We start from the raw sequence: 71200 nt of genomic DNA, 5'->3' as shown, positions 1-71200 counted from the left end.
GTTGTGGGAGCTTCGTCCCTGGAGGCTTTCAAGAAGAGACTGGACTGCCATCCGTCACAAATGGTGTAGGGTCTCCTGCTTAGGTGGGGGGTTGGACTAGATGACCTAGAAGTTCCCTTCCAACTCTGTTTATCTGTATCTGCATCTTGCTGTGGGACAATTTAACAATTCAATTTAATTATTTAAAATAAAGAAAAAAATATTTTAATGCTTGTCGTTCACCGTTTGTTCTGTCCCTCCTTTTACGACCTCTCTTTAATTATTCTATTCCACTGTTTCTTTGATATTAGGGCAACTCTTCTCCCACAGGGAGTTGGCCACGGTAAGTTGGCAAGTTGGCCATGGTGAGTTGGCCGTAGTGAATTGTGATAGAGACTGCTAAGGAAGCCTGCCCCATAGTGAGGGCTGTTGGGACTTATAGTTTGGCAACCTCGGTCCATAATAACCTCAGACCTGGTCTGGGCCAGGGGTCGGCCACTTTAAACACTCAAAGAGGCATTTGGATCCATTTCCCACAGAAAAGAAAACACCGGGGGCCACAACAACCGTTCCCATGCCTGACTATTTCCTGAGCGCGCACAAAACCAGTTTATGGAGTTGCATTTTCTTCTGCAAATTCTCTTTTCTTGGATTTATCCACGGTTGGCCTACTGGACGTCGAAAAGCTCAATACACTGCATGCTGGTGGAGGTAGCGCATTGGCGGTTGTGATACATATTTTGAGGGACAGGGAGCCACACACGGGTGGGTGGCTGCCTGCATTACTGCTTGTTCGGCGTGCAAAAACTTCCTGCATGCGCAGAACCGAAAATCAAGATGGCACCGCCACCGATGGAACCAGTTTGGGGGCGTGGCAGGCCGAATTACCACCTACTTGGCCGAACTGTGCCGAACTGGTAGGAACCCACCTCTGGAGCCACAGCAGAGGGATGAAAGAGCCACATGCGGCTCCAGCTGATCCCTGGTCTGGGCTATCAGTTCTTCCCTGTTCAGGCTGACCAAGGGGGCTTCTTGCTCCTAGCAAAGGTTCCTACATCAGAACCTGGGGCGAAGCTCATAAGCTGGGGTGATAGTAGTCAATCGGAATAGAGCTGGAAGGGACCACGGAGGTCTTCTAGTCCAACCCTCTGCTCAAGCAGGAGATCCTATACCATTTGAGACAGGTTGCTGCCCAGTCTCTTCTTAAAAACTTCCATTGATAAGCACCCACAACTTCTGGTGGCCAGTCGTTCTACTGCACATGCGAGCATGCCGTGGAAGGTACAATACAATAATACAATACAATACAATACAATAGTAGAGTTGGAAGGGACCTTGGAGGTCTTCTAGTCCAACCCCCTGCCTAGGCAGGAAACCCTATACCGTTTCAGACAAATAGCTATCCAACATCTTCTTAAAGACTTCCAGTGTTGGGGCATTCACAACTTCTGGAGGCAACTTCTGTTCCACTGATTAATTGTTCTAACTGTCAGGAAATTTCCCCTCAGTTCTAAGTTGCTTCTCTCCTTGATTAGTTTTCACCCATTGCTTCTTGTTCTACCCTCAGGTGCTTTGGAGAATAGTTTGACTCCCTCTTCTTTGTGGCAACCTCTGAGATATTGGAACAATGCTATCATGTCTCCCCTAGTCCTTCTTTCTCTTAAGCTAAACATACCCAGTTCCTGCAACCGTTCTTCATATGTTTTAGTCTCCAGTCCCCTAATCATCTTTGTTGCTCTTCTCTGCACTCTTTCTAGAGTCTCCACATCTTTTCTACATCGTGGAGACTCTAGAAAGAGTGCAGAGAAGAGCAACAAAGATGATTAGGGGACTGGAGACTAAAACATGGAGGTGCACACACATGCGGGAAGGCGCACGCTCACAGTTGCAAACCAGGGTAAACCTAAGTGAATCCCACCCCTAATTGTTCCCCTTGTTCCTTGTCTTGCCTTCTGATGCTTTTTAAATAAGTTGACCCTCTCTTCAAGATAAGATGGCAGTAATGACCTTGCCATTGAGCCCCAGCCTCTTCATTCACATGGGACCTTCACACACAGCCGTGGCCAAAATCTCGATTTTATTTGGGTCTTCAGCACCACGTAGATGCCCCAATCGAGCCAAGATCCTGGGCAAAAATGGTCAGATCTGCAGAAAATCAGTTTTAAAAAAAACAAAAACCACTAGAGAACTAGGGTCCTTTGGCCTCCGTTTTCATCAGTCTTACCTCTCACTCACCCCGGGAGCATATAAAACCAACCAAAGGTTTATGGGAGTCCAGGACGGTTGTTATCCCTGAATCGTTGGTGATGTAAACGAAGGCCTCCTTGGTGGCTTAATTTGCTGGACCACCAGCAATGCACATCTGTCCTAAGGTAAATACACGGCTTTGATGCAGACGCTGCTCAAATTATGAAAACCAAGAAATATTTCCTTTTCGTCCTGCGATTCCCTTCCTTAGCCTCCGTCTGCAACCCGCCTGGAAAAGTCTGAGATCTGAGCAGCGAGAAGTCCGTCTCCGACCTTCTTAAGATGGTCTTTTGGTCTGCTTAGTTATAACGTTTGAATCGACTAACAGAGTTGGAAGGGACCTTAGAGGTCTTCTAGTCCAACCCCCTGCTTAGGCAAGAAACCCTACACCACTTCAAACAAATGATTGTCCAATCTCTTCCTCAAAACTTCCAGTGTTGGGGCATTCATAACTGTAGTCATGTGAGTGAATTTTGGGTGCTTAGTGACATGACACATTTACAGTCATTTGCAATGGCCCACAGTCATGTTTGCTTAACAATTCCTTCCTTCCCCTTCTTCCCTCCCTCTCCACATTTCCTTCCTTTCTTCCTTTTATTCCTCTCCTATCCCCCTTCCTTTCCATCCTCTCCTTCCTCCTTCCTTCCTTCCTCCCTCCATCCACATTTCCTTCCTTTCTTCCCTTCATTCCTCTCCTATCCCCCTTCCTTTCCATCCTCTCCTTCCTCCTTCCTCCCTCCCTCCCTCTACATTTCCTTCCTTTCCCTTACTTCCTTCTTCCCTCCCTCTCCCCATTTCCTTCCTTCCCTCCCTCTTTCTGTCCCCCTTTCCTTCTCCCCTCCTTCCTTCCTTCCCCCCTTCCTTTTTTCCTCCCTCTCCATTTCCTTCTTCCATTCCTCCTCCCCTTCCTTCCCCTTTCCTTCCTTCCCTCCCTCTCTTTCTATCCCACTTCCCTTCCCCCTCTCTTTCCTTCCTTCCTCCCTCCCATTGTGTGCCAGGCATCCTAAAACCATTTGCAAAGTTACTTCCTGACTTGAAGCCCCTTTCTAAATGTTCCCACATGGTTTATATCATCGGAGGCTGCCAGAGTAATAGCCCATCATTAGGGACCTCCGAGGGGAGTGCAGAGATGCAAAGTGGAATTACAGCCCTCCTAAAGCTATTCTTTGCCTTAATTGCAGCTGGTCTGGGAATGGTGGACTCAGGGTAAAGAGATCTCGTAGCAAAGGAGACACAGAAGAAGGAGAAGTCAGTTGTGATTAGCCATGTTCCTTGTGTGCCTAAGGAAAGCCCTTCCTTTTGTATGCAAAAGCATTCACGGCAGGGACCATGGAAAAAGTCAGAGTAATGGAGAGCAACAGCAAATATCAAACAAATGGTGAGGAGAAACAGCAGGTCAAGGGTTTGGAGGGTTTTCTTTTTTTTTTTTTTAAGTATTTGTTTGTTGCTTTATTTAACAAAAGAGAATGGAGAGAGAGAGAGAGGGAGAAAGAAAGGAGAGAAAGAAATAAAGAAGGGAAAGGAAAGAAGGGAAAAAGGAAAAACTGAAGGAAGGAAAGAAAGAAAGTAGAGAAACAGAAAAAGAACAGAAGGAAAAAAGGAGAGGAAAGGAAAGGAGGGAGAGAAAGAAAGAAGGGAAAGGAAAGAAGGGAAAAAGGAAAAACTGAAGGAAGGAAAGAAAGAAAGTAGAGAAACAGAAAAAGAACAGAAGGAAAAAAGGAGAGGAAAGGAAAGGAGGGAGAAAAAAAGAAAGAAGAAGGAAGGGAAAGAAAAGAAAAAAGAACAGAAGGAAGAAAAGGGGAAAGAAAAGGAAGGCAGGAAAGAGAAAGAAAGAAAGAAAGAAAGAAAGAAAGAAAGAAAGAAAGAAAGAAAGAAAGAAAGAGGGTGGGAGGAAAGAAGGAAAGGACAGAGTAAAAAAAAGAAAAGGGGAAAGTCAAAGAAAGAGAAAGAAAGAAAGAAAGAAAGAAAGAAAGAAGGAAAGAAGAAAGACAATAACTTAAAAATTAAATGGGCTACTATGAGAACCTTGTGGTCCTGGATTAGGAAAGATCCAGATTCTCCTCTTGCTTCAACCATCGAGGTTCTACCTGTACGTCAAGAACTACTTGTAAACCTGTCAGAAAAGGATTTCTCCGCACAGCAAGATAATCGTCCGTGTAGATGAACTGGCAATTTTAGGAGGACGAGAAACGGTTAAGTAGGGGAACGGAACCTTTGGGGGAAACAGGCATCTCGACTTAAATGGGTTCCATTCCCACCGTCGTCAGCCAAAACTTGAAACACTTTTCGTGCGTTTCCATGGCCTCGTGACACCACCTTGATGGATATTAATTATTTTAATAACCGGTGACCCCGGATGGGGTTGTCTAAAACTCTTTCCAAACTTTTAACGGGTCTCAGAAAGCGGGGGACCTTTTGATCTCCGATCTGGCAGTCTTCCTGACAAGATAAATATTAACAGATTTTCTTTGATGGGCAAGGAACCCCACAGCAGGATCCGTCATAATTCCGTTGGCTTTGCACCGTTGGTCTGGGAAAGAGAAATGGCTTAGAGATGATTTACAGCCGGTTTTAGTGGGACATCGGTTCCAGGGGTGGTAGTCACTTGCTTTCCCTACCGGTTCGCAAATATGAGCTTGCATGCATCCCATCCACGCGTGTACTCAGCCTTCCATGCTTTGATCATGCGGGTGGCTTGCGCGCATCCACGTGCCTTGAAAACGTGCCTAAATTAGGAGGGCATAGAACTGGGGCGGAGGGGCAAAGGTTCAGGCGAATGAATATGAACCGCCAAATACCACCTCTTATCAGTTCCCACTATTGTCCTATTCTGTCTCAGCTTTGGGGGCTCTCTCTCTCTCTCTCTCTCTCTCTCTCTCTCTCTCTCTCTCTCTCTCTCTCTCTCTCTCTCTCTCTCTCTTCTCTCTCTCTCTCTCTCTCTCTCTCTCTCTCTCTCTCTCCTAAGAAAAGCGTGGAGACATTGATATATAAAAGAAGAAGAAACCTTAAGGGTTTCAGGAAGAGAACAGAAGACCATTGAAGTTGGAAATAGAAAATAATATTTGCAGTTCAGGAATGAACAATGAGGTCCCCGGCGCTCTCTGAGCTTGCTTTCTTGCAGACATTTCATGACCCGACTAGGGAACATCATCAGTGCTGGAAGGGAGGGGGGAGTTGTGGAAAGGAGGAGGAAGAGGAAAAGGAAGACTTTATGGTCCTTTGGTGCTCTCTGAGGTTGGTTGTCAATAGAAAAAGCATAGCAATTATTGAAGCGGACAAGAGACAATGGATAGATGACGTTTCTTTTTTATTGTTCTGATTTGCTTTTCCTTTTTTCCTCTCTTTCCTTTAAAAGTTAAAAGTTCCCCTCGCACATATGTGCTAGTCGTTCCCGACTCTAGGGGGTGGTGCTCATCTCCCTTTCAAAGCCGAAGAGCCAGTGCTGTCCGAAGACGTCTCTGTGGTCATGTGGCTGGCATGACTCAATGCCGAAGGTGCACGGAATGCTGTTCCCTTCCCACCAAAGGTGGTTCCTATTTCTCTACTTGCATTTTTAAGTGCTTTCGAACTGCTAGGTTGGCAGAAGCTGGGACAAGTAACAGGAGCTCACTCCGTTATGCAGCACTAGGGATTCGAACCACTGAACTGCCGACCTTTCTGATCGACAAGCTCAGCCTTTTAGCCACTGAGCCATTAAAATATTGAAGTGGGCAAGAGACAATAGATATATGATCCTTCTTTTTGTTGTTGTTCTCATTTGCTTTTCCTTCTCTCTCTCCCCCCCTCCATCCTCCCTCCCCCCCTTTCTGTAGGTGACATGATTAGAAGTTAGATTAGGTAGACAGAAAAAGTTTTTTTTAATAAAGTATGACATGATCAAAACCTAGAATAAGAGAGAGAAACAAGAGAAGGGGGGAATATTATAATAGTAAAAGTAATAACAAGATACAACATGGAATAATTGAATAATGATGGATTGTAATATAAATGGGTATTATTATTATTATTAGAAATACATAAGTTACTGAATGTAATAATTATGATTGAATTTTGTTAGCTTTATTTGTGTTAGAGTATATGGCACCCAGGTGCCACACTTTTCATGCGTTGATTTGATATAGTTCTTTAAAAATTAAAAACTCGAGAAACAGAAAAAAGGGAGAAAATTAGGACACCCTTCAAAGGAGAAAGGATTCTGAAGGAATAACCCCCACCCCAAATGTTTTATTCCACTCCAGAGCAAATATTATATGTCCCTAATGTGTGTTTAAAAAAAGAATTATATAACCATAGGGGGAACAATAGAATAGCTCAGAAACATGCGTTTGTAATTCATCCAATCGACATAATTACACTGTTGGGTTTAATACGAATGTCATGTCCTATTTCCGTAATTGTTGGCTGCTATTATCCTTTAGGCTGATCAGATGCAAAAGCACGATTTGTAAGTAGAAAAATATCCACATGCAAAGCTAGAACTGGGGCTTGTATGTACGTAAAAAGCCAACACAGTTCTAGGTTGCATCAACAGAGGGATAGAATCAAGATCACGTGAAGGGTTAATACCACTTTATAATGCCTTGGTAAGGCCACACTTGGAATCTGGCATTCAGTTCTGGTCGCCACGAGGTAAAAAATATGTGGAGACTCTAGAAAGAGTGCAGAGAAGAGCAACAAAGATGATTAGGGGGGCTGGAGGCTGAAACATATGAAGAACGGTTGCAGGAACTGGGTATGTTTAGCTTAAGAGAAAGAAGGACTAAGGGAGACATGATAGCAGTGTTCCAATATCTCAGGGGCTGCAACAAAGAAGAGGGAGTCAAACTATTCTCCAAGGCACCTGAGGGTAGAACAAGAAGCAATGGGTGGAAACTAATCAAGGAGAGAAGCAACTTAGAACTGAGGAGAAACTTCCTGACAGTTAGAACAATGAATCAGTGGAACAGCTTGCCTCCAGAAGTTGTGAATGCTCCAACACTGGAAGTCTTTAAGAAGGTGCTGGATAGCCATTTGTCTGAAATGGTATAGGGTTTCCTGCCTTGGCAGGCGGTTGGACTATAATACCTCCAAGGTCCCTTCCAACTTTACTATTGTATTGTATTGTATTGTATTTCCTCAGAAAGTTCATCCTCGGCTTACAACCGTTCATTTAAGGAAAAAGTAGCTTACAACTGGTAGTTGGGGTCCAAGGGTGTCTACCCACTGTAGGAGTTTCATAGGAAGTTGCAAAGCCAGAGGGAAAGAGATTTTTTTTCACAAGACGGGTGATTTCTTCAAGCCAAAAAGCAAGAACAAATGTATTTGTTTTTATTTAGAATTCCTTTTGGCCAGGAATTGATTATATCATCATTCAAACCATAATCTGAAAATTTCAGAACATTGAATAAAAGGATACCAGGCGCCAACAGATATAAGATTAAGGCAACTAGAGAAAGCGGGAGATTGGGAGTTCTAGTCCTGCTTTAGGCATGAAAACTGTCTGGGTGACTTTGGACCAATTTCTTTGGGCCAATCACCAGGAGATGGTGAGTTCTAATCCCTCCTTAGGCATGAAAGCCAGCTGGGTGACTTTGGGCCAATCACCAGGAAACTGGGAGTTCTAGTCCAGCCTTAGACATGAAAGCCAGCTGGGGGACTTTGGGCCAATCACCAGGAGACTGGGAGTTCTAGTCCCATCTTAGACCTGAAAAGTCAGCTGGGAGACTTTGGGCCAATCACCAGAGACGGTAAGTTCTAGTCCTGCCTTAGGTATGAAAGCCAACTGGGTGACTTTGGGCCAATCACCAGGAGACTGGGAGTTCTAGTTCTGCCTTAGGCATGAAAGCTAGCTGGATGACTAGACCAATTCTTAGGAGATAGTGAGTTCTAGTCCTGCCTTAGGTATGAAAGCCAACTGGGTGACTTTGGGCCAATCACTAGGAGACTGGGAGTTCTAGTCCCACTTTAGACATGAAAGACATTTCGGTGGGCTCGTCTCTCTCAGCCCCCATCTTACAGGGTTGTTGTGGAGAAAACTGGAGGAGGAAGGGAGGATTAGATACATCCCCCCCTGAGTTATGTATACAAATAATAAAGGTGGGATCAAAATCTCATCAGGGTTTCAAATAACATCCAAAATTAAACCAGAGTCCGAGGCAAAGGATTTCTCAAAGTTCCAATTTATGAAGAGAGCCATGTTGACACATCTGGGAAAACCCGAATCTGAAAGCTTCCCGGTTTTCCCCACCCAGTTGAAAGTTCAAGATCTTGCACCCACACCCACAAGTCCATCCCATGGTCCAATCTCCCTCTGCCACGCTGACGGCTTCCATCCATCCAGTTCCGGTCAGGTGCAGAGACAAAGGATGACCTTGGCTTTCTAGAAAGAATGTTGTTATGGCTACATCGCATCTCACTCCTACAATCCCCCCTCCCATTTTCCCACAATAGAAAATGCATGGTAGAATATTAGAAAGTGTGGCAGGCCTAATATCCACAAGAAAAGATAGCTGCAGGCCTGACAAGTCTACCGAATAAAATGCAAATGAATTGGAACGGAGCGCAGAGCGAAGAAACGCACCGCCGTTAGTCCTTTCGCCCACGAAGAGGACGAGAAATTTCTCAGCAACCTTGACAAGCCAGAATGCAAAGTTACATTAAGCAGAAACAGCCCATTAAGCTGATGGACTTCAGGATGTACTTATGCCTGTCAGGGCAAATTCTAGCCGAAAACCACAGAAATAGGCCTGGGGAACGGTGGGCTCTTTAGCTGATCTTACTCTAATCTCTTCTGCTGTCAATCCCGATGATGGATAAACGTCTGTGGAGATTCTCCGTCATCCAGGACGTGGTTGTCCTAAAGGGGCTTTATTTGCGAGAGACAGCTGGACTTTCTAGTTTTTCTCCGAAGACCTTTCGCTTCTCATCCAAGAAGCTTCTTCAGCTCTGACTGGATGGTGAGGAAGGGAAGGATTGGAGAGATAAAAAATAAAATAAACGGGAGAAGGAAAGATAAAGGTTGCAACCTCCTTAAGCACCGAAAAGTGTGTGTTTCTTGGTTTGTCGAGCACCAAAAGGCAGGACAAGAAGGATGGATGGAAACCAATCAAGGAGAGAAGCAACCTCGAACTAAGGAGAAATTTTCGAACAGTGAGGACAATTAACCAGTGGAACGACTTGCCACCAGAAGTTGTGTGGGTGCTCCATCGCTGGAGGTTTTCAAAAAGAGACTGGACAACCATTTGTCAAGCAGGGTCTCCTGTGTCAACATGGGGGTTGGACTAGATGACCTCCAACATCCCTTGTCCCAAAGGTGCTTTTTCAGGAGGCAACTGGACTTCCTTGTTTTTTTTTCTTTTGAAGACGTTTCACTTCTCATCCAAGAAGCTTCTTCAGCTCTGACTGGATGGTGAGTCTTCAAAGGAAAACCAGAAAGTCCAGTTATCTCTTCAAAAAGCACCTTTGGGACAACCATAACCGGGGTGATGGAGAATCTCCGCAGACATTCAATCTTCCAGCGTTTGAAGGGCTGCCCCAAAGAAGAGGAGGTCAACCTATTCTCCAAAGCACCCAAAGGCAGAACAAGAAGCAATGGGTGGAAATTAATCAAGGAGAGAAGCAACTTGGAACTAAGGAGAAAGTTCCTGACAGTGAGAACAATGAATCAGGGAAACGACTTGCCTCCAGAAGTTGTGAATGCTCCAACACTGGAAAGTTTTTTTTAGAAGAGATTGGACAACACATTTTTCTGCAATGGTACTATAGGCCATAGGGTTTCCTGCTTGAGCAGGGGGTTGGACTAGAAGACCTCCAAGGTCCCTTCCAACTCTGCTATTCTGTTTTCTATTCTCCAAAGCACCTGAGGGCAGAACAAGAAGCAATGGGTGGAAACTAATCAAGGAGAGAAGCAACTTAGAACTGAGGAGAATTTTCCTGAGAGACAGAACAATTGTCCAGTGGAACAACCTGCCTCCAGAGATTGTGGGCATTCCAACACTGGAGGTTTTTAAAGAGAGATTGGATAGACATCTATCTGAAATGGTATAGGCTAGGGCCTCCTGCTTGAACAGGGGGTCAGACTAGAAGACCTCCAAGTAGAAAAGATGTGGAGACTCTGGAAAGAGTGCAGAGAAGAGCAACAAAGAGGATTAGGGGACTGGAGACCAAAACATATGAAGAACGGTTGCAGGAACTGGGTATGTTTAGCTTAAGAGAAAGAAGGACTAGGGGAGACATGATAGCAGTCTTCCAATATCTCAGAGGTTGCCCCAAAGAAGAGGGAGTCAAGCTATTCTCCAAGGCACCTGAGGGTAGAACAAGAAGCAATGGGTGGAAACTAATCAAGGAGAGAAGCAACTTAGAACTGAGGAGAAACTTCCTGACAGTGAGAACAATTAAGCAGTGGAACAACTTGCCTCCAGAAGTTGTGAATGCCCCAACACTGGAAGTCTTTAAGAAGATGTTGGACAACCATTTGTCTGGAATGGTTTAGGGCTGTGGTGGTGAACCTTTGGCACACGTGTCCCAGGTGGCACGCAGAACCCTCTCTGTGGGCACGCAGAGCTGTCGCCCCAGTTCAGTTCCACGCCGCATGTGTGCGCGGCTCCTGCCGGCCAGCTGATTTTTAGGTCTCTGCCATGCATGCACAGGGGTGGGGCACAAGTGGGAGATGTGTGTGCAAGCGAGGGGGGGGTGTCACACATGGGAGCGGGGGGCCCTTGCGCCCCATTTTTGCTCCCAGGAGGCTTCAGGAAAGCCTGCTAGGCCCAAAACGTGGGTTGGGGGGAGTCCGTGCATGCATGCCAAGGGGCAGCCTGGGATGTCATGCACGCATGCACAGGGGGGGGATAGGGCTCATAGGGTGGGTTGCACACGCATTGCATGTGGGCATGCAACGACAAAAAGGTTAGCCATCACTGGTTTAGGGTTTCCTAACTAAGCAGGGGGTTGGACTAGAAGACCTCCAAGGTCCCTTCCAACTCTATTTTCTATATTCTGTTCTAAAGGCTGTGGTGAGTTTGATTTCCAAAGCATCTGTGGGTGGCAGCGAGTCTTGAACTAGCAGAGTGGTGACAGGGTACAGGTAGTCCTTGAATTATGACCACAATTGAGCCCAAAAGTGCGTTACCGCGTGAGACCTTTATTAAGTGACTCTTGCCCCGTTTTATGGCCATTTCGGCCACCGTCGCTAAGTGAATCACTGCAGTTGTTCAGTTAGTCAGACCGTCATTAAATAAATCTGGCTTCCCCATTGACGTGCCTTGTCAGAAGGTCGCAAAAGGAGACCACTGCGACCGTCGTAAATACGAGTTATTTGCCAAGCGCCTGAATTTCCATCATGTGACCATGGGATGCTGCAACGGACGTTCATTAAATCACCTTCTGCAGTGCCGTGTACCTTTGAACGGTCACTAAGCGAACTGCGGTAACTTGAGGACTCCCTGTCATGTGGCAAAGGCCCCGATTGTCCTTATAAACGTAGGCGTAAAGTTAATCAGGAAGTAAAGTTATGGCGCCCAATCTTAGGTTGTGTGAATCAGTTCACCCTGATAAGGTTTAAGTGCGAGTTTCCTGATGTGTAAACCAGAGGTGGGCTTTCACCTAATTTTAACCACCGGTTCGCCGCGCACCGAAAATGTGAGAGTGCGCATGCATTCAGTGCATGCATGCGGCCTCCTGGGCATGCGCTTTGCTCGTGCATGCACTTTGGTTGCGCATGCGTCTTGCACGCATATGCGCAGATTAGAAAACATGGCTAAATTGGACAGCATAGCCCTGGGGCGGATGCAGTTTGCCACTACCAGTTTCCCCAAACCGGTACAAACCGGCTGAATCCCACCACTGATGTAAACCTCTAAGGTACCCAGGAGTGATATGTCTCTCTCACACTCCAGATCTCTGCCAACCGCCTAGTAATCATGATCAAACGTTTCGATGTCTCCCGATTCTGGCTACTGCGTTGAACAAGTGTGAGATTTGATCCTGGATGAGAGAGTCGATCCGGTGGATGTTCCTGAGATCTGGAAGTGGAAGAACGGCCCCTTTCTGAAATGTATTTATTATTTATGTGACTTTATGGCTTTGACGGGGATAATCATTGGATGGAATTAGACCCAGAAACAAATCAGAGAGGGAGGGAGGGAGGGAGGGAGGGAGGGAGGGAGGAAAAGAAGGGAGAGATATAAGGACAGAAGGAAGGAAAGAAGGAACGGTGGGTGGAAGGAAGGAAAGAAAAAGGAAAAGAAGGAAATGAAGGAGAGATAAAAAGGAAGGCAGGAATGATGAAGGAAGAAAAAAAATGGTAGAGGGAGGAAGAGAGAAATGGAGGGAGGGAGGAAAGAGAGGTAAAGCAGGAAGGAAGGAAGGAAGGAAGGGAGAGAAGGGAGAGAGATATGGACAGAAGGAAAGAAAGAAGGGAGGGAGGAAATAGAGGAAGAGAGGAAGGAGTGATAAAAAGAAAGGAAAGAAAGAAAGAAAAGAAATAGTAGAGGGAGGGAGGGAGAAAAGAAATAAAGGGAGGGTGGAAAGACAGCTATAAAGCAGGAAGGAAGGAAGGTAGGAAAAGAAGGGAGAGATATAGGGACAGAAGGAAGGAAAGAAGGAAGGGTGGGAGGAAGGAGAGATTAAAAAGGAAAGAAGGAAGGAAAGAAGGAGAAAGGAGAGATAAGATGAAGGAATGATGAAGCAAGGAAGAAAAGAAATGGTAGAGGGAGGAAGGGAAAAATAGAAGGAGGGAGGAAAGATAGAGAGGTAAAGCAGGAAAAAAAAGAAGGGAGAGAGATATGGACAGAAGGAAAGAAAGAAGGGAGGGAGGGAGGAAATAGAGGAAGGAGAGATAAAAAGGAAGGAAGAAAGGAAAGGAAGAAAGAAAAGAAATAGAGGGAGGGAGAGAAGAAATAAAGGGAGGGTGGAAAGACAGCTATAAAGAAGGAAGGAAGGAAAAGAAGGGAGAGATATATGGACAGAAGGAAGGGAGGAAGGAGAGATATAGAGGGAAGGAGGGAGGAAATAGAGGAAGGGAGGAAGGAAAGATAAAAAGAAAAGCAGGAAAGAAAGAAGGAATCGAGGGACATATGGACAGAAGGAGAGGAAGGAAGGTAGAGCTTTTCTGCTACCTGTATTCATGGCTACATGTAGCAAGAGACCAATAAAAGAGAATATTTGTAGCGCAGGGTTGAAATGAGGGGTCCTTGCTGCTCTCCGAGCTTGGTTCTTTTCTTGCAGACGTTTCATGACCCAACTAGGGAACATCATCAGTGTTAGCATCATCACAACATCACAAGAAACGATGGACGTTACCTTGTTTGGCTCATGAAACGCCTGCTGGAAAACCTCCCAGTTCAGAGAGCCCCAAGGACCCCTCCCCTCATTATGACAAGAGACGCAGGAAGAATTAACCGTGTGATTATTCAGGGATTTATTTATTTATTTGCTCTGTCCAATTTTTTTAAAGGATTATTTTTAATAAATGAAAGGAGCCAAAGAGCTGGTCAGCTGCCCAGCAAATCAGCAGCTGTTAGCATCATATTTATTTGCTATAAAGCTTTGAAGCAAAAAAATATTTCACCAAAAAGAATGTCCTTGATCAGACGGGAAGCTGGGCTTGGTCCGTCATATCAACCATATTGCGAGTGAGCCCACCACATGCTCTCCAAAGTCCAGATGTTTCTCTGATTCTCCCCCCACCCCCCAACCCCAAAGTAGCCATACCATCTGTCTCCATGGCCTCTTTCATGGAGAAAATCGCCAGTAGTGGCCAAAATTGTCGAAACCTTTTAGGAAAAGTGTATTTTCTAAAACTAGCTAATAACACCACTTTTCAGGGGGGGGGGTCGTAGTACCATAAAATGATATATCAATGGAAAGACGATGTAATGCAATAACTTTTACGAAAGATTTGCTATTAGAACAGCAGTTATAATAGGGGTGAAATCCAGCAGGTTCTGACAGGTTCTGGAGAACCGGTAGCAGAAATTTTGAGTAGTTCAGAGAACCGGCAAATACCACCTCTGGCTGACCCCTGAATGGGGAGGGAATGGGGATTTTGCAGTATCCTTCACCTGGAGTGGGGAGGGAATTGAGATTTTGCAGTATCCTTCCCCTGGAGTGGGGAGGGAGTGGGGATTTTGCAGTATCCTTCCCCTGGAGTGGGGAGGGAATTGAGATTTTGCAGTATCCTTCCCCTGGAGTGGGGAGGGAATGGGGATTTTGCAGTATCCTTCACCTGGAGTGGGGAGGGAATTGAGATTTTGCAGTATCCTTCCCCTGGAGTGGGGAGGGAGTGGGGATTTTGCAGTATCCTTCCCCTGGAGTGGGGAGGGAATGGGGATTTTGCAGTATCCTTCACCTGGAGTGGGGAGGGAATTGAGATTTTGCAGTATCCTTCCCCTGGAGTGGGGAGGGAGTGGGGATTTTGCAGTATCCTTCCCCTGGAGTGGGGAGGGAATGGGGATTTTGCAGTATCCTTCCCCTGGAGTGGGGAGGGAATGGGGATTTTGCAGTATCCTTCCCCTGGAGTTCATAGGGAATGGGGATTTTGTAGTATCCTTCCCCTGGAGTAGGGAGGAAATGGGGATTTTGCAGTAACCTTCCCCCAGAGTGGGGAGGGAATGGGGATTTTGCAGCATCCTTCCCCCAGGAGTAGGGAGAAAATGGGGATTTTGCAGTATCCTTTCCCTGGAGTTGGGAGGGAATTGAGATTTTGCAGTATCCTTCCCCTGGAGTGGGGAGGGAGTGGAGATTTTGCAGTATCCTTCCCCTGGAGTGGGGAGGGAGTGGGGATTTTGCAGTATCCTTCCCCTGGAGTGGGGAGAAAATGGGGATTTTGCAGTATCCTTCCCCTGGAGTAGGGAGGGAATGGGGATTTTGCAGTATCCTTCCCCTGGAGTGGGGAGAAAATGGGGATTTTGCAGTATCCTTCCCCTGGAGTAGGGAGGGAATGGGGATTTTGCAGTATCCTTCCCCTGGAGTGGGGAGAAAATGGGGATTTTGCAGTATCCTTCCCCTGGAGTTCGTAGGGAATGGGGATTTTGTAGTATCCTTCCCCTGGAGTAGGGAGGGAATGGGGATTTTGTAGTATCCTTCCCCTGGAGTAGGGAGGGAATGGGGATTTTGCAGTATCCTTCCCCTGGAGTTCGTAGGGAATGGGGATTTTGCAGTATCCTTCCCCTGGAGTAGGGAGGGAATGGGGATTTTGCAGTATCCTTCCCCTGGAGTGGGGAGGGAATGGGGATTTTGCAGTATCCTTCCCCTGGAGTGGGGAGGGAATGGGGATTTTGCAGTATCCTTTCCCTGGAGTGAGGAGGGAATGGGGATTTTGCAGTATCCTTCCCCTGGAGTGGGGAGGGAATGGGGATTTTGCAGTATCCTTCTCCTGGAGTGGAGAGGGAATGGAGATTTTGCAGTATCCTTCCCCTGGAGTGGGGAGGGAATGGAGATTTTGCAGTATCCTTCCCCTGGAGTGGGGAGGGAATGGGGATTTTGCAGTATCATTCCCCTGCCACGCCCACCAAGCCACACCCACCAAGCATGCCATACCCACCAAACCGCACCCACAGAATCTGTAGTAAAAAAAATTGAATTTCGCCACTGAGTTATAAAGAAGAAAAGTGAAACACGTAGAAAAAACATAGAAATAGAGTACAAAACTGATCACCATGTTACTTAATACTTAGTTGTGTAACCTTTAGCATGAATCACACCGTCTTCCCATGGAGTGAACCAAGTCTTTTAGTTCTGCAGCTGTTACAATGTGAAACCAAGATGGAATGATTGCTTCTATTAACTGGGTTTTATTGCTGGGTCGCTTCTGACTAACAAGTTTTGTTAGTCAGCTCCATAGATTTTCAATTGGGGTAAGGACTGGGCTATTCCCAGGCCATTCCTGCAGTGGAATATCGTTACCGTATTTTTGGGACTATAAGACACACCGGTGTATAAGACGCACCAAGATTTTGAAGAGATAAGCAAAAAAGGTTTTTGTCCTCCCCGGCCCCCAGGAGCACTCTGCAGGCTTCGGTAGTCCAAAAAATCTTGAAACTCCAAAAGAAAGTGGTATTATTAGCCATCAAACCTCAAAAATACTCTTTTCCCAAAAGATTTCCACAATTTTGGCCACCACAAAAGGAGGGGAAGAGTTTTCCAGCAAAAATTAAATGTTGGCATGAATGAAAAAACAAACAAATCAGGCGTGAAATCCTTCCGGTTCAGCCCGATTCTCCCTGGTTCTGTGAACCGGTATTAAAAAAAAAGAGGATCGCCCAGCTCACATTGTCAGAAGCTTTTTCTCCCCGCTTTTTAAAGCATTTTTTCCTGCCTATCCGCCCCAACTGGCAGGGGGGAAATGCTTTAAAAAGTGGGGAAAAAAGTTTGCCACACCCATCCAGTCACATGACCACTCCCCAAGCCACGCCCACAGAATCAGTGGGCAAAAAATTTAGATTTCACCACTGAAACAAACAGAACATTTTAAGGGTTGGGCATTTCCGTTTGATCTGTCCAAGCAATGCTGCCAGTTTAAAGAAAAAACCAGAAGGAGCAAAATGGAGACGACATTTAAGGATGAAGAGGAGCAAAGCTAGAAGAGAAACCATTCCAGGGTGGAAAAAGATCGACACAGCTCCCCTGTTTGGGGGGAACCGCGCATCATTTTTACAGGGTGTCCATTTCATTCCTGCAGAAAAGCGAATGTTTTCCTGCATCGGGTCGAGTGGTGGGATTCAGCCAGTTGGCACCACTTCGGGAGAACTGGTTAAGTTTCTGAGCAGTTTGGTGAACTGGTTGTTGGAAGAATCCTTAGGGCAGAGAACCGGTTGTTAAATTATTTGAATCCCACCACTGATCATTTTAGGAAAAGCTGTTCTCTCTTTCCCCCAACACCTTATAACCCACGAGACCACGGACAGTCCGAGAGATCCCAAATGGCGAAGGTGGGTGGCCAAGATCAAACCCACGATGCTTCGTCTCCGTGAACGAGATTTCTCTCGCAAGGATAGTGCCTTCTTGGTTCAGTTCAAAGTCCTTTCTTTCCAAGAGTTTCACCAGCCGGCGTGGTCGTCGACGGGCGATTGTTTGAAAAGATCATCGAAGGATACCATCTCCGTTGGCCGAAGAGAAGGACTGGTTTCTTTGGATTAAACCCAGATTTCCTTGCGAGGAAGTTCGTTTGTTTTCCCCTGCCTTCTTTGAGAGTCCCATGGGGGGAAAAGGTGGCACCCGACGTCTCCCTTTGGCACACTGGGAAGCAGCGGAGAGGCGTGGGCGAGGCTTCATTTGCACACGTACCTCTCGACAGTCCGCTCACACTTCTTGCAGGTAACGTAGCAGCACCAGTGATACTTGCAGTGGCATCTCTCCACCACCTTGTCCATGTAGGGGTTGTAGCCACGGCCGCAGCACATCAAGTCACAACTGTCGCTGCCGTTGGACGTTTTGTTACACTGCCTGGAAAAAGAGGAAACGACAGCCAGTCAGGGTGGACCAAGGCTTTGATAGTGTAACCTTTCAGTCTTTGGGGAGCAGTGAGGGGTTGACACAAAGAAAAGGGGGGTCAACCTATTCTCCTTTTCCCTTCCCCTTTCCTTTCTTCTTCCCTTTTCCTTTCCCTTCCTCTTTTCCTTTCTCCTTTTCTTCCCTTTCCTCTTCCCCTCCCTTTCTCCTTCTTTTCTCTTCCCCTTCCCTCTTCCCTTCCCTTCCTTTCTTTTTCTCCTTCCCTTTCCCTTCCCCCTTTCTTTTTCCCTCCCCTTCCTCTTTTTCTTTCTCTTCCCCTTCTTTTTCTTCCTCTTTCTCCTTCCCTTCTTTCTTCCCTTTCCTCTTCCCTTCCCGCCCCCTTTCCCTTTCTCCTTTCTTTCCCATCTCCTTCCAGCCCTTTTTCCTCTTCTACTTCTTTCTCCTTCCCTTTCCTCTTCCCTTCCTTTTTCTTCCTCTTCTTTTTCTTTCTCCTTCCCTTTCTTCCCTTCCTCCTTCCTTTACCTTTCTCCTTCCCTTCTTCCTTCCCTCTTCCCTTCCCTTCCTATTTTTCCCCCTTCTTTTTCTTTCTCCTTCCCTTTCTTCCCTTCCTCCTTCCCTTTTCCATCTCCTCCTCTTCTACTTCTTTCTCCTTCCCTTCTTCCTTCCCTTCCCTCTTCCTTTCCCTTTCTCCCACCCTTTCCCATCTCCTCCTCTTCCTCTTCTACTTCTTCTTTCTTCTTCCCTTCTTCCTTCCCTTCCCCCAAAACCCTTGCAGCTCTTTCCCAAAACGTACAGCCCAGGGGCTGCTTTGCACAAATCCATCCTTAACGGCCCCATCAAGGCTGGCGAGGAAAATTGCAGGGGGGGAGGATGCTCTCACTGCAGACCCCTCCCCACCAAGGGGAGGAAAGGAATCCAGCAAGATTTATGGGAACAGCCCCCTCCCACATCGCTCTGGGATTGATGAAGTGCTGAGACCTTATTCCAGGTCTGCCCCCGTGTATTATTCCTGATGCCGCTGGGGCCCCCCATTTGTTATTCTAGATCTCAGCTCTCCAGGTTCAAGTCCCATCTCTCTCCCCACCCCCAGACCCATCCCCTCCCTCTCTTGAGCCCCCCTCCCTCTTTTTCAGAGCCAGCCTGGGAAGGTGGGTAAATATTTAGAAGTCCTTGGAAAGTGCCTGGAGGCGTTGGTTTTTTTTTTTTAGAAACTGTGCCACCCTGAGTCAGCGCCCACGACTGGTGGCCTCCACGTTGTGTGTTTGTCCAGGGACGGGCCCAGAGAAGCGTTGTCTGCACATTGTGAGTGTCAGGATGGCCCACCCACCTATCCAGACCCCTCCTCTATCACAACCTCCCGATTGGCAAAGACAAGAAGCAACGACAGAATCACAGAATGGTGGAGCTGGAAGGGACCTTGGAGGTCTTCTAGTCCAGCCGTCACCAACGGGTGGTCCGTGAGAAATGTTTGGTGGTCCGCAGAAAAAATATTTGCATGTTTTACATTGCACTCAATCAGGGGGTCCTCAAACTACGGCCCCTGGGACGGATACGTGCAATGAACGCTTGTGTTGCTGCAGAGAGTCTCCCCCTTCGGGCTCTTTTTGTGTGGGTCGGAGGGGGGCAGAAATTCCGACTTGGGGTCTGCTTCAACCTCCTGGTGTGGAGCTGGAGGGCCTCGTTCCAGTGAGACTGCATTATGGCCTGGAACTGGCTGACCATCTCAGCCCGCTGAGCCTCCAGGCGCCGGTACCTGGCCTTGCCCTCCCGCAGGTCTCCCCTCTGCTTGGAAAAACCATGCTCGTAGTCCTCAGTGAGGTGCTTCTGCCGAGCCTCCTTCTCGGCCAGATCCAATTTGAACTGAGCTGTTTTGCCAACTCTTTCTCCTGGGGGCTGCTTAGCTCCAGCAACTGCTTCCTGTTGGGGCCCTAAGGAGCCCGGGCGGGCAGGCGAGGAGGGGCTGGGAGGGGAGGGGCAAGTAGAGGCTGGCGAGGGGCCCCTCGACGTGAGTGACATCGAGTTGGCCATGCCCACCCAGTCTCATGACCACCTAGCCATGCCCACCCAGCCAGGCAGATCGTATTAGTGGTCCGTGGGATTTAAAATTATGAATTTAGTGTTCCCAGAGGTCAAAAAGTTGGGGATCCCTGGTTCTAGTCCAATCCCTTTTCCGACCCTCCGACACGCAAAATCCATGGGGAAGCCGGATTCACTTAACAGCCGTGTTCCTATCTTCACCTCTGCAGGGATTCCCTTAACAACGGCAGCAGGAAAAGTCCTAAAATGGGGCAAGAGTCCCTTAACAGGGTGTGTCTCACGTAGCCACAGAAATGTTGGGCTCAGTTACGTTCATAAGTTGACGTCCCTCGGTGTTTGTGAGGCGTGTTTGTACAACAAAAAGGGGAATCGAAAGAAAAATTAAAAAACAGGGCGAGAAAAGGAAACAAAACGAAAGTTAAAGAAATGTATAAGTGACTTTGGGCCTCCTTTTCAACACATTTTGATTTCAACTCCTTTCCTAAATATTTTGCCAGTCCCTTCAGCCCTCAATTAATCTCCATCTTTCTTTATCTTCAAGCTATAAGTCATGAATTTATTTTTTACTTCTTTCAGCAAAACGTCCAGTCTTTCAAAAAAAAAAAAAACCTACCCTATAAATGTTGTTTGTTCTCTGACAGGTCAGTCCTGCCATTTCTGCAAAAAAATTTGATGTGTCCACAATTAATTTTTCTCTCCCTCTCGAATTAATTATAAGGCTATTTGCAAAGGTCCGGAGCCCCAAGCGAATTCAGAAGGAAATCAGAGAAATTGGCTCAATTGCGCCAAAAGATGGACTTTTACACAATTCACTGTTGCTTCCCCAGCAGCATCAGAACAAGGACACTTTGAAAATATTTAGATTCCAACCAAAGCTTGAGCAAGTTTGAATTTCTCCCGCCAGCAACAAAGGACTTCAAAATTGAACCGATTCTTTGGTTTTATTGTTTTGGAGTCAATATAAGAAATTGAGAAAAGGGAGGGAGGGATGAAGGAAGGAAGGGAGGGAGGGAGGCAAAGCGAAGGGAGGAGGGAGGGAGGGGAGGGGAAGGAAGAAAGGAAGGAAGCAGAGAGAGAGAGAGGGAAGGGGAAGGGAAGAGTGGGGAGGGGAAGGAAGGAAGGGAAGAGGGAAAGAAGGGAAGAGGAAGGGAGAAGAAAGAAAGATAGATAAAGAGCAGAGAGAAAGAAGAGAGAGAGGAGAGAAAGAAAACACAGAAAGAAAAAACAGATAGGGAGGGAAAGAGAGGCGAGTGAAAGAACAGAGAGAGACGGAGAGACCATTCTTTGCTGGAAGACATCCAATGAAGAAAAATTCACCCCCTCTTTGGTTAATTGCTTCTTATCACTTGTTTATATCTCATTTAAAGATTAAGACCCCTGAAGAAGCCTCAGTGGGGCTGGGCTGGACAGAATCCATCCACCCAACCTGTATCTCCCTTGGCCTTCTGGGGGACGTCAAACCAGCCATGGGAACAGAAAGATAAGATTCCTTATCTCAGTAAATAAACAGAAATTGTGGGGCCCTCTTTTCAAAAAAATGTATTGTTGTGAAGCTTTTATTTTATTGTATTTTATTTTACTTTATTTTATTATTTTACTTTACTTTTCTTTATTTTATTATTTTATTTTTATTTATTTTACTTTTTGTTATTTTATTTTATTCTATAATTTATTCTATTATTTATTATTTGAAGCTTTTATCATTTATCTTATTTTATTCAATGGCAAATAGCTACAGAAAGACGGTACAGTTGGCAGAGCAAGGGAAATAAATGATTTTTTTTATTAAGAGGAAAAATTGGTGGGCTAGATGGCTGGGCGGGAGTCTCTGAAATGGAAATAAAATGAATTTTCTCCTGGGGGGTGAACCCCCTCTGATTATTGACCCTCAGACATTTAAATTTCACCACCCAATTCTTGCCAGGTTTTATTATTTCTTCCCCATGTAGTTTTTCTTTAGGCCTTCTCTATTTCCAGATGCTTAAAACCAAAATGCAGGTCAAAAATAAACTACAGGTAATGCTTAACGCACAACTGTAATAATAAGCCCAGAATCATCTCAATCATCCTTCTAAGAACATAGAATAAAGGTAAAAGTAAAGGTTGCCCTCGCACATCTGTGCTAGTCGTTCCCGACTCTAGGGGGCGCTGCTCATCTTGGTTTCAAAGCTAAAGAACCAGCGTTGTCCGCAAATGTCTCCGTGGTCAGGTGGCCGGCATGACTCAACGCCAAAGGCGCACGGAACGCTGCTCCCTTCCCACCAAAGGTGGTTCCTATTTTTCTACTTGCATTTTTTACCTGCTTTCGAACTGCTAGGTTGGCAGAAGCTGGGACAAGTAATGGGAGCTCACTCCGTTACACGGCGCTAGGGATTCGAACCGCCAAACTGCCGACCTTTCTGATCAACAAGCTTAGTATCTTAACCACTGAGCCACTTAAGAAGTGGCTTAAGAATAGACTGTAGAACAACAGAGATGGAAGGGACCTTGGAATGTCTTCAAAAGAAAAAAGAAGAAAGTCTAGTTGCCTCTTGAAAAAAGTCCCTTTGGAACAACCATGAACCTGGATGACAGAGAATCTCTACAGACTTTGAACTATGCAATTTGGGGTGAAGACCCTTGCAATGGGGTGGGAGAAGGAATGGATTTCCAGAGGGAAAAATTGTGGACTACAGGAACCATTTGCACCACTCGGGTGATTCTGAGGACACAGATAAACTTCTAAGTGGCCTCAAGGACCCTCTAAAAGGATGCAAATTACCAGCTGTCTGCAAGGAGTATCAACCCTTCCATTCCCCACCATCCAGTCAGAGCTGAAGAAGCTTCTTGGATGAGAAGCGAAACGCCTTCAAAAGAAAAGAAAAACAAGGAAATCCAGTTGCCTCCTGAAAAAGCACCTTTGGGACAAGGGATGTTGGAGGTCATCTAGTCCAACCCCCATGTTGACGCAGGAGACCCTGCTTGACAAATGGTTGTCCAGTCTCTTTTTGAAAACCTCCAGTGATGGAGCACCCACACAACTTCTGGTGGCAAGTCGTTCCACTGGTTAATTGTCCTCACTGTTCGAAAATTTCTCCTTAGTTCGAGGTTGCTTCTCTCCTTGATTGGTTTCCATCCATCCTTCTTGTCCTGCCTTTTGGTGCTCGACAAACCAAGAAACACACACTTTTCGGTGCTTAAGGAGGTTGCAACCTTTATCTTTCCTTCTCCTCTTTATTTTGATTTTTTTCTCTCCAATCTCCCTTCCTCTCAATTCCTCTTTTTAGGTCATTTTTTCAAAGCCTAGTTGAAAAAAATAGCTCTCCATCCTGCTGCATATCGAATTCAGTGGATTAAACAGATCTTGCTTTCCAACATCGATCCATCCACAGCCTGCTTATTCCCTTTTGCAATAAACCACATTCCCATGAACGGAATTCCCATTCCCAAACCCCCCATAAATATCGTTTGTTCTCTGACAGGTCAGTTCTGCCATTTCTGCAAAATTTGGAGGTTTTGCAAAGTCCATTTGGAAACTGGATTCACTTTAAACCACCATGCTACTCATTTAACAACGGCAGGGATTCGCTTAACAGCTTGCGGGGAGAAAGGTCGCAAAACCGGGCAACGCTCACTTAAAAACCGTCTCACTTTGGCAACAGAACATTTGGATTCGATTGTGGTCGTATGTGGAGGACTACCTGTGTAAGGTAAGGAAACGGAAGGGGAAACAGAGCTCAATCTTCCCTTCCCTTATCGCTGCCTTATCATGATTCCGATCTGCTTTTTTTGACCTCTAAATTTCTCCGCAAACTTTTGAAATGCCCCAACTCACTTGGATGCTTCCCTGACCTAATCTGTACATTTCCACGTTCTTATGCCCTGCTTTTGATCTCGTGGCGCTGGGGAATGCTTCAATGGTCGTTAAGGGTGAAAAACGGTTGTCCGGCGCTTTTTTTCCAGGGCTGTCGTATCTTTGAATGGTCGCTAAATGAACGGCCGCAAATCGAGGCCATCTCTACACGATGCATAAGGATGAGACGAGGGGTTCAGACAGCCTGCCCTCCTGCAAGCAATTTTAAGAGCAAAATGCAGAGGGGAATAAAACCTGGGATACCTTGACAGGTGTGATTAATAGATTCAGGCAAACTCTCATATTCTGCATTTATGTCTGTATTCCAGCCGTCAACCCATCCCCTGCCCCAGTGACATATCAAAGTGAATGGAGCAGATGGAAGGAGGGAGACAAAGGGGGGCTTGAGAAGGAGGAGAGGGTGCGTGTTTTGGCAGCGTCGTAGCTCGGACACCCCCGACTTGAGGTGCTCCCCCAGGCCCTGTTTGCAGACAAAAGGGGGAAAGCCCTTTCTTCAGCTGCCAGGCAGAAGGGAGAGTCAAAGAGAGAGAGAGAGAGAGAGAGAGAGGCAGAAAGGAGGGAAGAAGGGAGGTATAGAGAGGGAGGGAGGAGACAGAAGGGTGAATGGAGGAGAGGAATGGAGGGAGAAAGGGAGGAGACAAGGATGGATGGAAGGGAGAAAGAGAGGGAGGAAGGGAAGGAGGGAGGGAGGAAGGGAGGAAAGGGAATGGAGGAAGAGAGGGAGGGAGGAGACATAAGGATGGATGGGAGGGCGGAGACAGAAGGGTAAATGGAAGAGGAAGAGAGAAAGGGAAGGAAGGAGGGAGGGAGAAGGAAGCAAGCAAATGGAAATGAGGGAAGGAGGATACATAAGGATGGATGAAAGAAAAAGAGAGAGGGAGGGAGGAAGGGAGGAAAGGGAATGGAAGAGAGGGAGGGAGGAGACATAAGGATAGATGGGAGGGAGGAAGGAAGGACACAGAAGGGTAAATGGAAAAGGAAGAGAGGAAGGGAAGGAGGGAGAAGGAAGCAAATGGAAATGAGGGAGGAAGGATACATAAGGATGGATGGAAGGGATAGAGAGAGGGAGGGAGGGAAGGAGGGAGGGAGATGGGAGGAAAGGGAAATGGAAAGGATGGAGAGAGGAGACATAAGGATGGATGGGAGGGAAGGAGGAGACAGAAGGGTAAATGGAAGAGGAAGAGAGGAAGTGAAGAGAGGGAGGGAGGGAGGGAGAAGGAAGCAAGCAAATGGAAATGAGGGAAGGAGGATATATAAGGATGGATGGATGAAAGAGAAAGAGAGGGAGGGAGGAAGGGAGGAAAGGGAATGGAGGAAGAGAGGGAGGGAGGAGACATAAGGATAGATGGGAGGGAGGAAGGAAGGACACAGAAGGGTAAATGGAAAAGGAAGAGAGGAAGGGAAGGAGGGAGAAGGAAGCAAATGGAAATGAGGGAGGGAGGATACATAAGGATGGATGGAAGGGATAGAGAGAGGGAGGAAGGGAAGGAGGGAGGGAGGAAGGAAGGAAGGAGGGGGAAATGGAAATGAGGGAGGGAACGAGGGAATAAGGAAGGAAGGAAGAAGATGGGAATGGAAAGAGAGGGAAGGAGGGAAGGCTAAAAACCAGGAGACATTGAATTCTAGACCTGCCTTAAGCATGAAAGCTGGGTAGGTGACTTTGGGCCAATCACCAGGAGACGGTGAGTTCTAGTCCCACCTTAGGCACGAAAGCTGGCTTGGTAACCTTGGTCTCCCTCTCAACCGAATCCACCACATATCATTGTTATTGTGGAGGGGAAATCAGAGGGGAGAGAAATATTGTTTGGTTTTGCCGCCTTGAGTCATTTATAAAAATAATAAAGGCAGGATACCAATAAGTAAATAAATAAAAATAGGAAATAAGGGAAGGAAAGGAGGGAGGAGAAGGGAGAACAAGGCAAGGCCAAACAGAAGGGAAAGTGGAAGGAAAAACACCTCAGAACAAAGTTTGGAATTACTTTACGATTCTTTCAGCCAAACAGGCCTATTAACGGCCAAACCCACATTTTAGGAAAAGTGGAGATTTTCATAGCCCAAAATATTGGAGGTGCCTGAGGGATTGATTGAGCCAATTGGAAAATATCCACATTCACGTCGTGTTTTTCTACATCTGGGAAGTGTGAACGTATATATTTTGCACATCCTCACACTTTTTCTCTTCCTTCGCCAAATAACTTCGTTTAAAAGTATGAGCGAGCCTTACTACAGGCTTGTAGTAAGGCTTGCTCATACTTTAAACGAAGTTATTTGGCCAGAGGTAAAAAAAAATGGGTTTATCGAGTCAAATATTCTGGTCTGCTTTCAAATCCAGCCTGACTCGACATCACTTTGTGGACACGTAATGTAAAATCCATTCTCAATAATAATTTCTGGACTCTGGAAGTCCCATTTGTAAACAATGAGATATGTAATCAAAGACCATCACGTAAACGTATGTAGAACTAGCTGGATACCTGTGCGACGCTGCGAAACTATGCGTTCGGGCTTGGTTAATATAAGGCAACTGGCAGATGGAACAGAATTCTTTTCAGGTGGGGAGGGGGAGTAGAACTCTTTAGCATCAGAGCGTGTTAAAGAAATTACTTACACCCATTTGTTTAGTGACTGAAGTTACAACAGCACTGAAAAAAGTGATTTATGACCATTTTTCACACTTACTGTACTACCATTGCAGCATGAAGTTGTGAATGCCCCAACACTGGAAGTCTTTAAGAAGATGTTGGATAGCTATCTGTCTGAAACGGTATAGGGTTTCCTGCCTAGGCAGGGGGTTGGACTAGAAGACCTCCAAGGTCCCTTCCAACTCTGCTATTGTATTATCCCTGTGGTCACATGATAAAAATTCAAACACTTTGCAATTGACTCATATTTATGACGGTTGCAGTGTCCTGGTGGGTCACGTGATCCCCTTTTGCGACCTTCTGACAAGCCATATCAACGGGGAAGCCGGATTCATTCAACAACCATGTAACTGACTTAACAACCGCCGTGATTCACTTAACAACAGTGGAGAGAATGGTCGTAACACGGGGCAAAACTCACTTCACAACCATCTCACCGAGCACACAGAAATTCTGGAGCTCAATTGTGGCCGTAAGTCGAGGATTATCTGTACTGGATTTACACAAGAGGCTTGGCTAACATTTCTTGGCCTGGCCTATATCGAAGGGCTGGTAGGAGTCTTTCTGGGTGTGACCTCCAGCTGTGCCAACACATCAGCCTAACTGAGGGAGGCTGAGGTCCAAGCCGACAACTCTGCAAAGCCGCATTCCCCAGAAGGAAACTTCACCCGGAGAACATAAATTCAAAAGAAATAAACATGCATTGGGAGATCTCAGATAGTCTGAATCCAGAGTGCGCCCCAGATGTAAACGGTTCTCTTGGACCTCTTCCAGGCCAGCTGGATCCCTGCCTATTCGCCGTGGGACTGCCCCAATTCGAAGACTTTTGTTTGGCCAAAGACAAGGAGCGTTTGTCCAAAACGCAGAAATTGTCCAGGCGAAAAGCAAAATATTAAGGCAACGAACTTGCAGGATAGCTGGAGAAGCGTACATTAGGACATCATTCAGCCTAAGCATCAGACTCAGGCAGCTGCCCTCCAGATGTTTACAAATGATCAGAGTTGGAAGGGACCTTGTAGGTCATCGAGCCCACCCCCCCACCCCCACCCATCCAAGCAGGAGATCCTACTCCATTTCTGACAGATGGCAGTCCAGTCTCTTCTTGAAAGCCTCCAGTGATGAATAGAATAGAATTAAAGAGTTGGAAGGGACCTTGGAGGTCTTCTAGTCCAACCCCCTGCCCAGGCAGGAAACCCTACACCACTTCAGACAAATGGTTGTCCAATCTCCTCTTAAAAACTTCCAGTGTTGGAGCATTCACAACTTCTGGTGGCAAATCGTTCCACTGATTCATTGTTCTGTCAGGAAGTTTCTCCTCAGTTCTAAGTTCCTTCTCTCCTTGATTAGTTTCCACCCATTGCTTCTTGTTCTACCCTCAGATGCTTTGGAGAATAGCTTGACTCCCTCTTCTTTGTGGCAACCCCTGAGATATTGGAACACTGCTATCATGTCTCCCCTAGTCCTTCTTTCTCTTAAGCTGAACATACCCAGTTCCTGCAACCGTTCCTCATATGTTTTAGTCTCCAGTCCCCTAATCATCTTTGTTGCTCTTCTCTGCACTCTTTCTAGAGTCTCCACATCTTTTCTACGTCGTGGTGACCAAAACTGAATGCCGTATTCCAAGTGTGGCCTTACCAAGGCCTTATAAAGTGGTATTAACACTTCACGTGATCTTGATTCTCTCCCTCTGTTGATGCAGCCTAGAATAAGAAGAGCCATCCATGCCCACACCTGGACACTCCTTACCTGTCCTGCGTGCCGTAGGAGCCCACTTTCTCGTTCTTCATGCAGAAATCAGGAGAACTCTGCAAGTAAACCAGCTCAGATTCCTTCACGGGACGGATATCAAGTTCCTTGGGCACCAGGTGTTTGCGAGTGCCCATGGGTCGATGGACAACCTTGGTGGCCGAAAGGTATCTGTTTTTTAAATCCAGAGCAATGTCCTTCAAGTCTTGGAGGCCCTTCCAACAAGTCTTGATGGAACAGGAGCCAGATACTCCATGACACTTGCATTTCATCTCCAAGGAAGCCTTCAGAGACTGTGGGGAAAAAACAGCAAGAGAAGAACGTTGAAGGAATCGTCCATTCTTTCTGCCAACAACATACAACGTGCTTGGTGACATGCCTGCCAGGGTACACAACTTCCTGTCCTCAGAATGGGAGAACCTAGGCTCCTAAGGCTGGAAGGGACCTGGGAGGTCTTCTAGTCCAACCCCCTGCTCAAGGCATAGACCGTAGAGCCTTAGACCAGCCCAGTCAATCAGTGGAACAACGTTGCCTCCAGAAGTTGTGAATGCTCCAACACTGAAAGTTTTTGAGAAGAAATTGGAGAACCATTTGTCTGAAGTGGTGTAGGGTTTCCTGCCTGAGCAGGGGGTTGGACTAGAAGACCTCCAAGGTCCTTCCAACTCTTCTTATTCTCTTCTGTTATTCAGTGTTGGAGCATTCACAACTTCTGGAGGCAAGTTGTTCCACTGATTAATTGTCCTGACTCTCAGGAAATTTCTCCTTAGTTCTACACTGGAACTCTCCTTGATCAGTTTCCATCCATTATTTCTTGTCTTGTCTTCTGGACCTTTGGAGAATAAGTTGACACCCCCCTCTTCTTGGTACCAGCACCCTCAAATATTGGAAGATTGCTATCATGTCCCCCTAGTCCTTCCCGACGAAGGGCTGTTCAAGTTCTTGAAGACCTCCAGTGATGGTGCACCTGAGGTGAGCCATTCCAGTGAGACCAACTGTTCTCACTGTTAGGAAATTTCTCCATAGTTCTGGGCTGCTTCTCTCCTTGATTAGTTTCCACCCATTGCTTCTTGTCCTGCCTTCAGGGGCTTTGGAGAATAGCTTGACCCCCGTCTTCTCTGGGCCAGATCTAAGCACCCTGGGCTGGATACGGGGTTTGACACCCCTGCTCTAAGGCTCTGACTAAAGCAGGAGTCGGCAACCCGCGGCTCTGGACCCGCATGTGGGCTCTTCCATCCCTCTGCTGCGCCTCCCTGTCGCCAGTCGGCTCCACAATTGATAGGGCTTTCAGATAGGACAGGTAGAGGAAAAAGAAGGCAGCGGTAGGAGGAGACTCTATGGTGGGAGAACTAGACTTCCGGTTAGCAGAGGAAAAAGGACGCTGCATGAGGAGGAGACTCTATGGTGGGGGAACCGGACTTCCGGTTGGCTCCAGAATTGAATGGGGGGGGCTTCTGGTTAGGACCGTTGTGGCTCTTTGAGTGTTTAAGTTTGCTGACCCCTGGACTAAAGTGACTTAGAAAAAAACGAGCCACCAAAATGAGTCCTCCCACTTACAACCGTTACAGCACACACACCCCAACCTCCCAGGGTCACCTGATCAAAATTCGGAGGCTTGGCAACTGGCATGTACTTAGGACGGTTGTAGCGTCCCCAGGGTCGCACAGTTGCTACATGCAAACCTTCCCAGCTGGTTTCTAAGGCGGCAACTTAATCACTACACAAAACTATTCGTGTGTCCAACCCAGTGGTGAAATTCATTATTTTTTACTACCGGTTCTGTGGGTGTGGCTTGGTGGGCGTTATGGCTTGGTGGGCATGGCAGGGGAAGGATACTGCAAAATCTCCACTCCCACCCCACTCTGGGGCCAGCCAGAGGTGGCATTTGCCGGTTCGCCGAACTACTCAAAATTTCCGCTACCGGTTCTCCGAACTACTCAAAATTTCCGCTACCAGTTCTCCAGAACCTATCAGAACCTGCTGTATTTCCCCTCTGGTCCAACCCCCAATTTGATGATTGCACAATGACAACAACCCTCTTGGATCGGTTACCTGTCTCCCTACTTCACTGTTGTGTAGATGCATCAGCTTATTGGCTTGTGATCCTGATTTTTTCATCTTCATGGGAGCATCTGAAAATTTGGACCCCATGACAAGACCATAGTTGAGGTTGTCAGCACATCCTCCCCAGCGATACCCAGGTCCAGGGGTCTCACCTGGGATGGGACCGCAGGAGCAGCCAGGGAGGTCCCCGGTGGTGCAGGCTCGGGCGATGGTGTGGCTGATGGCTGCGGCGGAGAGAGCGTAGAGGAAAGCAGACTCCCTGGTACCTGGGAAAGAGAGCGACAACAGGTAAGAGCCTCGGTGGCACAGTGGTTAGAGCGCAGTACTGCAGGCTACTTCTGCCAACTGCCGGCTGCCTGAAATTTGGCAGTTCGAATCTCACCAGGCTCCAGGTTGACTCAACCTCCCATCCTTCCGAGGTGGGTCAAATGAGGACCCAGATTGTTGGAGGAAAGAGGCTGACTCTGTAAACCGCTTAGAGAGGGCTGGAAAGCACTGTGAAGTGGTAGGTCTAAGTGCTATTGCTGTCTGTCTGTCTGTCTGTCTGTCTGTGCATATCTGTCTGTCTGTCTATCTATCTATCTATCTTTCTATCTCTATCTTTCTATTGTATATCTATCTCTATTGTATATCTATCTATCTTATATCTATCTTATATCTATCTATCTATCTATCTATCTATCTATCTATCTATCATCCATCCATCCATCCATCCATCCATCCATCCATCCATCCATCCATCCATCCATCCATCCATCCATCTATCTATCTATCTATCTATCTATCTATCTATCTATCTATCTAATTAAAAGCCCTGATGGCGCAGGGGTTACAATGCAGTATTGCAAGCTAACTCTGCCGACTGCCAGCAGTTGGATCCTGACTAGCTCAAGGTTGACTCAGCCTTCCGTCCTCCTGAGGTGGGTCAAATGAGGACACAGATTGTTGGGGGCAAGAGGCTGACTCTGTAAACTGCCTAGAGAGGGCTATAAAAGCACTGTGAAGCAGTATATGTCTATTGGGAAGGAAGGAAGGAAGGAAGGAAGGAAGGAAGGAAGGAAGGAAGGAAGGAAGGAAGGAAGGAAGGAAGGAAGGAAGGAGCCATGATGGCACAGTGGCTAGAATGAGTATTGCAGGCTAATTCTGCTCACAGCCAAGTGTTCAATTCTGACTGGCTCAAGGTTGACTCAGCCTTCCGTCCTTCCAAGGTGGATAAAATGAGGACCCCAATTGTTGGGGGCGAGAGGTTGATTACATAAACTGCTCAGAGAGGATTGTAAAGCTCTGTGAAGCGGTATAGAAGTCTAAGTGCTATTGCTATCACACATCATCCAGGCCTGGTCCAGCATCAGTGTGTGTGCCTGCGCGCATCTCCATTCGTGCAAGTGGCAGGTGTACGGGCCCTCCTCTCACACGAATTTGCATGCCAAGGGCAGGCACTTGTGCTCGCCCAAGTGGAACTTCATGTGCCAGGGCTAGCACCCTCTTGCCCTGGCCGTTTCACGTGTGAGTGCAAGCGCCCTCCCCTCGCGCAAGTGGAGCTTCACGCATGCATTGCATGCGCTCGGCCATCTGTCCCACAGCCCGGTTTCAAATAGGTCTGGAAAATTTTGGGAAGACTTTCTCTCCCACCCACCCAGCCTTTTTACCTCTCTCCAAATCCAGCAAGTAATTTGGAGCTCGCTCGATGGACGAGCAATTCCACCGCATGTCGGAAAAGGCTTTCCGGCACGTCTTGATGACCTCACGGGCAGCCTGGATAATCGTCTGCATCAGCTCCAAGTTGCTGCGGCACAGTTGGACTTGAGAAACGACCAGCCCTTCCAGCTGCTTGCAGTGCTGGCTCTGGTTCAAGGCCAAAGCCGAAGGAGTCTTGAACAAAGCTCTGAAAAAAGGAAAGGAGGCCACCTGGTGAGCCAGCCAGCTGCAAGAACCATCTCCAGAAGGAGAACTGCCAGGGGACACTGGAGGAGACACCCCCCACCCACCCAAGGGAGGAGAATAATTTGGCACTTTGAAGAGGGATGCAAGAATCTGTTGATATAACCTGTTGATATATAACCGATAATTCTGTTGAACCCGGCAACCGTTCTTCATATGTTTTAGCTTCGAGTCCCCTAATCCTCTTTGTTGCTCTTCTCTGCACTCTTTCTAGAGTCTCCACATCTTTTCTACATCGTGGCAACCAAAACTGAATGCCATATTCCAAGTGTGGCCTTACCAAGGCCTTGAATTTCATTTTGTTAGATAGTGCCCAATGTCAAGATCCTTCTGTATCTTAAAATATAGATAAGATAGACAGACAGACACAGACAGATAGATAAATGATAATGATAGACAGATAGATAGATCTATTAGTTAAATCTCTCTCTCTCTCTCTCTCTCACTATCTCTATCTCTCTATCTCTCTTGCAGATATATTTGTGTATGTGTGTGTGTTGTATTTGTGCTGATAAATAAATAAAGGGAGACTAGTATAGATCTATTTCAAGCTATTTAGCTCTCATCAGCTAGCCATACTCTTACTGGGATTTGAACCAGTAAGGTAGCTGATGAGAGCTAAATAGCTTGAAATAGATCTATACTAGTCTCCCTTTATTTATTTATCAGCACAAATACAACACAAATGTAACAAAGGCAACATTAAAAATATGGTTTTCTGCCTGGATGGTCTCCTGGAGTGAGCCGAAGGACAGAAAAGGGAAGCAGTGTGTTCCCTCCCATATTTGGGCATACCAGGGGTTGTGACACAATACATACATACATACATGCATGCATGCATACATACATACATACATACATACATACATACATATATATATATATATATATATATATATAGAGAGAGAGAGAGAGAGAGATATTTAACTAACAGATATATACTGCAGGTACCTTGGTTAATAATCTCTGGCACGTTTAGCCTTCTTTGCCATTTTTTTAAAAAGTCAGAAGTTGGCAGGCTTTTGGGGGGAGAGGATGATGGGTCATCCTAGCAAGATGGAAGACTGCTTGGGTTCCGGATTCCACTTAATTGGAAAAGTTTGCTAAAAAGCCTTGGATCGAAGCCTCCTCTAATCCAGGACTTTAACCGAGGCTATTAAAAAAAAACCCATTTCCTTCGGCCATAAAGTCCATCCATTAAGGACCACCGTCGACCTCCAAGCCTGCCAGATGGAAGTGAGCCCACGGATGTGATCGGAAGAACATGTGTTCGTTCCACATGGCTAAGAGAGAGGCTCTACTACAAGCATGATGGGGTTGATTTGAGGGTCCTTTCCCAATTGGGAATAACCCTGAAGTTACTTCGGATGAGCCAAAATTGGAACGGCTGTGAAATGTAACCATCGGCCGCCGTCTTCGTGTGGACAGAGAAATCTGATCATTTTTCTAACATGCTCCCAAATGACCAGAGTTGTTCTCAGTTCTTGCCAACAGCTCCATTTTCTTTTTCCAACTTTATTACGAAGAGGACTTCCCTTCTCTGGGGAGAACAAATGGCTGATTGGCAGGCCGCGAAGATGACTCTCCTCTGACTAGGAAAAGATTATTTTTCCACCCCGACCCGCTTCTAACAAGATGAAATTCCTATCTAGCTATCGTGATCCCTATCTAACAAAATGAAATTTAATGATGTAAAAATATGTTGTCTCTCTCTGTCTGTGTCCCTCTCTCAGAAGTCTCTCTCTCTCTCTCCCTCCCTCCCTCCCTCTCTCTCTCTCCCCATCCATCCATCTTGTCTATATCTATCTATCTATCATCTATCTATCTATCATCTATCTATCTATCTATCTATCTATCTATCTATCTATCTATCTATCTATCTATCTATCACCTATCTATATCTATTTATCTATTCGATCAATCTGTCTCTATCTATTTATCTATTTCTATCCATCCATCTCAAGAAGCTTGGGAAATTTTGAAAAATGAGATTACAAAAGCTCAGTCTAGCACAATACCAATGAAGAAGAAAAATAACAGCTCCCAAAAGAAACCAGCATGGCTGCGTAAAGAACTCTCTGACAAATTGAAAGACAAAAAAGTTAAGTATAAAAAGTGGAAAGGGGGGGACATAGCTAAGGCAGAATATCAGCAAATAGCCCGAGCCTGTAAAGATGCAGTGAGGAAAGCTAAGGCTCACAATGAAGAAAGGCTTGCCACAAAAGTAAAAAATAACAAAAAAAAGCTTCTTCCAACATGTTAAAAACAAGAAAAAGGTTAAGGAAACAATTGGTCCATTGCTGGGAGAAAGGGGCAAGAAGGTGACAAGCAACAGGGAGGAAGCAGAACTATTTAACTCATGTTTTGCATCTGTCTTTACACAAAGGGATAAAACAGTCCAACCTATCAAAAGCAGCACCACAAAAATCAGATTAGGAACACAAATTGAAATAGGGAAGAAAATGGTAAGTGAGCACCTGTCTACCCTAGACGAGTTCAAATCACCAGGACCGGATGGATTACACCCCAGGGTTCTGAAGAAACTGGCAGACGAGATCTCAGAACCACTGAATTATATCTTTCAGAGATCCTGGAGCACTGGGGAACTACCAGAGGACTGGAAAAGAGCTGATGTGGTTCCCATCTTCAAAAAAGGAAAAAAAAATAGATCCAGGAAACTACAGACCTATCAGCCTGACCTCAATACCAGGAAAGATTCTGGAAAAGAATCGCAATGAATTAGCGAACACCTAGAAGTAAACAAAGTAATAGCCAAAAGCCAACATGGGTTTGTCAAAAACAGATCATGCCAGACTAATCTTATTGCATTCTTTGACAAAGTGACAAAATTAGTGGACCAGAGGAATGCCGTCGATATAGTTTACTTGGACTTCAGTAAGGCATTTGATAAGATAGACCATAACCTACTACTAGATAAAGTAGAAGAATGTGGGTTAGACAGCATCACCACCAGATGGATTCGTAACTGGCTGACCAACCGCACTCAACGTGTAGTTCTCAATGGAACGGCATCTACATGGAGGGAGATATGCAGTGGAGTACCCCAAGGCTCTGTTTTAGGCCCAGTACTCTTCAACATCTTCATCAATGATTTGGATGAGGGAATAAATGGGGAACTCATCAAATTTGCAGATGACACCAAGATGGCAGGAATAGCCAACACTCCAGAAGATAAAGACTCAAGATACAGAAGGATCTTGACAAACTTGAACATTGGGCACTATCTAATAAAATGAAATTCAATGGTGAAAAGAGTAAAAGGTTCTACATTTAAGCAAGAAAAACGAAATGCACAGATACAGTATAGTTGATACCTTGCTCAATAGTAGTAACTGGGAGAGGGATCTTGGAGTCCTAGTGGACAACCATTTAAACAGGAGCCAGCAGTGTGCAGCAGCTGCCAAAAAAGCCAACACAGTTCTAGGCTGCATCAACAGAGGGAGAGAATCAAGATCACGTGAAGGGTTAATACCACTTTATAAGGCCTTGGTAAGGCCACGCTTGGAATACGGCATTCAGTTTTGGTCACCACGATGTAGAAAAGATGTGGAGACTCTAGAAAGAATCAAAACATATGAAGAACAGTTGCAGGAACTGAGTATGTCTAGTTTAATGAAAAGAAGGACTAGGGGAGACATAATAGCAGTCTTCCAATATCTCAGGGGTTGCCACAAAGAAGAGGGAGTCAAACTATTCTCTAAGGCACCTGAGTGCAGAACAAGAAGCAATGGGTGGAAACTAATCAAGGAGAGAAACAACTTAGAACTGAGGAGAAATTTCCTGACAGAACAATTAATCAGTGGAACAACCTGCCTCCAGAAGTTGTGAATGCCCCAACACTGGAGGTTTTTAAGAAGATGTTGTATAGCCATTTGTCTGGAACGGTATAGGGTTTCCTGCCTAGGCAGGGGGTTGGACTAGAAGACCTCCAAGGTCCCTTCCAACTCTGCTATTGTATTGTATTGATTTGTTTCTATCTATCTATCTCTTATCTATATCTATTTATCTATTCGATCAATCTGTATCTATTTATCTGTCTATCATTTATCTATCTATTAATCTATTTATCTATCTATCCATTTATCTCTATCTATCTACCTGCCTACCTACCTACCTACCTACCTGTATCCATCCATCCATCCATCCATTTTATCTCTCTCTCTCTCTCTCTCTTCATTTATCTCTATAACTATATCTCTATATCTGTCTGTCTGTCTGTCTGTCTGTCTGTCTGTCTGTCTGTCTATCTATCTATCTATCTATCTATCTATCCATCTATCTATCTATCTATCATCTATCATCTATCATCTATCAATCTATATCTATCTATCATCTATCTATCTATCTATCTATCTATCATCTATCATCTATCTATCTATATCTATCTATCATCTATCTATCTATCTATCTCTATCTATCTATCTATCTATCTATCTATCTATCATCTATCTAGCTATCTATCATCTATCATCTATCATCTATCTATCTATATCTATCTATCATCTATCTATCATCTATCTATCTATCTATCTATCTATCTATCTATCTATCTATCATCTATCATCTATCTATATCTATCTATCATCTATCTATCTATCTATCTATCTATCTATCTATCTATCATCTATCTATCTATCTATCTATCTATCTATCTATCTCTATCTATCTATCATCTATCTATCTATCTATCTATCTATCTATCTATCTATCTATCTATCTATCTATCATCTATCATCTATCATCTATCATCTATCATCTATCATCTATCTATCTATCTATCTATCTATCATCTATCTATCTACCTATCTATCTCTATCTATCTATCTATCCATCCATCATCTATCTATCTATCCATCTATCCATCTCATTTATCTATATCTCTGTCTGTCTATCTCGTTTATCTATTATCTTTTCAAGAGGGGCCCCAAAGCTTTGGTAAAAGTTGCGAAAGAATAGCCAGGAATTTGGGGAAAAGGGAGGCACCGACCCTTTGAATCAAGACTTTCCGAGGAGGGGAACTGACTGGTGATTGGGAAGAGGAACATCTTGCCGTGTGAAAACAAACCAAGCATTTCAGTCCCTTCTTGGGTTTCCCTGTTTTTAATTGAATCAGACATGCTTTGAGGAGCTGGCGGGCGATGGATAAATGCAGCCTCTGATCGTCTTTCATTGCTGACTCTTGTTTCCAAACTTTTAAATAAGAAACACCATTTCTATCAAGGGTTCTTCTCTCGGATCTAGAGATTGGGGACGATGTCCTCATTATTCCCATCACGTCGGTTGGCAATGATGGGAATTGTAATCCCCTGGGTCTTGGGGGGCACCAGGAGAAAGAGAGGCACGCATTGTGACCATTTTCCACACTTACAACTGTTGAAGCATCCCCATGATCATAAGATCAAAATTCAAATGCTGGGCAATTGACTCATTATCTCTCTACCTCATTCCAAGGGTCTTCACCCCAAATTGTACAGCTAAAAGTCTGTAGAGATTCTCCGTCATCCAGGTCACGGTTGTCCCCAAAGGTGCTTTTTTCAGGAGGCAATGGGACTTTCTGGTTTTTTTTCTTTTGAAAAACAAAAGTCAGAGCTGAAGAAGCTTCGGGGATGAGAAGCAAAATGTCTTCAAAAGAAAGAAAAACAGAAAGTGAGGTTCCTTCCTGAAAAAGGAATAAGGTTACCTTTGGGATAACCTTGATCTGGATGACTGAGAATATTTAAAAGGTAAAGGTTCCCCTTGCACATCTGTGTTAGTCATTCCCGACTCTAGGGGGCGGTGCTCATCTCCGTTTCAAAGCCGAAGAGCCAGCGCTATCCGAAGACGTCTCCGTGGTCATGTGGCCGGCATGACTCAATGCTGAAGCCGCACGGAACGCTGTTCCCTTCCCACCAAAGGTGGTTCCTATTTTTCTACTTGCATTCTTTACATGCTTTTGAACTGCTAGGTTGGCAGAAGCTGGGACGAGTCACAGGAGCTCACTCTGTTACGCGGCGCTAGGGATTCGAACTGCTGAACCACCAATCTTTCTGATCAACAAGCTCAGTGTCTTAGTCCCTGAGCCACCACGTCCCTTATCTCTACAGACATCTAAAATAATATATTTTCCCTGCATTAATATTCCTCCATTTAAGAATTGAAGAATGAAGATTTAAGCAGCAAAAAGTATGAAAGAGCACCAGTGAATTTCACAGGCGCCTTTTATTTATTGTCTGCCCACATTCTTCAGAGTTTGGGAATCTGCTTCATGCCTAATTTTTATTCCATCTATCCCACTATTGGTGCTGCGGCAAAAACTCCTGCAGCTTTTTTTTCCCCTGCCAAGTTTTGTTCAGCCTGATGAAAAAAGAATTTCCTTTTGGCTTTGCCTTCCAAGGAGACGAGAATTTGTGTGAAAGTCTCTTGGCTTGGAGAGATTTGTTTGTTCCCATATTTCTTGGGTGATGAGGCATAAGAGCTGCTCAGAGTCCCCTTGAACTGCGAGAGAGGGGAGGGGGAGAAGGAAAAGGGGGGAGGAGATGGCGAGGAAGGAGAATCAGGAGGAGGAAGAGGAGGAGGAGGAGAAGAGGAGGAGGAGAAGGTGAGAGGGAGAGGAGGAGAAGGGGAAGAAGAGGAGGAGGAGGAGGAGGAGAGAAGGAAAGGAAGGAGGAGGAGAAGAACGAGAAGGAGGGGGTAGGAGGAGGAGAAGAAGAGGAGGGGGGAGGAGGAGAGGAGGAAGAGGAGAGGAGGAAGTGGAGGAGGAGAAGGGGAGAGGAGGAAAAGGGGAAGAGGGAGGAGGAGGAGGAGGAGGAGGAGGAGGGGGGAGGAGGCGCTGAAGGAGGAGGAAGAGGTGTGGAGAGGAGGGGAAGAAGAAGGAGAGGAAGGAGAAGGAGGGGAGGGGGAGGAGGTGGTGAAGAAGAAGGAGGAGGGGGAGGAGAAGGAGAAAAGGCAGAGGAGGAGGAGGAGGAGGAGGAGGAGAAGAAGAAGAAGAAGAAGAAGAAGAAGAAGAAGAAGAAAACAACCTAACCATAAAATTCAGGAGTTTTTTGTTCTTTCCTTTCCTTTCTTCCTTCCTTCCCTTCCCTCCCCTTTCTTTTTGAATTATGCATAGTCCCATCTGGGTTTCCATTAAACAAGGAAGGGTTAAAAGAAGTTATTACTGTTCTTCAGTGTTTCCGCTGGTAATATAAACAAGTGTCAAATTAAATTTCAACAATAGCGACAGGGTTTTCAAATAACATTAGGGAGACTGTCAAGAAAACCTCTCGCTCATGGCAAAGGAGGGATCTAGTAAGAGCTTAATTGCTTTGGGCAAGTAGAATAAATTCGCTTTGGATCAGAAAGAGGCCAGGGCAGAGAAAGCTTCGGAAATGGTTTTCCTTCCATCGGGGGAAGGAAGATGAGGGACGTGCAAAGGGACCACATGGAGAACTTCGTGAAGAAATCCGCCTTCAGAAATACTGAGCGGCGTACGCCTCTCGGAACGATTTGTTCCAAACTACCCAAAGAGACTCCTCGACTTATGACCACAATTTCTGCTGCTACGCAGATAAGATGAATGGCGCCTCTGTTTATGACCTTTTTGCCACAGCTGTTAAGTGACTCTTAGCCTTCAAGATTCAAGCTGGAGACCCTATACCAGGTCAGACAAGTGGCTATCCAACATCCTCTTAAAAATCTCCAGTGTTGGAGCATTCAAACTTCTGGTGGCAAGTTGTTCCACTATTAATTGTTCTGACTGTCAAGAAATTTCTCCTTAGTTCTAAGTTGCTTCTTTCCTTGGTTAGTTTCCACCCATTGCTTCTTGTTCTGTCCTCAGGTGTTTTGGAGAATACTTGACTCCCTCTTCTTTGGGGCAGCCCTGAGATATTGGAAGAACATTTCATCACCCAACTAGGCAACATCATCATTGCTAGAAGAGGGTAGGGTATGCTCTCTGCAAGCAAGCCACTAGTATATCAACACAGAGTAAAACCCTCACTGCCTTCTGGCACTGATGATGTTACCTAATCGGGTAACAAAACGTCTGCAAGAAAACCACTCAGCTCAGAGAGCATCAAGACCCTCTTCAGTCAAACAAACATGTTTCTAACACCTTCGCTGGCATTTACTTGGCACCAATGTGATATAGATAGATAGATAGATGATAGATGATAGATGATAGATAGATAGATAGATAGATAGATAGATAGATAGATAGATAGATAGATGATAGATAGATAGATAGATAGATAGATAGATAGATAGATAGATATGGTTAGATAGATAGAAAAAAGATAGAAAGAAAAATAGACAGATAAATAGATATGGATAGATGGATGGATAGATGGATAGATGGATAGATGATGGATAGATGATGGATAGATGGATATGGATGGATGGATGGATGGATGGATGGATAGATAGATAGATAGATAGATAGATAGATAGATAGATAGAAAGAAAAACAGATAGATGATAGATAGATAGATAGATAGATAGATAGATAGATAGATAGATAGATAGATAGATAGATAGATGGATAGATGATGGATAGATGGATATGGATGGATCGATGGATCGATGGATGGATAGATAGATAGATAGATAGATAGATAGATAGATAGATGATAGATAGAAAAACAGATAGATGATAGATAGATAGATAGATAGATAGATAGATAGATAGATAGATAGATAAATAGATAGATATGGATGGATGGATGGATGGATGGATGGATGGATGGATGGATGGATGGATAGATAGATAGATAGATAGATAGATAGATAGATAGATAGATGGATAGATGGATAGATGGATAGATGATGGATAGATGATGGATAGATGGATATGGATGGATGGATGGATGGATGGATGGATAGATAGATAGATAGATAGATAGATAGATAGATAGATAGATAGATAGATAGATAGATAGATTTCCCCTTGCAGGAAAATTAGAGGGCAGAATACTTGGCCTTTGATAAACAAGGTTTGTTCTCCGGAGCAGAACAAAGAGAACCAACTTGGATGCCTTTAGAGCAGGGCTGTCCAAACTTGGGAACTTTAAGATTTGTTGGCTGGCTGGGGAATTCTGGGAGTTGAAGTCCCCATGTCTTAAAATTCCCAAGTTTGGACAGCCCTGCTTTAGAGGAACGAACTGAGGAGACAGTTTGTCTTTGAAGAAAAAGCCAACTCTTCAGGCTTTGCAAACTCATGACTCCGAAGAGAGCAGTGTGACCTAGACACTTTGGGTTAAACAAATCACATGTAAAATATAAAGTGCTGTGGATTGCCTGGCGTTGAGCCAACAGCCGGGCGTTGTTTGGTGGACTTCAAATGAAGTTCAGCCCAGTGGAGGACGATGGGCTTTGCTAGCAGGAATCAAAACAGCACATCCGTGAAAATGTATCAGGTTTTGTTTGACTCGAGGATCTCCAGATATTTTACCAACCTAAACCAGAGACTCATACTCTTTCTCCTGTAGGTTGTCTGTTTCTTCTTCAGATCTTCTGAAGGATACAGAATAATGGAGTTGGGAAGAAAAGAATAGAATCACAGAGTTGGAAGGGACCTTGGAGGTCTTCTAGTCCAACCCCCTGCTTACGCAGGAAACCCTACTTCACCTCAGACAAATGGCTATCCAACATCTTCTTAAAGACTTCCAGTGTTGGAGCATTCACAACTTCTGGAGGCAACTTCTGTTCCACTGATTCATTGTTCTAACTGTCAGGAAATTTCTCCTCAGTTCTAAGTTGCTTCTCTCCTTGATTAGTTTCCACCCATTGCTTCTTGTTCTACCCTCAGGTGCCTTGGAGAATAACTTGACTCCCTCTTCTTTGGGGCAGCCCCTGAGATATCGGAAGACTGCTATCATGTCTCCCCTAGTCCTTCTTTCTCTTAAGCTAAACATACCCAGTTCCTGCAACCGTTCTTCATATGTTTTAGCCTCCAGTCCCCTCATCCTCTTTGTTGCTCTTCTCTGCACTCTTTCCAGAGTCTCCACGTCCTTTTTACTTGGAGGTCTTCTAGTCCGACCCCCTGTTCAAGCAGGAGGCCCCAGCCTATACCATTTCAGATAGATGTCTATCCAATCTCTCTTTAAAAACCTCCAGTGTTGATGCACCCACAATCTCTGGAGGCAGGTTGTTCCACTGGATAATTGTTCTGTCTCTCAGGAAATTTATCCTTAGTTCTAGGTTGCTTCTCTCCTTGCTGAGTTCCCATCCGTTGTTTCTTGGCTTGCCTTCATGTGTTTTGGAGAATAGAAAACAATAACAGAGTTGGAAGGGACCTTGGAGGTCTTCTAGCCCAACCTCCTGCTCAAACAGGAAACCAATTTCAGACAAATGGTTGTCTAACATCTTCTTAAAAACTTCCTGTGTTAGATACCTGCTCTAACTTCAGTGGTTTCCACCCAGGTCCTCTGTTCCGGTGGGAACAGAGGTTTAATCCTATTGGTCGAAGGGTCTGACAACTCCCTATAAAAGGGCTGCTGTCAGACTCAACCTTCGCTGGATGGTTCTCACTTCTTGCACTTAATAAAGAGCTGTTGTTACCATTAAGCCTGTGTGGGCCTCTCCATGACCCAATTTAACATCCAATGTTGGAGCATTCACAACTTCAGGAGGCCAGTTGTTCCACTGATTAATTGTTCTCACTGTCAGGAAATTTCTCCTTAATTCCAGGTTGCTTCTCTCCTTGATTAGTTTCAATCCTTTGCTTCTTGTCCTGCCTTCAGGCACTCTGGAGAATAGCTTGATTCCCTCTTCTTTGTGGCATTCCCTGAGATATTGGAACAATGCTATCATGTCTCCCCTAGTCCTTCTTTTCATTAAACTGGACATACCCAGTTCCTGCAACCGTTCTTCATATTCCTCAACTTACAACCACGATTGAGCCCAAAATTGATGTCTGAAATGCCACCCAGAGAACTCATCAGAGAAAGTAAATAAGCAAGGGCAACAACAGAAAAGGGGGAGGATGAGGATGGAAAGGAAAAAGGGGTAAAGCAGAGGAAGTAAGGGAGGGGGATTAAGAGGAGGAGAGAGGGTAAGAAGGAAGAGAAGAGAGGAGGAGAGAGGGAAAGAGAGGGGAAGAAGAAAGGAGGAAGAATGAGGAGGGAAAGGAAGAAAGGGTAAAGCAGAGGAAGTAAGGGAGGGGAATTAAGAGTAGGAGAGAGGGGAAGAAAGAGGAGAAGAGAGGAGGGAGAAAGAGAGGGGAAGAAGAAAGGAGGGAGGATGAGGGAAAGGAAGAAAGGGTAAAGCAGAAGAAGTAAGGGAGGGGAATTAAGAGTAGGAGAGAGGGGAAGAAAGAGAAGGAAGGAGGGGGGAAGAAGAAGGGAGGAAGGAGAGGAAGAAAGAAGAAGGCAGAGAAGGGAGGTTGAGAAGATGGAAGGAGTAAGGTTGTTGCAAAATAAGATGGGGGCATGGATTGGCAAGAAAGTGACCCAAACTGTATTCTAATATATTTGTAAGAAAATAACGATAAAGATTAATGATGAATAGATAAATGTTAATAGTAATTCTAAGAGTGTATATCTGTGAATGAATTTGAAAGGGAAAAATAATAAACTTTTTGTAAAAAAAAAAAGGAGAAACAAAAGGAGACCGCCTGACCCCGGGACACTCCAACCGCCATAAATATGAATCCGTTGCCCAGCGTCTGAATTTTGATCATGTCACCATGGAGATGCTGCAGCAGTCATAAATGTGAAAAACTGGTCAGAATTTCCTTTTTTTTATAAAAAAAGAGCTGTTGTAACATTGAACGGTCACTAAACGAACAGTTTAGGACTACCTGAAGGTATATAAGCGCTCCCAAAGAATATAATATCACAGTATCAACAGTAGAGACCTTCAGGTTTCTATCATATCTTAAAATGGACCTCAAAAACGTCATCAAAAAAGCACAACAAAGAATGTTCTTTCTGCGGCAACTCAGGAAGCTCAAACTGCCCAAGGAGCTTCTGATTCTGTTCTACAGAGGAAGGATTGAGTCTGTCACCTGCACCTCCATAACTGTCTGGTTTGGCTCTGCACCCCAACAAGACAGACACGGACTTCAACGGATAATCAGAACTGCAGAAAAAACAAGGGCTCCCAACCTGCCTTCCGTTGAGGACCTGTACGCTGCACGAGTCAAAAAGAGGCCCGTGAAAATATCTACAGATCCCTCGCATCCTGGACATCAATGGTTTCAACTCCTACCCTCAAAACGACGCTATAGAGCACTGCATCCCAAGACAACTAGACACAAGGGCAGTTTTCTCCCGCATGCCATCACTCTGCTAAACAACTAATTCCCACAACACTGTCAAACGATTCATTAAGTCTGCATTGCCATAACAGATTAATCCTGTTCCTCTCACCCATCTCCTCCCACTTATGGCTATAACCTTGTTGCTTGCATCTTTACGATTTGTATTGTTTTATTTGTTTCCTAGTATGATTTGGTTGCTTATTTAGTATCCTATGACTATTGCTAACAGTTGTACCTTATGATTCTTGGTGAATGTATTTTTTAATGTACACTGAGAGCTTATGCACCGAAGACAAATTCCTTGTGAGTCCAATCACACTTGGCCAATAAAGAATTCTATTCTATTCTATTCCAAACCATACCATAACATACTATTTTTATTCTATTCTATTCTACTCTATTCCATTTTTTATTCTAACCTGTTCTATTCTGTTCTATTCTATCCTATTCTATTTTTATTCTATTCTATTCTATTCTATACTATACTATACTATACTATACTACTCTACTCTACTCTACTCTACTCTACTCTACTCTATTTCTATTCTAACCTATTCTATACTATACTATTCTATACCATTCTATTTTTTATTCTACTCCTACTCTACTCTATTTTTTATTCTAACCTATTCTATTCTATTCTAATCTCTACTATTCTATTTTTTGGTCTACTCATACTCTACTCTACTCTATTTTTTTTCTAACCTATTCCATTCTATGCTATACTATTCTAATTATAAAATCCCACAGTTGAGAGCTGCTGCAGAACCCCTGAGGATATTCCTAAATGGGACTGAAGATTTTGCAGAAATATTTCTTGAAGCTATTCCTTTTTTTTTTCCTTTTTTGCTCCTTTAAAGAGGGACGGGGGAATAATTCGTGCAACAGAAATGGATATTTGGAGGATTTAAAGCCAGGTGCCAATTCCAGCATCTTTTTCTCTGCGTGGGGTGCTTGTTGTTGCAAAGGGCGCCCCCTATTGGTCTGTTTGAAAATTCCTTCTCAATTCCTTTGTTGGGATTCTCTCCTCCAGGCGTAGAGAAATCCTAAAAACTCTTGAGGGTGGGAGCCTGCGCCTAAATCGAATTAAATTCAGTGGGGTTTAAGTGCAGCAAGGACAAGGTGTGCATTTGTGCAATTTTCCATGCATTTCCTTATTTATTCAATGCATTGTGATGTATTCAATGTTATACTGGACAGATGTTTTTTTCTTCTGATCTCTCTCTCTCTCTCTCCCTCCCTCCCTTCTTTCTTTCTTTCTGTCTGTCTTTTTCTTTCTTTCTTTTTCTTTTTTCTTCTTTTCTTCCTTCCTTCCTTCCCTCCTTTCTTTTCTTTTTTTCTGTCTGTCTTTCTTTCTTTCCCTTCCTTCTTTCTCTCTCTCTCCCTTCCTTCCTTCCTTCCTTTCTTTTTCTTTTCTCTCTCTCTCCCTTTCTGTCAAAAATAGATTCAGTTTTGTGCCCCGAATTTAAGTGTTTTCCCAACGATAATGCTTCCTGACACAACTTTACCCCAACCTTTCTCCCTCCCTCCCTCCTTCCCTCCCTCCCTCTCTCTCTCTTTCTCCTAGTTCTCTGCATGGTTGTTTTTTTTTGAAAACTGGAAGTAAGTGACATTTTTCAGCAAAAATGTAAATCTCTGTGAAATGACTACAGGATTCTGCTAGTCATCATAAATTGCGTCCAAAATGCAATCAGGCGACCAGGGGCATTGGGTTATGGCCCTTCCAACTTTGGTACTGGATCGTAAGTCCCTTTTGGGGGAGAGGGGGGAGGCTGGAGTCCTTTGTAATTTCGAACCGTCCCAAACTCCAGGACTAGCTGTAATGAGCTAACATTGGAAACAAACATTTGCTTATGGCAACGCAAACCAGCGCAGGATTTAGATCAAACAGTAAAAGGATAGTCTGCTAACCTATGCAAAATATTTCCTGAACAATTTTGCAGCTAACCTCCCCCAAAAGGGAAAGATTTTTCATAATATGATAAATTACCCCAAAGCACGCAGGGGAGAAATCTGATACACCTGTAATCACACACAGGGGTGAATGAACAAATCTGACAAATCTAATTTTGCTCAGGTTTTTTTCTTAGCCTTAAATTTACATCTTTGAATTCTTTCTTTCTTTCTTTCTTTCTTTCTTTCTTTTTCTTTCTTTCTTCACTTTTTCTTTACATTTTCTGTTTCTTTCTCTTTCTTTCTTTCATTCCTCCCTCCCGTCCTCTTTCTTTTTTCTTTCTCTTACTTCTTTCTTTCTGTCTTTTTCCTTCTTTTCTTCTTTCCTTCCTTCCCTCCTTTCTTTTCTTTTCTTCCTTTCTTCCTTCCTTCCTGTCTTTCTTTCTCTCTTCCTTACTTCCTTCCGTCCTTCCTTCTTTTTTCTCTCCCTCTCTCTCTCTCTGTCAAAAATAGATTCAGTTTTGTGCCCCGAATTTGAGTGTTTTCTCAAAGATAATGCTTCCTGACATAACTTTACCCAAACATGCCTTTTTATATGTTTTCCACTCCATGCATTTTATTCAGGTTTTTTGTCTCCCATTCACGTTGGTTTTGCATTACAAAATCAAGAAAAGACTGTAACCAGATACAGCTAGTCCTTGACTTATGACCAGAATTGAGCCTAAAATGTCCATTGCTAAGCAAGACAGTTCTTAAGTGAGCTCTGCCCCATTTTATGACCTTACTTGTTACTGTTGTTAAGTGAATCACTGCTGTTGTTAAGTGAGTCACAGGGCTGTGAAGTGAATCTGGATTCCCCGAGAACTTTGCTTGTCAGGAGGTTGCAAAAGGGGATCACACGACCCTGGGACACTGCAACCGTCATAAATGCGAGTCAGTTGCCAAGCGTCTGAATTTTTACCACATCACCCTGGGGATGCTGCAATGGTCGTAAGTGTAAAATGGTCATGTGTGAAAATGGTCGTAAGTCACTTTTTTCAGTGAGGTTGTAACTTCAAATGGTCACTAAATGAATGGTTATAAGTCGAGGACTAATTGGTTTTGTCTTCCGCTATAAAGCAATTCCTGCCCATCTGAATAGATAGAATGGAATGGAATGGAATGGAATGGAATAGAATAGAATAGAATAGAATAGAATAGAATAGAATAGAATAGAATAGAAATGAGTGGAGTAGAGTAGAATTAGAATTAGAATTAGAATTGAATATAGAAATAGAAATAGAAATGAATAGAATAGAATAGAATAGAATAGAATAGAATAGAATAGAATAGAATAGAATAGCAGAGTTGGAAGGGACTTTGGAGGTCTTCTAGTCCAACCTCCTGCCTAGGCAGGAAATCCTATCATTTCAGACAAATGGTTATCTTCTTAAAAACTTCCAGCATTGAAGCATTCACAACTTCTGGAGGCAATTTCTGTTCCACTGATTAATTGTTCTAACTGTCAGGAATTTCTCTTTTAGTTCTAAGTTGCTTCTCTCCTTGATTAGTTTCCACCCATTGCTTCTTGTTCTACCCTCAGGTGCCTTGGAGAATAGTTCGACTCCCTCTTCTTTGTGGCAACCCTGAGATATTGGAACACTGCTATCATGTCTCCCCTAGTCCTTCTTTCTCTTAAGCTAAACATACCCAGTTCGTGTAACCGTTCTTCATATGTTTTAGTCTCCAGTCCCCTAATCCTCTTTGTTGCTCTTCTCTGCACTCTTTCTGGAGTCTCCACATCTTTTCTACATCGTGGCAACCAAAACTGAATGCCATATTCCAAGTGTGACCTTACCAAGGCCTTATATTGGCCTTACAACAAATTTCGTTGTATTTGAGTACATTGACAATAAAGATTGTACTTATACTTATAAAGTGGTATTAACCCTTCACGTGATCTTGATTCTATCCCTCTATTTATGTAGCCTAGAACTGTGTTGGCTTTTTTGGCAGCTGCTGCACATGGCTGGCTCCTATTTAAATGGTTGTCCACTAGGACTCCAAGATCCCTCTCACAGTTACTACTTTTGATTCAAGTACCACCTATACTGTCCCTGTGCATTTGGTTTTTCTTGCTTAAATATAGAACCTTACTCTTTTCACCATTGAATTTCATTTTGTTAGATAGCGCCCAATGTTCAAGTTTGTCAAGATCGTTCTGTATCTTAAGCCTATCTTGGCTTTGTTGTTGATACGGCTGTTATTCGAAAGAGGAGATGGAGAGAGAGAAAAAGACTTACAGCCATTTGATTCCATTGCACGTCCCATTTTGCAAGACGAAAGCCAGGAAAAAGGGGATTAAAAATTGCCACTTCATCATCATCCTTGGAGTCTGTCAATTTCTCACAGTGGGGGGAAATAAAGGTGTCTGCAGGCCAAGAGGTTCCTGTTTTTTTTCCTGAAGTGGGGGAATGTTTTCCTCCCGGAATCAACCTAAAACGGAAGAGGAGAAGGAGAAGAGAAAGTCAGTCAGCTCACTGTGAATTCTTTGCCCTCAAAAAGGTCTGGTTTGAAGGAGAGCAGCAAATACTTCGATCTAGGTGGTTGCATGTTTTCCCCTGAAATTGCATATAATGAAAATTCATCCATGCTCCTTCCTTCCATCCATCCATCATCCTCCCTCCCTTCCTTCCCTCCCTTTCTCCATTTCTTTCTTTATTCCTTTCCTTTCTTTCTTTTTCATTCTTTTTCTCTTTCCTTTCTTTCTCCTCCTTACCTGTCTTTCTGTTTCTTTCTTTTATCTTTGTTTTTTCCTTTCCTTCTCCCTTCCTCTCTTCCTTCCTTCCATCCATCTACTTTTTCTAACTTCTTTCTTTCTTCTTCTTTCTCTCTCTCTCTCCCTCTTTCTGTTTCCCTCTCTTCCCTTCCTCCCTTCCCTTCCTTCTTTCTCTTTCTCTCTCTTTCCTTCCTTCCTCTAATCTTTTCTTTCTTTCCTTCTCTCTCTCTCTCTTTCTTTCCCTCCATTCCTCTCTTTCCTTCCTCCCTTCCCTTATTTCTTTCTTTCTCTTTCTCTCTTTCCTTCCTTCCTTTAATCTTTTTTCTTTCCTTCTCCTTCTCTCTCTCTCTCGTTCCTCCCTTTCTTCCATTAATCTTTCTGACTTCCTTCCTTCCATCTACTTTTTCTAATTTCTTTCTTTCTTCCTCCTTCCTTCTCTCTCTCTCCCCCTCTCTTTCTTTCGCTTTCCCTCCCTTCCCTCCTTTCCTCCTGGCAAAAAAAACCACCAAGCTCAGAGAGCACCAAGGACCCCATACTCCTCCTCCTCCTCCTCCTCCTCCTCTCTGCAAACCCCTTCCCTTCTAACACTGAAGATGTTACCTAGTTGGGTAATGAAATGTCTGCAAGAAAACAACCAAGTTCAGAGAGCACCAAGAATCCCACAGTCTTCCTCCTCCTCCTCTTCCATAATAAACCCCATTCTCTTCTAGCACTGATGATGTTACCTAGTTGGTTTATGAAACGTCTCCAAGGAAACAACCATGCTCAGAGAACACCAAGGAAGCCACAATTCAACCCTGAGCTACAAATATTCACTTATCTTGGTACAAATTACAGTTGTCCAAAGAGTCCAGCTTTTAAAACTGCCACTCCTGGGGGGGGGGGGGGAAGAAATAGGACAATGGAGCTCTGGTTTTGCAACCTCGCCGCTTCCATGCCCCCTTTCTTCAGAAAGCCAATCTAAGCACACAGAGATAAGTCCTGCCCTAGCAAAGCTTTTATCCATTTTTCATCCTGTCTCCCGTCTGTTCCAGCAGCTGATGTATCTCAATGACTTTTATCTCGGCCTTAAATAAGTCCACTTCAAAACTTCATGCCTTAAGCCTGCAGTCTTCGTGGCCTGGACCGAGATGGGTTGTTTCAGAAATCACTTGTTATCTCTCTGCTAATTTGGGCTTCTGAACAGCAGGGGCTACTGTTGGAGGAGGAGGAGGAGGAGAGGAGGAGGGGGGAGGAGAAGAGGAGGAGGAGGAGAAGCAGAAGAAGAGGAGGAGGGGGGAGGAGGAGGAGGAGAAGGGGAGGAGGAAAAGAAGAGGAGGAAAGGAAGCGGAGAAAAAAGAGGAGGAGAGGAGGAGAAGAGAAGGGGAGGAGGAGAAGCAGAAGAAGAGGAGGAAAGGGAGGGGGAGGAGGAGGAGAAGGGGAGGAGGAAAGAAAGAGGAGGGGAGGAGGAGGAGGAGAAGAGGAGGGGAGGGGGAGCAGGGGCAGAAGAAGAAGAGGAGGGGGAGGGGAGGAGGAGGGGGCAAGAGAAGAGGAGAGGTGGAAGAGGAGAAGGGGAGGAGAAAGGGAGGAGGAGAAGGGGAAGAAGAAGAAGAATGGAGATTGAGAGAATGAAAGAGGAGGGAGAAGAAGAGATCAAGGAAGAGAAAAAAGGAAGGAAGAAGTGGCAGAGAAAGTGAAAAGGTGGGGGAGGGGCTCAGCAGAAGAAAAGAGGTATTTTCTATCAAAAACATCCATTTGTTTTAAAGTGTCCCTGTCTATTTTTAAGGCCTGGACTTTACAATGGGCGTTTAACCCACCAGAAGCAATATTTTCTAACTACTATAATCCATTAGCCAAGGGGCTCTGTACCACTACACATGCTGGTTGAGATTGATGGATGTAGAAGTCCAATCCTTGGAAGCTACCCGAAGAAAGATTAAACTCCAATGCAGGAATCAAGACTAGTTACTTATAACATAATAGAGGCCAGATGAAAAGAAATCTAATAAATAAGTAATCATCCTGTAACAAGGACTCTTGTTTTCCAAACTGCAAACCTCCAAGGGACCACTAGAGGGCAATCTACAGTAGAAAAAAAATCCTTGCTCTGTACTGCCATCTATGGGTCCTATTCAGCTTTACAGTCCAGATGTCATATATAGTCCAACCCTACTCTCATTTCAATCCACAATCTCAGCTGATCCCACATCCTGAATTTAACCTCATATAACCAGACAGACGAGGACCGCATTCACACATCCCGCTAACCCAGAACGCGTTGCTTATTGATCTTAATGAAACCTTGCTGTTTTTGTGCTCTGTACGTGGTACCTTAACTAACGGTCTAGCCCGGTTGTGTGAAGCCGGCGGGTAATTTCTCTCCTTCCGAGATTTCCAAAAGGTAAGTTATTAATAGAAAACCTTATTGTGGTTTGATGCTTCCCTGTTACATTATCATGTAATTTTTGTGTTTTTTAAATATATCTTTTTTTTAAATGCCAATAATACAAACATGGACATATACAGTACATCTAAATACAAAAAAAAAACCTAATATTACAGTGCAACTCCACCTCCCGAGACCCTGTTTTTTTCCCTTTATATTTCTTCATTTATAACAACTAAAAGATATACAATATATTGCAATTGTGCCCTTATTCCCTCCAAAACAACATATATTCTTGAGAAGGTTTGTTCCCTTTGCCTTCCACAAACACTGATTTTATCAAATCCCCCTATATTTCATTATAATTATTTACTTTAATCATCCCTTTTTTTAAATTTAATTTCCATTGTTCATTTATCATTTGTTGCCATACTCCAAATTTCATTATACCGCTTATTTCTTTGAATATCCTAATTTCGTCTCCAATATTTAGCCATCACTAATCTAGCTGCCATTATCAAGTTTGCAATCAATTCCTTTTTTGTTTCATTTATATCCCGTTTTCCCACCAGCAACAGTAATGCAATTCTCGGTGACGTGTCTACATTTACTTTCAAGAGTGCTCTAATTTCTTTAAACACTGTGTCCCAAAATTGTTTTGCACTATCACAATCCCACCACATATGTGTGTATGTTCCAATCTCTTTCTTGCACCTCCAACAAATATTTGTATATTTCCCATCTATTTGATTTAATTTATGGGGTTTTAGGCACCATCTCCATGTCACATTATATCCATTTTCCTTAACTCTTAACTGACGTGTTCTTATATACTCTTCTATTCCAAATATTTTTTTCCAATCAATATCATTTATTTCTCCTAAACCTGATTCCCAAATTAACTTTAAAGCTTTTGCCTGCTCTTCTAATTCAGTTAATATTCTATATATTTTCCTAACCCTAACTTTATCGTGACTTGGTGCTTCCCAGTGACATGATCATATATTTTTTGCAAGGTGTTTTTTGCATGCATGCAAGGCGAAAGGAGGCAGGCTGGAGCCTGGGGGCTTGGAGGGGATGTGTGGACAGAAGATTAAACAAAGAAAAGAGATTTTGGAAGCAGACTTGCAAATCCACAGTCTGCCCCCCCCCAAGTCCTGTTTACATAGGTTCAAGCCCATTTCTCCCCTTTTCAAAGAATTAAGGAACGCTTGGTCTTAATGTGGGGTTTTGTTTTCCGACATAGCCGTGTGATCTGTTTCAGCAAGAAGGGTGGGGCGGAAAATAGATGAGAGGGATCCATTGGGGGTGATCTGTTTTTCTCGCAAGGGATCTCTACCGCAAGGATAAAAACCGCCACTTCTTTAAGTCACCGAAAGTAAATTTCGGAAAGATTGAAATATCCCAGAATAAATCATGTATTAAGTTTGTTTAGTTTAAGAAGCAGGGGGGCTGGGGGAGAACGCTTAAGTCCCAAGCAGAATCTTTCATTTTAAATTCATTTTAAAAATTGGCTTTCATCCCTCCCTTGTCAATGCTGTAGGTCTTGGACAATGGTAAATGGTGGTTTGCCATTGCTTTTTTCTTAGAGTTGAGAAAGGTAAAGCTAAAGGTTCCTCTCGCACATCTGTGCTAGTAGTTCCTGACTCTAGGGGGCGGTGCTCATCTCCGTTTCAAAGCCAAAGAGCCAGCGCTGTCCTAAGACATCTCCGTGGTCATATGGCCAGAATGGCTCAACACCAAAGGTGCACGGAACGCTGTTCCCTTCCCACCAAAGATTGTTCCTATTTTTCTACTTGCATTATTTTACGTGCTTTCGAACTGCTAGGTTGGCAGAAGCTGGGACAAGTCACGGGAGCTCATTCCGTTATGCGGCGCTAGGGATTCGAACCGCCGAACTGCCGACCTTTCTGATTGATAAGCTCAGCGTCTTAGCCCCCGAGCCACCTATAAGAGAGAGTCTCCCAGCTGGCTTTGTGTCCAAGGAAGGATGCAAACTCACCGTTTCCAATCTGGAGTCTATAACTATAGGTAGTCCTCCACGTACGACCATAAATGGGCCCCAAACTTTGGTTGCTAAGCGAGACATTGGTGAAGTGAGTTTTTTGCCACGTTGTACCACTTTTCTTATTCAGTGAATCGCTGCAGTTGTTAAGTGAGTCACACGGTCGTTAAGTGAATCTGGCTTCCCCGTCGGCTGTGCGGGTCCAAAGGTCGCCAAAGGGGAAATCACGTGACCCCTGGACACTGCAACCGTCATAAGTACATGCCAGTTGCCAAGCCTCTGAATTTTGATCGTGTGACCACGGGGAGGCTGCCACCGTCGTAAGTGTGAAAAACAGTCATAAGTTCCATTTTTTAGTGCTGTTGTCACTTTGGTCGCTAAACAAATGGTTGTAAGTTGAGAACTATTTGTATAGAATTTGCTTTCCAGATGCCAAATAATTATAAAACCACGGCCAATTAGTTCGGAAGTTCACTGTTGTTGAACTGAGGTTGGCTATGAAAATCTGCAGAAAAATACTAATCTTCGTATAATAATATATTCATATGCAGGTAGTCCTCAACGTACAGCCACCATTGGAACAAGAAACTTGGTCGCAAAGTGAGTTGCATCCTATTTATGACAACGTTCCTCCAGGCCTTCCTGGCAGCAGACTAAAAAGCAGAGACCTCACCCAGCCAACAAAAGTGTGTCTAGTCAAGGCTACGGTTTCCCCATTTGATAGAGAGATAAGGTAGATGGATGGATAGATATAGATAGGTAGGGGGAGAGGGAGAGAGAGAGAGAGAAGGAGGGAGGGAGAGAGAATGGGAGGGAGAAGATGGATGGATAGATGGATGGATGGATAGATAGATATAGGTAGGTAGGAGGAGAGGAAGTGAGAAAGAGAGAGAGGGAGGGAGAGAAAGAGAGGTAGGGAGAAGATGGATGGATAGATATAGGTAGGTAGGTAGGTAGGTAGGTAGGTAGGTAGGTAGAGAGAGAGAGAGAGAGAGAGAGATAAATGAAAGAGAGAGAGAGGGAGAAGATGAATGGATGGATGGATGGATAGATGTAGGTAGACAGACAGACAGACAGACAGAGACAGAGAGAGACATATATACTGGTAGATAGAGATAAATGAAAAGAGAGAGAGAGGGGGATGGATGGATGTAGACAAAACAGACAGACAGATATAGAGATAAATGAATTTGCAATGGATGGCTGTGAAGGTTGGACCATAAGGAAGGCTGAGGGCCAAAGAATGGAGGCCTTTGAACTCTGGTGCTGGAGAAGAAGACTCCTGCATTGAGTCCCTTGGACTGCAAGGCCATCCAACCGGTCAGTCCTAGAGGAGATCAACCCTGACTGCTCTTTAGAAGGCCAGATCCTGAAGAGGAAGCTCAAAGACTTTGGCCACCTAAGGAGAAGGAAGGGCTCACTGGAGAAGAGCCTCATGCTGGGAACGATGGAGGGCAGAAGAAGAAGAAGGGGACGGCAGAGAAGGAGGTGGCTGGATGGAGTCACCGAAGCAGAAACCTTAAAACCTTCCATATGTCAACTTTGGAGCCCAGGATAAACCCTGCCAAAAAATTTTAGCGGCTGACCAAAATTTGGGTAAAAAAAGGAACCATTTTCACATCGTTTTTTTTCAACAGAGAGAAAGGCCAAGTAAATTCACCCCAGCCTAAAAGTGTGAACTCTTTGCATCTCCTTTACACAAGGTTTACTTAGCCCTCTCCTTCAGAAGGCAAATTCTAGGGAAATCAAAAGTATTTGTTCCCTGTGTTTAATCCAGCTTTAATCCACACATACACACACAGATTTAAATACCCAGAGTTAAGCTTTCTTCCCCTCCACCGCCCCCCTTAAATGCAAACTGTGATTGTTCCCAAGAATGGGTGTTATTCAGATACAAATCAACATTCATATGTCTGGATTGAAAAGCTTGTTGGAGTCACCTGGAAAAACTTGTTTTTCTTCACACAGTCACGAAAACCAGTTGGCCTTCCCAGGAATGGAAAGGCACATCTGTCGTCTTCTGCGCTTATAACAGTTAGTCACAGGCGATGAAATGCGTAAATAGGACCTTCCACCTAAAATGTATTTTTTTTTCTCTGTCGATTCCCTACTTCAATATTTGCAGAAATATTGCTATTGTTCTGACCGAGGCTTCCCCCAAAAGCAGGAAGCAGATTCCTGGTCCCGACAAAACCCCTTTTATTAAACGAATGTAAATTCCTCTCATTCACCTTCAGCCAAGGCCTGGCAAACAGTCTTTCGAAGGTGAATTTATGACCACAGACCTTATCTAGCTTGGAAAGCTGCCATGTAAATATTTTCCAAACACAGTGCAGTGCAAGGAAAGACTTTGGCACAGAGTCCCTGGGATTCAAGGACAGATCTTCACACTCCTGAAACAAAGGAACGAACGAACGAATTGTTTCCTGCAAAAGCCCCCTCCCCTTTCGCTCCTCTTTTATTTCCTACGGGAGGGGCCATTCACCTTCTATCTGTGGTTTTACTCCCGTCGACCCTGATTTCTGAGCTGTTCTTTTCTTCTTGCAGCTCTGCGCATGCGCACACTGGGAACAGGCTCCAGCTGTTCTTCTGCCCCACTGATGTCTGACTCCGAAGGCAGCTGATAACTGTCGGACGGCCCTGGGCCCATCGCTGCCTCCAACACAGAGCCCTCATCAGTTGCTAAGCGAGACCGTTCTTAAGGGAGTTTTTGCCCCCTTTTATGAACTTTCTGGCCAAAAAGAAAATGAATCTCAGCAGCGGTTAAATTAGCCACCTGGTTGTTAAGTGAATCTGCCTGTCCCCGTGGCTTGCCAGAAGGTTGCAAAAGGGGATCATAACACCCCCCTCCAGGGACACTGCAACCGTCGTAAAGATGAATCAGTTGCCATGCGTCTGAATTTTGACCACGTGACCACGGGGATGAAACCACGGATGTAAGTGTGGGAAAACAGTCGTAAGTCACTTTTTTAATGTGCTGTTTTAGCTTCGAATGGTCACTAAGTGTGACTGTTGTAAGTCGAGGACTTTCTGTAACTTTCGGGATTTGAGAGCTTCTTTCTCTGCTGTCTGATTTTACAAATGCATACAAGCTGCTGTGTGTTGTGGCTTGCCAGTGGCCAGTGGAGCTGGTGGCAAATTCGGACAGTGAGGAGGTTGGGGAGGAAGATGGGCCAGTCCTGGAGTCTGGGGAAGGCTCGGATGTGGGCTCTGGGTCAGAGGCAGAGTGTGGGCCAGGACCCTATGCCAGTTATCAGCTGCCTTTAGAGTCAGACATCAGTGGGGCAGAAGAACAGCTGGAGCCTGTTCCCAGTGTGCGCATGCGCAGAGCTGCCAGACAAAGGGAGCAGCTAAGGAACAAGGGCCGACTCGGGAGTAAAGGCACAGGTGGACAGTGAATGGCCCCTCCCATAGGGAATAAAAGAGGACTGAAAGGGGAGGGGAGTTTGCAGGAGACAATTAGTTCAATTCATTAGTATGAAAATTTGTTTGTGACTCCCAGAAACGCCTTGCCAAGGAATTGCTGCTACAGCATGGAGTTTAGAAGATATCGGCCTGGCAGCTCTCCAAGCCTGATAAAGGTCCGTAGTTGTGAAATCTCTTGAAAGACTCTTGGCCGGGACTTTGCTGGAGAGCAATTCCCTCTAACCTAAATAAAAGGGGTTTTATCAGAACGAAGAGTCTCCTTCATGATCTTGGGAATCCTGGGTCAGAACAGATCCTTGTCCCCTGGATAGAATCGAACACAATCCTATTCTGTGCATTGCAGGGAGTAGCAAACTATGCTTTCCTTTGGCCAATCCTATAGGATTAGAAGAGGCTTCTGGAAGCCTCAACGTGTTTCAAATTGATGGGAAGGCCCAAGGGTGTATTTTTTTTTTTTTTTTTTGCAAGAGGCAACTGGACTTTTGCTTTTCCTCGAAGACGTTTCGCTTCTCATCCGAGAAGCTTCTTCAGTTCTGACTGGATGGCGGGGAAAGAGAAGGATTTATCCAGTCTTCAGTCAGAGCTGAAGAAGCTTCTCGGATGAGAAGCGAAACATCTTCAAAGAAAAACCAGAAAGTCCAGTTGCCTCTTGAAAAAAAAGCACCTTTGACGGACCTGGATGATGGAAAATCTCCCATCGACATCGAAAGAAGATAGATAGAAAGAAAGAAAGAAAGAAAGAGAAGGAAAGAAAAAGGAAATGGAAAGAAAGATAAATAAGAGAACGAAAGGAAGAAGAGAAAGGATAGAAAGAAAGAAAGAAAGAAAGAAAGAAAGAAAGAAAGAAAGAAAGAAAGAAAGAAAGAAGAAAGAAGAGAAATAAAGGAAAGTTAGAAAGGAAGGAAGGAAGAAACAAAGAGAGGAAAGAAAGGAAACTTAGGAAGGAAGAAAGAAAGAATAAATACGTAAATAAATAAATAAATGTTGGCAGCATCTCTGCCCCCCTCCCCCCAAACTTTTTTTGAGCCTTAAAGATGGATTTTGGAAAACTTCCCAAATTATAGGATGGTTGAATCCCATTTCACAAAGGCAGGGAGCCCAAAGCAATGGGGATTTTTCAATAGCACCCTATTACTGGATTCCCCTCCCCCCCCCATAGATGACATTTTTCATACACGCACGCACACACACTTGTTCAATATTTATTCTATATTTTTCTTCCTCCCCCCTCCCCCTATAAGGCCACCAACCGGCTCACAGGGGACCAAAAGACAAGCCACACACAAAAAAATGAAATATTTAAAAAAAAAATATGCAAAGCAAAATTTTAGATTTAGATTCATACCTATGGAAGTGGGAGCTTTCTCGCTATCTGTCAAATGCCTTCTCAGCACACAACCCCAGGTGGCTTCCCAACGTTTTCTGGGAGCCCGGCTCTCAGGGTCTCCCCCGCCCTTCTCGGCCTGGATGGCTGCACTTCTCATCTCCCCCCTCCCCCCACCCCCAGCTTGTCTTCAGAAATTGTGGGTGCTCGGTCAGTGGAGGTTTTCAAAAGAGACTGGGCAGTCACTTGTCTGAGATAGCATAGGTTCTCCTGCTTGAGCAGGGGCTGGACTAGAAGACCTCCAAGGTCCCATCCAGCTCTGCTCTGCTCTGCTCTGCTTTTTGTTCTGTTCCCTTTCTCTTTTATTCTGTTCTGTTCTCTTCTTACTTCCTCTCCTCTCTCTTCTCCCTTCCCCTCCCCTCTCCTTTGCTTCTCATATTCTCTTCTATTCTCTATTCTCTATATTCTATTCTATTCTGATTACTTATTCTATTATATTCCATAACATTCCATTCCACTCCACTTTTTTTCCTTTTCCTCTTTCTTTTCCTCTTTCCTTTCCCTTCCCTTTCCTTCCCTCCCTCCTTCCCTTCCTCCTTCCATTCCTTTTCCTTCCCTTCCTCCTTTCCTTCTCTTCCCTTCCTCCTTTTCTTTTCTTTCTCCTTTCCTTTCCTTCTCTCCCCTTCCCTTCCTCCTTCCCTTCCCTTTTCTTTTCTTTCTCCTTTCCTTTCCTTCTCTCCCCTTCCCTACCTCCTTTCCTTTCTTTCTTTCCTCCTTCTCTTCCCTTCCCTTCCTCCTTCCCTTTCCTTCCTCCTTTCATTTCTTTTCCTTTCCATTCCTTTACTACTGTACCCTATCCTACCCTATATATTGAATCTATTGAGCAGGGGGCTGGACTAGAAGACCTCCCCGGTCCCTTTCCAGCTCTATTCCATTCCTTCCCAAGGGCGCTTCTGCTGCTGCCTTGTCCTGGTTATCGCCCCGACCTCCTGCCCCAGAGACCCCCCAGAAACCCCCTCCGAGCTGCGTTTGTATATAAAGAGAGAAAGCGGGCTTCCCAAGCCGCCCGCCGCGCTGCAAACTCGGAGCGATCCCGATCGGCTCCCTTCTCTCCCGCCCGGATTCCGCAGCGCTTGAGCGCGCTCCTCACCCGCGGGAGAACCGAGGTTTTGGGGTTGTTGTTTTTTTGCTTTTAAAGAAAAACAACAAGCCACCACTTTGGGAGATGGGGCGGTGGATTGATGGATTTCAGCCCTGCCTTGTCCCCAGCGATCCACGGTCCCCCAAATTGTAATAGTTTCCCCAAAACAAGCTGGGGAAAGTTAGGGATCTATTTTTTGCTTACCTTTTTGGTCGCTTTCTTTTCTCTCCTTTTCTTTATTTTTGTCCTCTTTTCTCTTCTTTTCTTCTTTTCTCTTTCCTTCCTCTCCTCCCTCCTGTCTTTTCCTCCCTTCCTTTCTCCCCTTCCTTCCTTCCTGCCTTTCTTTCTTTCTTTATTGCTTTCCTTCTTTCCTTCCTTCACTTTCCTCCCTCCCTTCGTTATCCTTCTTTCTTTCTTTCCTTCCTTCTCTTTCCTCCCTCCCTCCCTTCCTTATCCTTCCTCCTTTCTTTCCTTCCTTCTCTTTCCTCCCTCCCTCCCTTCCTTATCCTTCCTCCTTTCTTTCCTTCCTTCCTTATTTTTCCTTCTTTCCTCCCTTCTTTCCTCCCTTCCTTATCCCTTCCTTATTCTTTTCTTCCTTCCTTCTCCTTTCAAAAAGAAGTGGAAACCTTCTTCTCTTCCACCGCCTTTCTCCTTCTCCTTCTCCTCCTCCCGGTCCCCTTTCTCTCCCCAGCCGGCACCTTCGGAGTGGGACGGTGGGCGCGCCTGGGGGGCTTAGCGGAAGGTCCGACGGAGGCAAATAAGGCTCGGGCGGGGCAAAACAGCTGGGATGGGGCTGGAGGGGAAGGCGGCGGAGGAGGAGATCCAGGCAAAGCTTTCCCCCCTGTCGAAGAAGAAGAAGGACCGGGCTGCACCAAGGCGAGGCTCCGGGAACGCTTCGGGAGCGCAGCCTCCGGCCAGCGGCCAAGCCCGCTCTCTCTTTCCCCCTCGGGCTCCGGCAGCCTGCTTTATACGCCTTCCTCTCGGGCTTGGAAGCGGAGCGGTGATGTCAGTCTGGATTAGCATAAGAAAAAGGCGCCGGAGTTTTGACTGCTCCCGAACAGGAATACTCGCCTGATTGATCTGCTCGAGAGGAAAAGGGAGGAAAGGAAGAAGGGAAGAGGAGGAGGAGCGGGAGGAAAGAGGGAGGAGGAGGAGGAGGAGGAGGAGGAGGAGGAGGAGGAGGAGGAGGAGGAGGAGGAGGAGGAGGAGGAGGAGGAGGAGGAGGAGATGTGAAGGATGTGGAGGAAAGAAAACAGGAGGAGGAGAAAGAGAGAGAAAGAGAGAAGAGGAGAAGCAGGATCCAGAGAAAGGGAAGGGGAAGAGAAGAAGGAGGGAGAGGAGGAGGAGGAGCAAGATCCAGAGAAAGGGAAGGAGAATGGAGAAGAAGGAGGGAGAAGAAGAAAAGAGGGAGAAGATGAGATGGAAGGAAGGGATGGTATAGGAGGAGGATGGAAAAGGAAGAGAGGAGAAGGAAGAAGAAGGGGAAGAGGAGGAAGAGGAAAAGAAGAGGAAGATCAGAAGGATGTGGAGGAAAGAAAACATGAGGAGGAGAAAGAGAGAGAAAGAGAGAAGAGGAGAAGCAGAATCCAGAGAAAGGGGAGAGAATGGAGAAGAAGGAGGGAGAAGAGGAAAAGAGGGAGAAGATGAAATGGAAGGAAGGAAGGAAGGGATGGTATAGGAGATGGATGGAAAAGGAAGAGAGGAGAAGGAAGAAGAAGGGGAAGAGAAGGGGGCGGGGGGAAAAGGAAGATGAGAAGCAGGATCCAGAGAAAGGGAAGGGGAAAAGAAGATAAGCAGGAGGGAGAAGAAGAGAAGAGGGAGAAGAGGAGGAGGGGGAGGGGGAGGAAAAGCAGGACTCAGACAAAGGGATGGAGAAGAGAATGGAGAAGAAGGAGGGAGGAGAAGGAAGAAAGGAAGGAAGGAATGATATATAGGAGAAGGATGGAAAGGAAGAACAGAACACAGAATAGAATATAGAATATAGAATCCAGAATGAATAAAATGGAATAGAATGGAATAAAGAATAGAACAGAATAGAATACAGAACAAAACACGGAGTGGAATGGAACAGAACAGAACAGAATAGAATAGAATAGAATAGAATACAGAACAAAACACGGAGTGGAATGGAACAGAACAGAACAGAACAGAATAGAATAGAATATGGAATGGAATACAAAATAATACAATATAATAAAATACAGAACAGAATATAGAATACAGAACAGAATAAAGAATAGAATGGAATGGAATACAATACAATACAATAATCTTTTAAAACAGTGGAAAATCTCAAAGTGGTTAAATTGTTCCAGACAATTTAACACTTCTGTACAGATAAAGAGCCACCAGACATAGCGGTACTTTCAAAAAAAGAAAAAAATCAGCCAACAAAATATTTTAAATGCTCCCAGCTTTAAATAATTCTTTTCATTTCTTTTTAAAAGACTTAAGCCTTCCCTATTTGCCACGTGCTCTTTTAGAAAATCTTCATCATGTAACCTTTGTTTTCTAGAGGGCGATTAATAATTACCGAGAAAAATAAACAGTTAATAAGTTCTCCATCGGAAATCTTTTATGTTACCTTTTTGAAGTCTGGGTAGGTAGGCAGGCACGGATTGTGGCTTGATCTCAAAAGTAAATTTCTCAATAATATTAGAGGTTTAAAAAAATGATAGGCAGCTTCCTCGTCCATCTGATACAGGGCTGGAAATTGAAGAGGTAAAGGGTCAAAGAAATGTTCCTGAGCATTATTCTACGGAGATTCTCCATCAGCCAGGCCATGGTTGTCCCAAAGATGTTTTTTCAAAAGGCAGCTGGACTTTCTTCATTTTTTCCCCGAAGAGGTTTCGCCTCTCATCCAAGAAGCTTCCTCAGTTCTGACTGAATGATGGAGGAGACTCAAAACTTCAGTGATTTGCTTAACAACTGAGGTGGAGGGGGAGATTACAGGTAATCCGCAGTTTATGACCCCAATTGAGCCCCAAATGTACATTGCTAAGTGAGAAATTTGTTGAGTGAGTTTTGGGCCCATTTTACAACTTTTCTTGCTGTATTTGTTAAGTGAATCCCTGCCGTGATTAAATTAGCAATATGGTTGTTAAGTGAATCTGGCTTCCCCGTTGACTTTGCTTGTCAGGAGGTCGTTAAAGGGGGATCACGTGACCCTGGGAGTCAGTTATCGTCTGAATGTGAGTCACATGGCCGTAGGGATGCTAAAACCGTCATAAGTGTGAAAAGGGTCATAAGTCAGTTTGTCCAGTGCCGTTGTAACTTTGAATGGACACTAAGTGAATGGTTGCAAGTCGAGGACTATCTGCATAAAATTGGTCACAGTACAATTGCTTTGTTTAACAACCGAAGATCTAATACTAATTGTGGCCATAAGTCAAGGGCTAACTGAATTAGGTTCTGTTTTCCTCCCCTCTTTTTTGTCCTGTCCAAAAATGATGGAAAATTGCCGAGCTGGTCTCCAAATTTAACTCAACTCAACAACTCAACTCAACTCTACAATTCAACTCAACTCCTCAACTCAACAACTCAACTCAACAACTCAACTCAACAACTCAATTCCTCAAATCAACAACTCAAGTCAACTCAACAACTCAAGTCAACTCAACTATGAGCAATGTATGGCAGCAGCCCAACAAAGTAAATATATAATCTTGGTTGTATAAGCATAGAATCAAAATCATGTGAAGTATTAGTACCGCTTTATAAAGCCTTAGTAAGACCACCTCTAGAGTACTGTATCCAGTTTTGGTCACCACATTGCAAAAAAGATGTTGAGATTTTGGAAAAAGCGCAAAGAAGAGCAACTAAGATAATTAAAGGCCTGGAGACTAAAACATATGAAGAACGGTTGCAAGAATTGGGTATGGCCAGTCCGGAGAAGAGAAGGACTTGGGGAAACATGACTGCCATATTCCAATATTTGAGGGGCTGCTACAAAAAAGCCGGGGACAGGTTATTCTCCAAAGGAAAGAGAAGCAATGGATGGATGGAAACTAATCAAGGAGAGAAACAACCCAGAATTAAGGAGAAACTTCCTAACAGTGAGAACAATTTAACCAGTGGAACTACTTGCCACCAGAAGTTGTGGTTGCTCCATCATGGAGGTTTTTCAGGAGAGACTGGACTTCATCTTGTCTGAAATGGTATAGGGTCTCCTTCTTGATCAGGGGATGGGGGGGGAGCGCTGGACTAGAAGACCTCCAAGGTCCCTTCCGAACTCTACTCTGATTCAAACGTTTCAAGGCCCCAGCAATGGGGTAGGGACCAGAGGGATCCATTTACAATACAATAGCAGAGTTGGAAAGGATTTCAGAGGTCTTCTAGTCCAACCCTCTGCCTAATCAGGAAACCCTATACCGTTCCAGACAAATGGTTATCCAACATCTTCAAATTTGGGGAGGATCGCAAGGGGTTTTTGCAAGGTGTGGTAGTTGTTGTTGTTGTTGTTTTTAAATAAAAGCCAAAATGGCAATCAAAGACCAGCAGTCGGAGCTTCACCTGTTTTTAATGTCCGTTGCCAGATTTTTATTTTTTTTAACCACTCTGGAGAGGTTCTTGCTCCTGGCAGGAGGGGTTTACGTGGGGGTCCCTCCCCTTCCCCCATTTGCCACCATCTCCTCTATCGCTTTTTATGGGAGGTATTATAGGAAGGGGCAGGCACACGGCCTCCCTTGAGCAGGTCGGAGGTGTATAGAGGAGGAAGGACGGTGGGATCTCGTTAGATTTTGTTTTAAGTAAACAGAAATCCCAGCTCCGGCTTTCCAATGGAACTCACATTGTGGACTGGCTTAATTTACCTCCCCCCCCCCCCAGCCTTACTTTTTCTTTTCCATTTTCCTTTTTTTCCTTTCCTCTCTCCTCCCTTCCCACCCCTTCATGCTCTTCTCCTGTCTCCTCTTCCTTCCAGCCTCCCTCCTTCCTTCTTTCCTTTCTTCTTTCCTTCCCTCCCTCTCTCCCACCATTCCTTCCTTCTCTTTCCCTCCTTTCTTTCTTCCCTTCCCTCCTTCCTTCCTTCTCTCCTTCCTACCTTCTCTCATTCCTTCTCTTCTTCCTTCCTTCTCCCTTTCCTTCCATCTCTCTTCTCTGCTTCCTTCCTTCTCTCATTCCTTCCTTCCTTCTCTGCTTCCTTCCTTCCCTGCTTCCTTCCTTCCTCCTCTCCTTCCTTCCTTCTTTCCCACCTTGCTTCCTTCTCTCCTTCCTTCCTTTCTTCCAATATTAGAGGGGCTGCCCCAAAGAAGAGGGAGTCAAGCTATTCTCCAAAGCACCCGAAGGCAGGACAAGAAGCAATGGATGGAAACTAATCAAGGAGAGATCCTTCCTTCTCTCCTTCCTTCCTTCCTTCCTTCCTTCCTTCCTTCCTTCCTTCCTTCCTTCCTTCCTTCCTTCTCTCCTTCCCTCTTTCTCTCTTTGCTTCCTTCCTTCCTCCCTCCCTTTCTTCTCTGCTACCTTCCTTCCCACCTTCCTTCTTTCCAATATCTCAGGGGTTGCCACAAAGAAGAAGGGGTCAAGCTATTCTCCAAAGCACCTGAGGGCAGGATAAGAAGCAATGGGTGGAAACTAATCAAGGAGAGATCCTTCCTTCTCTCCTTCCTTCCTTCCTTCCTTCCTTCTCTCCTTCCTTCCTTCTCTCCTTCCCTCTTTCTCTCTTTGCTTCCTTCCTTCCTCCCTCCCTTTCTTCTCTGCTACCTTCCTTCCCACCTTCCTTCTTTCCAATATCTCAGGGGTTGCCACAAAGAAGAAGGGGTCAAGCACCTGAGGGCAGGATAAGAAGCAATGGGTGGAAACTAATCAAGGAGAGATCCTTCCTTCTCTCCGTCTTTCCTTCCTTCTCTCCTTCCTTCCGTCTTTCCCTCCTTGCTTCCTTCCTTCCTCCCTCCCTCCCTTTCTTCTCTGCTACCTTCCTTCCCACCTTCCTTCCTTCCAATATCTCAGGGGTTGCCCCAAAGAAGGAGTCAAGCTATTCTCCAAAGCACCTGAGGGCAGGACAAGAAGCAATGGGTGGAAACTAATCAAGGAGAGAAGCAACCTAGAACTAAGGAAGAATTTCCTGACAGTGAGAACAATTCATCAGGGGAACGACTTGCCTCCAGAAGTTGTGAATGCCCCAACACTGGAAAGGTTTTTTTAGAAGAGATTGGACAACACATTTTTCTGCAATGATACTATAGGCCATAGGGCAGGGGTGTCCAAACTTGGGAACTTTAAGACTTGTGGACTTCAACTCCCAGAATTCCCCAGCCAGCCATGCTGGCTGGGGAATTCTGGAAGTTGAAGTCCACAAGTCTTAAAGTTCCCAAGTTTGGACACCCCTGCCATAGGGTTTCCTGCTTGAGCAGGAGGTTGGACTAGAAGACCTCCAAGGTCCCTTCCAACTCTGCTATTCTATTCTACTCTGTTCAGTTCCTTCTGATGAATTAGAACACAAACCAATTTTTGCTGGCCGCACCCAAACTTTGCGTGTCTCAAACCGTAGCCTGGCTCCTCAGTCTTTGTCTTCCTTTGAACTTTCCTTTGTATTTTCTTCTTCGTCTTCTGTTCGATCCCAGTTTTCTTCCCACAGAATCCGAGCAACTCAGCTTCAATTTATTTTATTTTGCTTTTTAATGATGTGACTAAGCCCTTCTAAAGTTTTAGGGTAACACCCTTGTTTTCTCAGGAAACCAAGTTTGCTCTGCGAGTGTTCTTATTCTCACAGGTACGGAAATTTCTTTCTTTCTTTCTTCCATCCTTCCTTCCCTCCCTCCCTCCTTCCTTCCCACCTTCCTTCCTTCCCCTCCCTCCTTCCTTCCTTCCATTTCTATAGCCACCCTTATCAGCAAATGACTGGGAAGCACGCACTCAGAAATACTATATTACAATTAAACTCTTCAAAATATTTTAAAGCAATAACAACAACAAAAACCATTAAAACACTAAAAAAAACCCACATAAAACAGCTTGTTAAAAGGCTAACTTGAGTACATACCAAAAAATTCATCAATGCTGCACACCTGTGCAGGATTTTTCATCAGTGCCTGGAGAGGACAGAAAACATCCATCTCAATCTTGGTCTGCACCAAAAGAATTAGCAAAGATTGAATGACCGGCAATTTTTGAAGGTAGGTGTGGGAGAAGAAAAGAATTTTCCAAGGAGGGTTTTGGCAAAAGGAAGTGTTTTCTGGCTTCCCCCAAAAAGCAGGAAGCAGATTCCTGGTCCCGACAAAACCCCTTTTATTAAATGAATGTGAATTCCTCTCATTCACCTTCAGCCAAGGCCTGGCAAACAGTCTTTCGAAGGTGAATTTATGACCACAGACCTTATCTAGCTTGGAAAGCTGCCATGTAAATATTTCCAAACGAGGTGCTGTGCAAGGAAAGACTTTGGCACAGAGTCTCCGAGATTCACAGACAGATCTTCACACTCCTGAAACAAACAAACGAATTGTTTCCTGCAAAAGCCCACTCCCCTTTCGCTCCTCTTTTATTTCCTATGGGAGGGCAATCACCTTCCACCTGTGACTTTACTCCCAAGTAGACCCTGATTTCTGAGCTGTTCTTTTCTTCTGGCAGCTCTGCACATACGCACACTGGGAACAGGCTCCAGCTGTTCCTCTGCCTCACTGCTGTCTAGCTCCGAAGGCAGCTGATCACTGCCAGACGGCCTTGGACCCATCTCTGCCTCCGACGCAGAGCCCTCGTCCGAACCTTCCCCAGACTCCAGCACTGGCCCATGCCCCTCCCCAACCTCCTCAATGTCCGACTCTGCTGCCAGCTCTGCCGGCCGCTGGTGGGTCACAACAGGGAGAAAAAGAGAGCAAAGGAGAACATAATAGGGAAAAATTCAGCCTTGTCCAAAAAAATAAAATAAGAAAAAGGATATGAGGCGAGGAATGAAAAATCCGAAGAACAGTCGTTTTAGCATCTTGCAAACCAAGCCGAGGAGACGCTTGGCTGTAAATGGTGCATGATCTATTTTGCAAGAAAGGGGAGGAAAGAAAATGCGTTCAGCAGGAGGCATCCATTCCAGATGGAGAGAAGATGCGAGACCTCGGGGACCGTTTCAAGGCTCCGGAAATAAACCATGTTCACAACTAACTAACTCCGGGACCCACAGCAGCAATTTCTTTCACAAAACAAGGAGAATCCCCTGTTTTTTTCGGCCCATTCCTGGAGTGAAACATATGCCTTGAGGCCTTTTCAGCTGCATCGGTTTTCTCTGTATTTCTTTTCTCGCCAAGTTTGTAACCTCGTTTGCTCTTGTAAGGTAAAGGTAAATGTTCCCCTTGTACATATATGCTAGTCGTTCCTGACTCTAGGGGGCGGTGCTTATCTTCATTTCAAAGCTGAAGAGCCAGCGCTGTCCGAAGACGTCTCCGTGGTCATGTGGCCAGCAGGACTAAACGCCGAAGGCGCATAGAATGGTGTTATCTTCCCACCCACTGTGGTCCCTATTTTTCTACATGCATTTTTATGTGCTTTCGAACTGTTAGGTTGGCAGAAGCTGGGACAAGTCACGGGAGCTCACTCCGTTAAGGATTCCGCTAGGGATTCGAACCACCGAACTGCCGACCTCTCTGATCGACAAGCTCGGTGTCCTAGCCACTGAGCCACTGTAAGTGACTCTTGTAAGTGCATTTCATTCCTTTAGGGAATGTTTCTGATTAAAAAAAAATTGTGGGGGGGAAAACTGTTGGACCTGGCGCAGAAGATTATACAAACACGTTCAAATGCCACAGATAGTCCTCAACTTATAACCGTTCATTTAGTGACCATTCAAAGTTTCAATGGCGCAGAAGAAAATGACTCTTTCTCACATTTATAACTGTTGTCCCCATGGTTATGTGATAGAAAATGCAGGTGCTTGACAACTGACTCGTACTTATGACAATTGCAGCATCCTGTGATCCCTTTTTGTGACCTTTGGACAAGCCAAGTTCATGGGGAAGCCAGATTCACTTAACAACCATGTCGCTAACTGAACAACTGCAACAATTCACTGAACAACAGTGGCAAGAAAGGTTATAAATTAGAGGCAAAACTCACTCGACATATGTTTCACTTAGCGACATAAATTTGGGGCTCAGTTGTAAGGCGGTTGTAAGGCGAGGACTACCAATATTCTCTTTTCCCCCTCCTTCTTCAATCTCTGTACACACACACACACACACACGCACAAACCTTTGGCTGGATTCACCCATCATGCCAATCAAATGACCAAAATGGGTCAAAGCAATGGAGGCATCAATGAACCGTGAGAAAAAAATAAAATAAACCTTGTTGGAACAAGTTGTGTGAACCAAGCCATCATGGGTTTGTTGAATGATTAGGTGTCATGACATCATTTCTGTTGCCTAGCAACCACATAGTGTTTCCTCCCCCCCCCTCCCCTCATCTTGATGATGTTTCTCCAACCTGGTCCTTCAAGTCTCTCAATATTGCATTGGAACAGTCTACCAACCTTTACAAAAATAACAGTTGGAAGGGACCTTGGAGGTCTTCTAGTCCAACCCTCTGCTCAAGCAGGAGACCCTATTTCATTTCAGACAAATGGCTGTTCAGTCTCTTCTTAAAAATCTCCTGTGACGGAGCAGCCACAACTTCTGGAGGGAAGACATTCCACTAATCAATTGTTCTCACGGTCGGGAAATTTCTCCTTAGTTCCAGGTTGCTTCTCTCCTTGATTAGTTTACACCCATTGCTTTTTCTCCTGCCTTCAGGTGCTTTGGAGAATAGGTGGACATCCTCCTCTTCTTTGAGGCAGCCCCTCAAATATTGGAAGACTGCTATCATGTCTCTTCCTCTTCCTTCTTCTTCTTCTTCTTCTTCTTCTTCTTCTTCTTCTTCTTCTTCTTCTTCTTCTTCTTCTTCTTCTTCCTCTTCCTCTTCCTTCTCCCTCCTCCTCCTTCTCTTCTCCCTCCTCCTCCTTCTCTTCTTCCTCCTCCTCCTTCTCTTCTTCCTCCTCTTCCTGCTCCTCCTCCTTCTCTTCCTTCTCCTCCTCCCCCCTCCTCCTCCTCCATCATGTTTGCGATCCTATTTTTATCAACAGCTACATGAAAAAAATGCTGCCGAGTTTTGTCCAAACCTGTCCCTTAGATTTTGAAGCCATGATGTTCTTCTTCTACCTGGACCTCTTTTGCCTTCAATTTTTCCCTGGAGGATTAAGGGAAGGATGCCGTATTTTTCTGGCCGTTGCATCCCACGTCCGAAATATTCTGTCGCTTTTTTATAGTTTTGATGATCTCCTTTGGCTTTCCCAGGTGGCCTTGAGGTCATCTCTAGTCCTTTTTTTTAAATTAAATGAGACGTTTCCCAATTCCTGCAACTTCGTATGTGTCCCAAAGGTGCTTTTTTTCAGGAGGCAACTGGACTTTCTGGTTTTTACAATACAATACAATACAATAGTAGAGTTGGAAGGGACCTTGGAGGTCTTCTAGTCCAACCCCCTGCCTAGGCAGGAAACCCTATACAGTTTCAGACAAATGGCTATCCAACATCTTCTTAAAGGCTTCCAGTGTTGGAGCATTCACAACTTCTGGAGGCAAGCTGTTCCACTGATTAATTGTTCTCACTGTCAGGAAATTTCTCCTCAGTTCTAAGTTGCTTCTCTCCTTGATTAGTTTCCACCCATTGCTTCTTGTTCTACCCTCAGGTGCTTTGGAGAATAGTTTGACTCCCTCTTCTTTTTTCTTTGAAGACATTTCGCTTCCCATCCAAGCAGCTTCTTCAGCCTCTGTTCTTCCTACGTTTTATTCTCCAGCCTTCTAATCCTCTTTGTTGCTCTTCCCTGCACTCTTTCCAGAGTCTCAACATCTTTTTTATATCGCTTTATATTTTATATTAGTTCATAACTCAGCGTTGCCCTGGTATTTATTAATGGGGGGAAAATGTTCGGACCAAACGTAATTTCTATTGTTGGATATTACCACTTTCCAGAGGGAGCCCCCTGGTGGAGTACCATGGCAACTCCACTGCGCTGTACAGTAGAAGCCATTTAACGCCAGTTCAATAGAAGGTATAGGGCAGGGGTGTCAAACTCAAGGCCTGCAGGCCGCATCCAGCCCATGGGGTGCTTAAATCTGGCCCAGCCTGGAAATAGCAAAGGATAGGCCGGTGGTGTCTCGAATAGCCAAAACGGGGCGTGGGGCAGGGTTGGGCTCCAGCTGCTGCCTCTGCCAGTTTGCTCAGGGACGCGCTGCGCACATGCGCAGTACTACAAAAATGCTGCTGTGCATGCGCAGAAGCAAAAAACAAGGTGGGAGAACCGGTCGGGGAGTGTGGCAGGCCGAGTTATTGCTTACTCAGCTGAACCGGTAGGAACCCACCTCTGGCGTGGGGAGGCTGTGCCCCCCCATGCCCCATTTTTGGCCTGGACAGCATCCTGCAGCACCTTGCTGGCCAAAAGTGGGCGCAGGGGAGCTGCGCATGGCCCCTCCGTGCCCTGTTATGGCTGGCAGGATGCTACAGGAGGCATCCATCCCATCTCCCCCCTCTTGCCCCTCCCCAGCCGGCCCGCAGAGGAGAACTACAATGCTGATCCGGCCCCCGAAGAAATCCTGCATGGGCAGGGGTCCGACTAGAGGACCTCGAGGGTCCCTTCCAACTCTTATTCTGCATTCTATGGTTTTTCCCATTCTCTACTTCAGATGGCCCACACATCCATTGGGATCACACAAGAGCCATTGATGGGCACACTTGCACAAACCAGGCCTAAATCTGGATTTAGTCAACACTCTTGTCACATGGTGACTGTTTATATCTCCGCTAACATCTGTTGAACATCACTGCAGCCCATGACTGGGCCGCAAACCGACCCCCTCTTAGCCTGGGGGATGCTCCCTTCTTCATCTGTTTAACATCGGGGTTATCGGATTGTAAAAGTGCGCACAAATTTGCCACTCTCCATATCACGCCCGCTGTTCGATTCCGGAACTCTTCCAGATCATTTCGTAACCGGGCGGAAATCGTAAATTTCCGTGGATCGGCAAAAAAGTAAGAATAACATTTTGAGACGTTCTTCGGAGACCTGCAAATCCGAGGCTCTTGGAGAAGGAAGTGAAACATCAGATTTAAGGGGAGCTAACGATGGTGCTAAAATGTAACGATGGTGCAGGACTAATTTTGTGGC

General features: G+C 45.0%; 1 protein-coding gene across 1 annotated transcript; it reads right to left on the bottom strand.

Annotated features, from left to right (window-relative positions):
- Positions 1 to 16177: 16177 nt before the first annotated feature.
- WNT11 (Wnt family member 11) lies at positions 16178 to 59499 on the bottom strand. Its single transcript, XM_081949979.1, has 6 exons — positions 59287 to 59499; positions 48346 to 48538; positions 31641 to 31876; positions 29980 to 30257; positions 27931 to 28223; positions 16178 to 17646 (listed from the first exon to the last, which is right to left on the bottom strand). Exons 2-6 carry the CDS (start codon positions 48426 to 48428, stop codon positions 17472 to 17474), a joined length of 1065 nt encoding a protein of 354 aa, XP_081806105.1. The 5' UTR covers positions 48429 to 48538; positions 59287 to 59499; the 3' UTR covers positions 16178 to 17471.
- Positions 59500 to 71200: the final 11701 nt, after the last annotated feature.

This window comes from Natrix helvetica (assembly GCF_964273705.1).
Source record: "Natrix helvetica genome assembly, chromosome: 4".
NCBI classification, from domain to species: domain Eukaryota; kingdom Metazoa; phylum Chordata; class Lepidosauria; order Squamata; family Natricidae; genus Natrix; species Natrix helvetica.
Note: the sequence above shows the minus strand (reverse complement) of the source record. Positions and strands in the feature narration are given on the sequence as shown.

Coding starts and splice junctions, on each gene's coding strand:
- WNT11 (XM_081949979.1), bottom strand. CDS start 48,428: ATGATGATGAAGTGGCAATTTTTAATCCCCTTTTTCCTGGCTTTCGTC. Junction 31,877..48,345: donor TGCAATGGAATCAAATGGCT/GTAAGTCTTTTT, acceptor TCCTTTTTTCAG/AGCTTTGTTCAAGACTCCTT. Junction 30,258..31,640: donor CTTGCTGGATTTGGAGAGAG/GTAAAAAGGCTG, acceptor TCTCTTTCCCAG/GTACCAGGGAGTCTGCTTTC.